Genomic DNA, 69,932 nt, shown 5'->3' with positions numbered 1-69,932 from the left:
TGATGGTTCAGAGGATTTCTGCCCAACTGGGCCCAAGGAAAGTGTGTCGTGTTTACCTGATCTTCTGACAGCTGGGAGATGTGGTTCACAGCAGCGTACGACTCAATTTTGGGATTAAAATGGTTGATGATGGCCCTTGAAGATAAAAGCATAAACACTTCAAATGAATCAGAATATCCTTCTAGATATCAGTGAATATAGAGCAACATTTCATTTGTCAAATGATTAATTGTTGTTCTAAGCCATCCTCTTTTTTGGAGAGACTTTCCAGCAGATGCTGGACGCTGGTTGCAGGAATTATTCGCATTCAGCCATAAGAGCACCGGCCATGTTGGGTTTAACGTCTCAGTTAACAACCGGTGTTCCAGTTCATTCACCCCGGAAACATGAAACAGGTTCTTGTCAGAGTTCTGTTTAATTACAGCCAAGCCATAATGAGTGGGGAAGGGAAACAAAGCTTGGAGCACATTACAAAATTCTTTTGAAAGATGTTTTATTTAGAAAAATTACCCGTTTTTCAGTTACATCCATCTATGTCAGTGGGTTTTTTTATTGATTACCAGTCTAAAGATGTCTTATTTTGAAAAGTGACATCTGTGCGGAATGATGCACAGATGAATGCATGCGTCCGTCCCGCTTGGCAGATCTTGGTCATGTGACTGGTTAACCAGCCACTACCCCTAAATTAAGCACCCTCAACTGCACCAGTGTTCTGGATTAAAGGCAGATAATCCTGAGATCGCCCAAAAAGTATCAAAAACCCTCCTTCCATTTCCAACCTCCTGTCTTTGTGAAACAAGATTTTCTGCAGTGACCGTAAACAAAACCAATCTGCGGAGACCGGATGTCCAGAACACATTTCAGGTGTCACTGTCTCCCGTTACCCCTAGATCAGCGGTCCCCAACCACTAATTCCATTATTGTAATTATTATTATTTGATTGACTTGTTCCCCCTTCTATTGGAAACGATCAGTATTTCTCCTATGTTGAATACACTGATTGTAAGTTGCTATATTTCTAAATAAACCTTATTATTGCAGTCACTTGAATTGAGTTTTTATTATAATTGTCTCTTACAATTATTTTGTTTACAGAGATGTTGATTATCAATTTATGAAAAAAAAGGTCCACCACCGGTTCAGTGTACTGGATTAAAATCAAGGCAGATTAGCCTGAGATCGCCCAAAAAGTATCGCAAACCCTGTTTCCATTTCCAAACTCCTGTCCTTGCGAAGCGGCATTTGTTTGTTTGTTCATTGTCTGTTGATGTCTGTGTTTTACATAAAAGCACTGCCGATGATTTATTATTAGACTACAGCTGCCCTGGCATCATTAACGATTATCGAGCAAATGAAGACCGGTCCGTGAAAATATTGTCTTAGATGAAACCGGTCCGTGGCGCAAAAAAGGTTGGGGACCGCTGCTCCAAACCACATGTACTGTATGTGCATGTGTGTTTAACCACAAATATTATTTGCACAAATGAAAGTTCAGGTAGAAAGGACACCAGCTGAGCTTTTCAAATATGTCTCCTATTAGGAAATACAGTAAGTACTTCCTTTGTGGTTTTGATTTTAACGGTTCGGTTACAGACGGGACGTTAGGACACCAAAACTGATTTATATTCATCCACTCCTTTGTATCTCACTGTCTCCTACATAAAGGTCGAGTCCATGAGGTAATTTAACATGATAATTCAGAGGCGATGCTTTCCTGGACTACAATATATTTTGATTAAATAAACTGTTTCATAACTCAATAATACAATAAGCGAAGCCGTGAGGCAGAAGGGCTCTGTTTATAAATCACATAAAATATATTATGTTCAGTTCTCCATAGTCATAAACCTGTTGTCATGTGGGAAGTGGGCACGTAGAGGAATGAGGTAAGGGTTAAACCAGTGCCCTCATTTGAATGATTGTCAGCCACAGTCTCTGTGGGTTCCTCAAAGCCCTCTGCCTTCATTCACTCATTCATCTATTCTTTTATGCATTACTGTTTCAATATCCTTCCTCCCACCTCCCTGTCACTCTCCATCACTTGCCCAACTGAGTGGGTGAATCCCTGAGGAGTCTCCTGCCCACTGGGGCCTCCATGCCAGGGTGACCTCAGATCATCTTCTCATAAAGATTATGGAGGGAAAAGAGATTACAGCAGAGGACAGACTAAAGGACAGTGTGTTTGTGCACTAGGGCAGCGGTCCCCAACCCCTGGGCCGCGGACCGGTACCGGTCCGTGGGTCATTTGGTACCGGGCCGCTCAGAAAGAAGAACTTATTTACATTACTTCCGTTTTATTTATTTCGGAGTCTGAGAGACGTTAAATTTGAAAAGTGACGTCTGTGTGGAATGACGCACTGACAAATTCATGCATCTGTCCTGCTTGACGGGTCTCGGTCACGTGTCAGGTTATCAACACACACACAATGAAGCGCCCATAAACGCACCAGTGTTCTGGATTAAAGTCAAGGCAGATTATCCTGAGATCGCCCAAAAAGTATCGAAAACCCCGTTTCCATTTCCAACCTCCTGTCTTTGTGAAGCGATTTTCTGCTGTGACCGAAAACCAAACCAAACCAAACTGCGGAGTAGACCGGACGTATGGTACACACTTCAGGTGTCATTGTCTCCCGTTACCCCTTGATCAGCGGTCCCCATCCACTAATTTTCATTATTGTAATTACTATTATTTGATTGACTTGTTCACCTTTCTATTGGAAATGATCAATATTATCTACTGCGTTGAATGCACTGATTGTAAGTCGCGAAATTTCAAAATAAACCTCATCAGTGCAGTCACTTGAATCTGAATTTAATGTAATTATTTCTTATAATTATTTCGTTTACAGAGACGAAATAGAGATGTTGATTTTCAATTTATGAAAAAAAGTTTGTTTATTGTCTGTTGATGTCTACATTTTACATAAAACCACTGCGGACGATTTATTATTAGACTACAGCTGTCCTGGCGTCATTAACGATTATCGAGCAAACGAAGACCGGTCCGTGAAAATATTGTCTTAGATGAAACCGGTCCGTGGCGCAAAAAAGGTTGGAGACCGCTGCACTAGAGGAGGGTTCAAGTGATGACTTATGCTTACAAATTATTAAATAAAGCAGCCTTGGAGAAAAAGGAGAAGGGGAATAAAAGAGTGGACTGGAAAGGAAGAAATAACATTACAGTCCAATGATTTCATTACATTAATTTTGTTTTGTTTCCATCCGATTCGGATTTGCTTTCCCCTTCAATCCAATACGACCATTTTCTCCTTCTCTATCTGTGCGTGACTGTGTTTGTGTGTGTGTGTGTGTGTGTGTGTGTGTGTGTGTGTGTGCGCGTGCGTGTGTGTGTGTGTGTGTTTTTACCGAACATTGACCAGGGCATGTGTGACTTTGCTGGCTGCCTCCTTCCACTGGCCCGTGTTGGTCGATACTCTCAGAACTGGAGGACAATCAATGACAAACACAGCTCAGGTTTAATGCAGGATTTGACCTCAGATGTGGATTATCTAAAAACGGGTAGAAGAGTGGGCGTACTCGCACTGAATACTGGAGTAGATGAACACAGAAAGATGGATGTGTTATTTATTCTACATTCTTTAGCACTGCAAGAACCCTGCGAACAGCCATCTAACTCCAAAAAAAATGATGATAATGATAATTAAGGTTTGAGGACAGGAATGGGTGAATATATTTTGGGAACAACCAGCCAAGCAGAACAGGAGAAGACGACTGAAGTTCTAGGTGAATGGGTTCATGGTGAACGAAGCTAAACACAGGTGTAACAAAGAATATACTGTAAATATAAATAATGACCCAGTGAAACTACACAAAATCCCACCCCAATTAATGTTTTCTTTATGGGGGAATTTGAATAAATTCTTGTCAAGGCAAGCGCTGCCAAGGCGACATACCCATGCAGTAGAGGTTGTCGAACACCTGGTGCATCCGTACGATCTCATAGTACAGCTCGTCGTAGCTGTTGGAAGTAGGCAGGAACGTGTCGCCGTACGTTATGAACATGTTAAACAGATTTACCACCTGAAGAAAAGGAGAAACGCATTACTCGATGAACACATTCGATCTCGTACAAAAAAAAGAACCCAGGAGAAATAAGATGAGAATCAAAATAAACCAACAATAGATTATCTAAAGCGAAATCAAAATTAAATTGCAGATTCTACACAAACTAACTGTAGCCTTCGGTTGTTTCTTTATTAGATGCTTCTGTGTGATTTGAGACACACGGTTGGAAATCCAAAGTAGCACCATTGGCATTTGGCAGACTCATATTTGTGTCTTGTTCACCATCATGGCCGTGTCTGCATGTTTAGTGAACGTGCAATTGTTCCTCACCAGTAAGACCAGATGAAAGATGTTATGCTTGGCTAGCAGTGTGGTCTCATTTGACAGCAGGAACTTCAGCAGGTTGATGAGAGCTGTGCAGATGAAGACATGCAAAGTTAATGAAATAGTATGGAGTCCTGTGGAAGCATGTGGCAGCACTTCGCTTTCCTTTATGAGGTTGGATAATGGGAACACGGGAGGAGGGAAAGCGTTCAGCACCAAATAAGTCCTTTGACTTGCTTTAGTAGAGGAAAAAACACAAACTGGCAAAACAACATTCAGAGAGAAGACAGTTTTACTCGTTTTTCCGCTTTAGTCCTACTTCGAAGTGTCCTATGATCAACATCAGGAAAAGCAAGTCGGTGTCATTCAGGGATGGATGGATCGTTCTTCAGACTTCAGAGTCTCAATGATGCAATACATTTCCAAAACAACAGGCCCACTTCGGAACAAAATGATATCACGATATTTTCAGGTTTAAATCGTTTAATTCTGGCTTCCTGAAACCTAATTCTAAAAATTTGGTTTTTGATTTGTTTGTATGAAGCTCACTACAACTCCCATGTTTGTTTCAGCAAAGAGCATTCAATTAAGATTCCATCCAAATGTAAATTATATACACGTGTAGCTAATCGCAACAAAAGGCCTGTTTTTGAGTGTCCTCACCTGACCACAGCTCTCTCCAGGTGTAGTGTAATCGAATTCTGCACTTCTTCTGATAGCACAGGAGTTTGTGGATGATCTGTACACAGCGCCTGCACAGGAATTGAACACCTATAACTGTGGCAACAGAGCTGGTTGGTGGATGAGACCAGAAACAAATATTTGTGTGTGATGCACATTTTCTCACAAGTATAAATCCATGGGGAAATCCTTCATCATATGAGTGACAATAAACTCCACCATCAGATCTACACAAAGGGACAAAGAAAGAAAGGTAACAGATGGATTAAATTAACCCTTAATGTCAAATATCAGTCACAATAATGCACCACAAACAGAGAGGGAACCGGAACAAAATGAATGTCAGACAATTCAAGTTAAAAGTGAGAAGCAATAAACCAAAAATGATTAGTTCTGAAGAAAAATTCAAGCCAGTAAAAAAACCTTCAACCAGATATTGGCGCAAAGTTCAAGAAGTTAGTTAGAAATATGCCTCATACCTAGAACAGCACACACCAGCGGCCTCGAAGGGATGTTCTTGTCCATCGCTTTTTTTCTGTGTCTCATGGGCTTAAAAAAATAAACTCTTTATGAGTTAAATCTGGATGACTTCTTAGATGTCACAGACAAAATAAAATATCTTTCATATATTACAAAATCCAAAATCAGCACCATTACAAACATTTCTTATATGTTGATGTGTCCATGTTTACTTTAACACATGCACAACCAGACACTTACCATTTTGTGGAGATTGACTCTGAAGTTCATGTTGTCATCATGGAGAAAGGCGTCAGCGTACTGGTCCTATCACACAGAGAGAAGACGTCAAAACAAACAGAACCAGTGGAAGGCCCAACTGCTCTGGCAGTGTGACGCAACGCACCTCTGCGATGCAGGTGAGGATGATCAAGCACAGTCTGGCACTGTTGAGACGATGCTCATCTGGAAATACACAAATGAGGAACAAATAAACAGCCGTCTTGAGATTAAACTGAAAAAATTAATGAGTTACAGACAGCTCTGTTTACCTTTAGTATCCTGCATCACAATGGAGGCGTACTTAAGGAAGGTGATGAGAAGGTTGCTTGTCTGCAGGTTAGGATCCAAAGGCAGTTCTGGGTTGTTCATCACTGCAGAACACATGAACAAACACAACGCTAATCAAACACTAAATACTGTAGTTTAAATCTAAACACGTCCCAACCACCGGACACAAAACTTAGTCTACCCTAGCCCTAGAAAAAAAAAATCAAAAAATGACTGCTCCTGATGGAATGGTTGATCAGGCAGCAGAACAAAAAATAGCATTGTCCCATAGCTGGTGTCTAGACAAGCATCTTCATCCATTTAAAAATCCCTGCTGGCTGAAACTTACAGCTTGTTTCATAGATAAATAATGAGCCGGTCATCTCTAGCTGCCTTCACACACACAAATCAGTCGTCACTTCCTTCTTCTAATCACTGCAGACTCAAAACAAAATAGCCATCTTCACAGGAGGTTTTATGTTGGACGGAAAACATACAGTCCTATATCTGTGTTTGAAATGATATCTGGTCTGAATACAGAGTCCACTAAGTGGTGAAGTTCCCATGATAATGCATAATGTAGGGTGTATGTGAAACATTTATTTGTCTTTAGAGCTGGAGCTTAATATTTTATACTGGAAAAAAAACTTTTTAACATTGTTGAAATGAGGGGGAGAGCTCGCCAAAAGGAAACAAGCTCCTCTTAGCAGACACAACAAGTTTGAATGTTAAATAGGTAGAGCCTTCAGCTGTCAGGCCCCTCGTCTATGGAACGACTTCTCGACTCAGGTCAGTGAGGCAGACCCCCTATTGGTCTTCAAGAGAACTTCCCCTGCGTAGATCTTATCAATAACATGCTCCAGACTTATTTCAGGCACTATGAACTTTGGATATTGTAGATGACTGTCACGATTGTGTGTCTATACTTGTGACACCTATTGCACATTTACCCATCCTGGGGAGAGGGATCACTCATCTATGGTTCTTCCACAGTTTTCTACCTTTTCCTTGTTAAGGCTTTGAGTTTTTCTCACTCATTTCAGAAAGAACATATTTTTAAGCATGTCCACCTCTTGATGTCAGTGTGTCAACATAATACAGACGTGAGTGACAAGAAGAGATTTGAAAAATGCATAAAAATATTTAGACAAGCTGAGGCAAAAAAGCAGACTCTTGATACAAAAAGGTTTCAATTCTCCTTCTGTTCTACTTTTCTACTTTACCTTCAGGTGTTGTAACAGGATCAATGAATCAATATTTGAGGTGGTGGTCAAAACGTAACTTAACTACTGATGACGTGACGAGCGAGATGCCATTGACTAAGAAACACGGTACAACTTACCGTCGAGGGAGGGCGGCGTTGTGCCAAGTGGTGACGTCGGTGTAGTTGGAGTAGGGGTGGTAGGTGTAGTTGGGATATTGATCTCAGGGTGGCTCTGTTGAAAGTCACAACACATTTCCAGTAAAATATCCCAGTAAAGGCTGGGCTTGAGATTCACATTAATGCTGAGGGTTGACAACATGACGTCTGTTGTTGGTGAACAAATAATTTGACCAGAAATAATGTTTTAGTAAATGTTGCTAATCCAGCTGCAAATTAAATCATATTACAGTGATGAAAAAAAGCAGTGGCTTAGAACAAAAGTCATTCTGGATGAAATGCCTAGTGGTACAGTGGTACTGTAATTGGTCTAATTGCATTTTATCCACCTTCACCAATGAGATAGAAAAAGAACAGCTTAAACAAGACATTTTAAGATCAAATTTACAGATAACTTAAATTCAAGGAAGACAGGAAGAAGTTGTGTAAGTTGTCTCTGATAAAGCAATTTTTGTTGTTTACGTTTTTACATCTGAGAAATAAAAGATAATTTTCAAAATACAAAAAAAAACAACTTTATTAAATGCAGAAATGCACCTCCATGTGTGAACATATCTCACCCAGCTCACTTCATTTATGGCGGAAGAATAACAATGCTAAACCAAAAGGCAGCTAAATGAACGCACAGATGTGACTTTCACATTTAGTGTACCTTGAAAGAAATATGTATGATTAGTAGATCACAAAATGCATCCAAGTTTGATCTCCCCATTGTTGTAAATAAAACCTTTAAGGTGCTCTTTACCTGCTTTCTTTTAGACAATAAAGGTTTGAAGGCATGTAGCAAAAAAAATCTACAAAACAGCATGAAGGAATTAACCTGGAAAAGTTGCGTAACCTACCTGTGCTAAGACAGTGATGAAGTTTCGGTTCAGATGCACAGCCTCATAAAGTGCCAGCAGAATTGCCTCATTAGTCCTTGAGAGGAGAGAGAAGCTGGTCAGAATCAGTTTGTTCATCAATCAAATATAATCCTTGTATAACATTAGACTGGGCAGGAAAAAAAGCTTTCAGCAGAACTCCAGTCAAGTTCAACACACAAGAGTATAGTCTGCATTATTAACAATCACTTCTTCCTTCAGTAGGATACAGTTTTCATTATTTGGATCATTAACTATTTGTAATAACAAGGAAGTAAAAAATACTGCAATATGTGTGTAGCTACAAATATGTTTCTTTATGTTGCATGCAAATGCAACATAAAGAAACATAAATGAGTTAAAAGATATATCGTTTATGGATATAAATAAGTGGCTGCAGTTTTTATACCTTTAACACACATATCACAAATGAGGACACGCAAAAATAACATTACAGCCTTAATGTAGCTGAAGGTGAAGGGAGAACAACGCACTTGACTGATGGGCATTAAATGAAATCACATGGCACTTACTGCACTGACAGTTTCTCATCAGCATCTGCAATAAACATGTTTCCCACCTGTGGAGAGAAGATGATTTGAGCTATCAACAGCTAAACAATGTTTAAAATCTGTTAATACCAAACAGATATCTGCTTTACAATATGAATTATGAATAATGCCATACCATACTGGTGAGGGTAGAGAAGAACCCACCCTGGTTCTCCTCTTCTTTGTCTTTGTACTGTCTGAATGAGAACAGCAGGAAATTATGAAAATGTGGCAAGAATGACAAATTGTTGACATTTTCAGTCATATACAGTACTAGGAACGCAAAATGCATTTATCCAACATCTCCTACTACTCTCTGAAATGTATTATCTAAGGAGTCTTCAGTTTATACATGACAACAATGAACTGTACGGAGCCATCATCCATCACTTTGATGTATCTGCAGGCATACAGACAAGCCCTCCTTCAGTAACAGCACTTTTTTAATTTCCAAATCGTGCCTCATCCCCCCACCGAAAAAGCAAAAAAAACCTGCAAAAGAAAACTGTCAGATATAAATAACTACTACAATAAAGGGCCTGATTTTTCATAAAAGAGAGCTTTAATGGGAGACATCAAACTCAGCCAACGCCAGCTGCCTCGGCACAACGCGCACATCGTTAGACACGTTGTTTTTGACACATAGATATTTTTGGATCTCACCTGTTATATTCTGTCAGAGCTTGGTGGACAACCATTCCCATTCCCTAAAAAACAAATAGCATATTAGTTAAATGTTCAATAATCTGCTTTATGTGGAAAACAAAGCCTACATTAAACAGTGATAGACAAAGACAGGCTTAATTCAAGATAAAGATTTACACTTACATCCAGTGTTGGCTCGTCATCCACAATAGAGAGCTTCACAATATATGGGTTTACAGACTAAAAGAGAGGATCAATGAAATTAGAAGCTGTTAGACTTTTGACACAAATATTTGAAAGTGAGTTTAATATTTCATTGGTCCTTATATTCTCTATTGCCTAATCTGAGTCAAGCTGTAGTACATCCCAGCAGATTAGATAAAGACCTCTGAGGTTACCTGATTTTTTTTTTTTTTTGGGGGGGGGGGTAGGGAAGCAAAGTCAACATGATAAAACAGCTCCTTGTCTGTGAGTTGGATTCCTCACAATACTTTCTCTGCTTCAGACATAAATGGTAAGGTACATGAAAACCTCAACCCTTATCATGTAGCTCCCTTTCCTACTCAATTCCTCTTATCCTCCCAGGGAATAACCCGGACAGAGAAGTGAACAGGAAGTCATTTCAGAATCCATGTTTGCTTCAGTGACATGAATGTGTCATCTAGACACCTAACATAGTCCAACTCAAGGGTTTTACTTTTATCTGAGAAGGAAAATGTCAAGCTGAGCTTCTACATGCTTTGACAAACATTTTGGTTGTTCCGTCTAGGGTTGTACAGTACAGGTACTATGTGTTCCACCTCAAACCACACCCACTCAAAAGGAATTTCAAATGACAAAACAAGTCTAGTTTCAGTTCTGTTTGTGCGTACCTCATATTTCCTGTAGTTAACCAGCAGGGCCAACAGGACCACGGCATCATAACCATGCTGCCCTCTACTGGACACATCGGACAGAATCTGACGAGGGGTGACAAAGAACAAAAAATTACCACCATGGGAAAAATAAGGTTTTAAAGTACCACAGACAGGAATTTGACAGAGTCCTCCACTGATCACCTACCTGTAGAATTGCTTCAAAGATGCTGTTGATCATGACATATTCCAGAATGGTATTTTGACTAATATTGTCTGTTACCTGTTAATACATTTACATATATTACTGATTCCACTCAACAGTACGACAAACATTTGAGCTGTATTTTGAAACGTCCTGCCTCACCGTCACCAGACACAAGAGCAGTTTGAGACAAAGACTCTTGAGACTCTCTGAGCCATCTCCACAAAGAAGGCTGTCCAGTCTCTCCATCAAGTCCTGATAGGAGACATAAAATCAAGACATGACAGAGAGGACCATTAACCATTTCTTTCGCTCTGTTCTTCCTCTGTTAATGTATTGTGCGCACACCTTCATCCTTAACTCTGCTTTGTCAAACCCCATGAGCATGTTGATGATGTCAAAGCCGGATGCAGACTTGTTCTTCTGGTGAACCCCTCGGAAAAGTGCGCACAGAGTCTGGAGAAAGAGGAAGAGGAGTATGGGTATTGTACAGGAGGAATTAATAAATAATATCTATGTGACTCCCCCAAGCTTCAGGCACCTGCAGAGCATTGACTACTTTTATTTGGTGTTCTTCCCCAAGGGCCTGGACACAGTGGTGGAACAAAGAGTTGATATTGTCCCGGATTCGTTGAACCTCCTCGCCATCTATATTTTCCAATTTTGACTCCAGGTATTCTAAATTCACCTGAAAAAGAAAGAAAGTGAAATCACACATTAAAGAAGGATGAAGGATGATCAGAAGACTGTTATTAGAAAAAATTCATCTGACAGCTCCACACAACCCTCTTGTCATCTTATCCAATTAGAAACATAATGAAGCAGCTGCAAAGCATGCAGGTAAGGACTGCCACATCGTGCATCTGATCTGGACAGTCTGATTTATGCTGGATGCTACTTCCTAATTTCTTCTACAGTGTGTGTATTTGTATTATCCTTTTTATAAAACACCAAACTGAATTTTCTACACATGGGTAGAACACACTTGTGAATCCAGACTAAAACAAGTCTTTGCATGTTGTGTTGGCATATTGCATCATTCTTTTTTCCACATTAGTCCCCAAGGCCTGCACGTTGCATTCATATTATTTATTAACATTTTTTGAGCATTCTGAAATACTTTAATCAGAAAAATATGATGTAAATATCTCGTCCTATCCTTATGTGCATATGGGATTTTTAGCTACTGTAGCCGACATCTGAAAAATTCAAATCTACAGTTTACGTGTTCTGACATTATGTCCTTTGTCAAGTATTTTTCTTTTTCCTTTTACCTTCATGAGAAATAGCTCATCCCAGAAGCGAGGGTTATTTTTAGCTGGATCTTCTTTCTAAATCAAAGAAACAAACAGGACGTTACATAAGTGCAATTTCTTTACTTTCCATTGATGACTTTCTCCCACAGAGATACTCACAGCAAAAATCTCATCATACATCAGCACAACCTTCTCCTTCAAGGGTTTCTTTGAGGATGACGTCCTCCTCAGCAGCCCTGCTTTCTTCTCTGTCTGAGACATGACTACGTGTGAGGACAGAGAAAGAGTGAAATGATAAGCGAGCTGCATGGGTTCCTTCAGATACTCCAGCTTTGTCCTCCAGTCTAAAAATATTCATCAAAAGTGAACTGGGGACCCAACATTGCCCTTAGGTGTGAATGTGATCAGAATGGTTGCTTGTGATTGTACAGGGTGTTCCAATGAATTTGCAAGGTTTTCACTCCTCTCACCAAATATCAGCTGGCATAGACTCTCCAGCAACCTTTCATGGGATAGTTGGTTACAGAAAATTAATGAAGGAAAATAGTTTCCTAAAGAGCATGTACTACGAGATAGTAAAAATCACTCTAACCTGAAAGATTACTGCGTTTGGCTGAAAGTATTCTTAAGCATGGGTTAGAGGTCAATAAATTCCACAGCACCAATACAGTGCACTGTATGTGAAAGTGTTAAAGATCATTGAAAGTGGACTTGTTCATCATTCATTCATTCATTAATATATTCAGACAATAAAACAATGTGGCTCATTCATTGGTTTTCAATAAGTTTTTGAGGACAATTTTCTCTATCGGAGACAAATGGGCTTTGACTACACAAACGACACTTAGTAAATTACACACATTCAAACCTTGCTTACTTTTACTGAATACTGAACACATCTACAGGCTATTAGATAAGTGTGCCGCCTCATCTTGTAAGCAACCAACACCTGACTCAAACTAGTCGGGTTACCAAGAACTGTGAACTTTCTTAAGGAATAATTATGTAGTGTTGATAAATGATCCCAAATAAAATAATGTTGCTCGGACTGTCAAAAACAAATTTCTTGGAATCAGTGGCAAATTGATTACTGGTCATAGATGAACGAACGAATCATGAAATATTTGCTTGAGAATATTGGAAGGGTTCGATACAATCATATTCATAAAAAGCATAACCTAACCAGCTTCAGTAGCACAGTATTATACTGCTGATATAATCAATTGATTTCACTTAAACGACGCTAGCAGCAAACAGCCGCTAACCTGACGTTAAGCGCAAGCTGGAGTGGGATGCTAGCTATTTAGCTAACATAAGCTAACCGGCCTATCATTAACTTGCTTTAACTAACTACTTACTCCATAACTACAATTTTAACACTGGAGCTATCAACAATGTATTACCCATTTCTCACATGAAGCACACTCAATTATATATTAGGCCACCGGAAGTAAAGCCATTAACATGTTTTCTCGTAGCTAAAGCTAAGTTCCAAGCTAATGCCTGTCAGACCTGAACTACAACGTTGATGTAATGCTAGCTATTGCTTTCCTGTCACTGTGCGAACACTGACAAGTTATCGATTTAAATTAATTATGTTTTTGAAAATCAGCAGTGAGTCTGGATTGTTCTTACCTCAATCAAAATATTACAACTTTTGTTAAATCTTCATGCAACCTATTACAAGGCTAGCCTTTGCTAGCACGCTCCGGGCGGTAGACGGCAACTCGTCTTCTGGGTCTTAGCGCCCCTCAATCACTGATGGAGTAACTAGAAACCATTTGGTTATCCACAGTTGTTTAAATCAATCCACTGGACTTTAAGAGAATTTCTTGAAGACTTTTCACCTATCACCCAAGAGGCTTCTGAAGGAGAACACCTGCCAAAATGATGGCTGGATAATATTAATAATAATAATAATAATAATAATAATAATAATAATAATAATAATAATAATAATAATAATAATAATAATAATTAACCCTAACCCTAACCCAGCTGGCATAGGCCGTGAGGCGGGGGACACTCTGGGCACGACGCCAGTGCACTGCAGAGCCACACACAAAGACAGACAAACGTGCACACACACACTCACTCATTATTATTATTATTATTATTATTATTATTATTATTATTATTATTATTATTATTATTATTATTATTATTATTATTATTGTTGTTGTTGTTGTTGTTGTTGTTGTTGTTAATAATAACAATAATTATGATAGTTATAATCATTAATAATAGTAACAACTATCATTATTGTCGTTATTATTATATTATTATAATTATTATTATTATTATTATTATTAGTAGTAGTAGTAGTAGTAGTAGTAGTAGTAGTAGTAGTAGTAGTAGTAGTAGTAGTAGTAGTAGTAGTAGTAGTAGTAGTAGTAGTAGTAGTAGTAGTAGTAGTAGTAGTAGTAGTAGTAGTAGTAGTAGTAGTATTATCCATTCATCTATCCATCCATCTTCAACAGCTATCCGCCCTCGGAGGCAGCAGTCTGAGCAGAGATGCCCATACAGTAATTCCTTCTCTCCAGATACTTCCTTCAGCCCTTCTGGGGGGGGATCCAGCACTTTACTGTATCTTACTACCTCATGCTATATAAAAAGATAAAAGTTGTAGAAAAAAATAGATGCAACTTGTTACCCTGATTAATGTGTGTATAAAATAATGGTGAAGCTAGAATGTGTGACTTGTAAGGGCCTCATAGTACAGATTGTATTTTTATAGTGATTGAAATAAGTAAGTATAAAGCAAAGTTTAAAAAAGACTAAAATTAATGATAATCATGCTAAAATGTAAAACGTAAAACTAAAATTAAAAGGTGTATATTTTTATGGGTTGTACATGTTTTTAGTTTTAACTTATTTACGTTTTCGCTCAAACTGTATCACAACTGCAGTCGCTTTTGGCCAATGAAAGGCATTACAGGAAGTTTGCAGGAAATGACGTCAACCAGTCACGTTTGTAAACGTCGATATTACCCTAGCAACCAAGACGCGGCAGCTCAGTGCCTCCTGACAGTTCAACCAAATCCTTTCAAGAAGCAGTCGGAGAACATTAAGCAGCGGTGATTTAGCACTCTGGTTGCTGCTGAGGTGAGGTCATTTTGTTTCCAAGTTATATAGGTGCCGCATTTTGAATCACTTAAGTGAAGTTACATTTAAATTTTCCAACACCGCGAAAATTAACGCTAAAACGGCTGATTTAGATATTAAAGCTATCTTGTTACCATTTACATATAGCAAGATTAGATTCTTTACACCAACCTTTAGTAGTTCAGTTGAGATAACGTATAATTACGAAAGGAATGTTAATTTTGCTTTAAAACCTCTAAATAACGAAAACTAATCCTAGCGTTAGAGGCGGAATATACGTTGGTATTAGCTGCCGTTATGCAGTACATGAATGTTTATTGTTTATTTGTCTGTATGTTACTTTACAGGATTAAACCCTGAACAAAACCAGACATTTTGAGCTCGGATATGTCCATCACTAACGTGGCGAGGTGTTCATGTAGTGGTCCTGCTTTTAGCATGTTGTCGCCTGTCAAATCTGCCAAAACATCTCTGGATTCATCAGTAACTCAGAGGAAAACCAAACGTATGAACCCAGCACATTCACACAACATTAAACTTCATTAGCTTCATAACTGTGTGTCTACATGTGTTAACCGATCCTGAGTCAATTTCCTGTTTCATAGGTAACATTAAGAAGCAAAGACCCTCTAAGATCGGCGATGACCGCTGGATTCCTACCAGAAACAACGTACAAATGGAAATGGCGGCTTTCCTGCTCACGAAGGAGAAAGAACATACAAACAATACAAATAATTCTGCACTGTTACAAGTAAGTTGTTGTTTTTTTTTGTTTTTGTTTTTTTCAATTAACATCTTCAAAAATTAGGCTTTTGCAAATCAAATTACTGTATACTTATTTCTGCCACGTGTCTTTTAAAGCAAAAGCACAAAGCCTGGTCTATGTTATTAAATGGATGTGACATTGACAAAGCAAAGGTCCTGAACATTAGAGGGAAGTCACTGGATGCTCCAGGGGGTGAGGATAGTTGTTTGGATGCAAGTTCTGTTAAGGTAGAATATTGGTTGAATGTACAAAGCCATGATTTTTAAAAAAAATAAATCTAATTGTTGTCTAAAATACAGGCTTTCAAAACAACTTAGAAGTCTGTTACAGCCAGGATTTAATAGGTGCCAAAAAGATGAGATGGATATCTTCATCTGCTGACAGAGTCTTAGACGCTCCTAGACTTCACAAGGATTTTGGTAAGTCTGAATAGATTTCTCCGAATAAAATCCATTGATGTTTTGCATTTGATGTTTTGACAACAGTAATGTTAATTTTGTTGTTTCTATTTGTTTTACTTCCCTCCTCCAGAATTTAATCTCTTTGACTGGAGCAGTCAAAATATGCTTCTCATAGCACTTCATAAAACTGTTTACCTTTGGAATGCGACAAGAGGAGCCACTCGTCTCCTGAAGTTGAAACATGGGGAGGGCTATGTCAGCTCACTGTCTAGCTCCAAAGATGGAAATTGCATAGCTGTTGGCACCAGTAACCGTGATATTCAGGTTAGTGTATGAGTGTATGTGGCATATGATGTTCGCAGACTAGTTTCTTGCTTTTGATTTCTATATTTCTTAGCTGTGGGACGTTGAACGTGAGAAGCGTCTTCGGACTATGACCGGCCATCGAGCTAGAGTTACTTGCCTCAGCTGGAACAACCATGTTCTTTCCAGGTCCGTTTACTTCTTTATCCAATACAAAAGCCAAAAAAAATAAAAAATTGTGTTGAATCCAAATATGTTTCTCTCGTAGTGGCTCAAAATCAGGAAGAATTAAACACCATGATGTTAGGGTGGCAGACCATCACATTTGCACAGTCGCTGGTCACTCTCAAGATGTTTGTGGGCTGCAGTGGTCCCCTAACGGACAATACCTCTCCAGCAGTAGCAAAGATGGTGTGGTTAAGGTGTGGTCTCGTGTGCAGGAAGGCAGCATCAGCAACGTTCAGAAGCCTGTCCACTCCTGGAGTCATCATCAAGGAGCTGTCAAGGTGATTGGCCTCATAGATGAACACGTAGAAAAGAAATTGAACACATTAATTAATGTTTTAAAGAACTGCTGGGATCGTGTAAATAATTATCTTTAAATTTCTATCTTAGCATGTGTAAGGCTTAAAACTAATTTCTGTTTTTCCTAGGCAGTAGCCTGGTGTCCATGGCAGACAAACATCCTTGCGTCTGGAGGTGGAACCAATGGTTGTTGCATTCAGTTCTGGAACATGTACAACGGTGCCTGTGTCAAATCGCTTGACACTCAGTCACAGGTTAATACAACTGTAAACTCTTATGCTCAGAAAAAAATGTGTTTACTTTTTGAAATACAAAAAATCATTTAACTTTACGGAGAATGTTTAATTGTCTTTAATAAAATTAAAATATGACTTTGATTTTCAGATCTCATCAGTGATGTTTGCACCCAACTATCGTGAGCTGGTCTCTGCCCACGGGGGCTCCCACAACAATGTCGTTATCTGGAAGTACCCCTCTCTCACCAAAGTAGCAGAGCTCAGTGGTAGGTGAATTTGACCAGATCGGTTTTGTGCTTATTGACACTCAATCGACTTGTGAGCTAGAAACTTTTGTGGTTTATGCAGATTGAAATGCTTTTCATTTCAGGTCATGAGAAACAAATTCTCAGCATGGCAATGAGCCCGGACAAATCTACCATTGCAACCCTGGCTGAAGATGAGACTATTCGCCTGTGGAAGAGTTTTGAAATGAACCGTGTTAAAAAAGTTAAAATAGTTATGCCAACAGGCAGAAGCATAAACGAAACAATACGATAGTTGTTTTCTTTTTTATAAATCTGTGCAATAAAATATCTAATTTATATGGAGGTACTATTTCTTTGATCTAAATGTGATTTGACTTTTGTTTTAGATGCATAAATGTTTGCAAATTAGTTTTATTTCAACACATCTTTTGTACACTTGCTGTTTCAGACTCAATGCTGTACCTGCAAACTAATGGCTAGATAAATCTTAATCTGAAGATTTCATGAAAGGATATATAGATTAATGTTCAAAAATGACAACTTCCAGTATTGGAAATGTACTACTGTACAGCTGGAAAGCTCCCATGAGGATTTTTCATAACAAAACAAGACTGAACAGCCTTGTTGGAGACTCTGAGAGATTGGAGGACAGCCATACACACATTTCCCGGAGCTGTATTAAACTAAGGCGTTCTGGAATATGGTAAATGGAACTGTTAATGTCATAATGCATTGGGAAACTCCATATGTTGAAAATAATTAATGTTTGCTGTAAATGATGTCTTCAGAATATTTAAGTTATGGTAATATTTTTTTAGATAAATCAATAAATTCAAAAATATTTAATACTAAGTTAATTTCTTCATTTATTTGTATATTTCTAATTTTATTCTCCCTTAACGGGGCGGCACAATGTTGCTTTACAGCAAGAAGGTTCTGGTTTTGATTGCTGTCTGTATGAAGTTTGTATGTTCTCCATGTCTGCATGGGTTCTATCTGGATTCTCCAGCTTCCTCCCGCCGCCAAAACACACAGCTTAGGTGAATTGTTCTACACCGAATTGACCTTAGATGTGTCAGTAGCATTGACTAATCTTAAACTCAATAAATCTACTTTTGCACAAAGTCTGTTTAAAATCTAAAAAAATCAATCCATATTACAATCAAACAGATAAAAGTCACAAATGCTGAAAAGGTTGTAGAGAGGATGTTGGACTTCATTATACTAAACAAGGAAAAAAATGAAACTTATTAATGATTTAATTTTTGACAAAATTGTTTATCCATAAGAGTAAACACATTTTATTTTTTTAAAAGAATATTTTTTGAATAACAATCAAAAACAAGGCAGTCAGAAACTGCAACATCTCGCGAAACCCCTGAACTCAAAATTTTTGACCTGACCTATATGTCTGTATAGGTTCTCTGTTATCCAGGTCATGGTTATCCAAAACTGTTTAAGTCAATCCACTGGACGTTAAGAAAGTTCTTGAAGACGTTTTGTCTCCCATCCAAGAGACTTCTTCAATTCTGAAGGTGGCTGGTCATGTCCCAGCAGATTAAGCCTGTGGGGTGTGGTTAGTGATCACTATACCAATTCGCTTGCTCTCTTCCGTCTTCACTGGGTTGTTCTCTTTTCTGGATCTTGTATGAGCTTTCACAAAAGTCCAGTTAGGATATCCACAAGTCTCTTGGATGAGGGACGAAACGTCTTCAAGAACTTTCTTAACGTCCAGTGGATTGACTTAAACAGCTTTGGATAACCTGACCTATACATTTTTGTGCCTCTGGCTTCCTGAAAATGTTGCTTTTTGCTTTGTAATCATATCTCCTCAGGTTTCAGAGATGTGTATCTTAAAAGGTATAAAAGTGAAAATTTGACCGTGACTTAGTTATTCAAGATCAAGGTTGTGATTTAATTTTCATCCTCTTTGCCGCCTGAGTAATGTGCTTTTTCTTTCATCTTTCTATCTTCAGCGGTTGCGAAGATATTTTGTGGATAGACAAATGGACGGACGAACACACAACCACTGACAATTACAATACATCACTGCTTCGTGGGATGTAATTACAAAACTTACAAGTTTAACCCATTGTAACCTCTTGTGCCATATAATGCTACCCAGAGCATGTCACTTTCTTTTCGAGGAATTTCACAATTTTATGAAGAGATGGAAAAACGAGGCTGTCTGTGAAACAATACGTTTTGATTACTCTTTTTTATTTGTTTGGCAGCACAGAAATGCTGCACTATAAGGAAACTGATGGCCAAAGATGAGAAAAATAGTGATGTAAAAACTGCTGAATTTTGAATGCATGATTGGAAAATTGAATTTAAAATGGATAAAAGTTTTTTCTGCACGAATGTTGGGGGATTAGATTTTTTGTCCTGTCCTGATTCTGAAATATTCCAGTTGTTCATGAAGTTTTCTGACTTCCATAGACAAAGGCTTCAATATAGAAAAATGTTTATCAACAATGTCATACTACATGGCCCACCCTGTGGAATAATAAGGTCATTACTATCAATAGAAAGGCTTAATTCTACGTTATCCATCTGTTGGATAAGAGTGGTCATTTAGTGCAATTTAAAGTATTTTTAGATTAGTTTAATTCAAAGTGGTTTTCCACTTTGCTTACATATGCCATTTTTTTTACATTATGTGACATATTTACAAGTGAGTGATCATTATACAGTATCTCAAAAAACTTTTTTGTAAATGCACCATGATGACAGTGCAAACACAAAGTCAATGATGCCCATGTCTCAATTTCTACACTCCTGTTGAGAGATTTTTGTACAGCCAACACATTTATGAACAAATGAGGTTCTGTGTATTTTTGATCATCAGCATATGCACTTATAGTGCTATAGTAGTGAAACTTTTAAAGATACTCTTAATGTTGAAGAAGTTCGCCTCTCCTCTTGTAATTGTTATATGTTCAAACTGTCAATAAATGGAAACAAATTACAGTGTCAACATATAAAGACATTATCAGTGTCAATCTTTTCATTCTGTTTGCATATTTCTGAACTGAATTACTAAATTACTTCTAAATGTAGTGTCCAGATGATTTGATGGATTGGTCCAGTATGATGTGGGGGGTGATGATGGAACAGCTTGCTGTGAAGGTCTGGATTGGATGGAGTCTGTCATGTGCAGCTCATCTCTGCAGGGAATAGTCAAAGCCATAGTTAGATTTGATTTTTGAGAGGATTGCATAAAGCAGCAATGTCTTTCAGAAGATTGTCACTGTACTCCAACGAGGTCTGCTGGGATACAGAACAGGATGCCATTTAATTGGATACTCGTGCTGGAGTAATGTAAAGATCAATCAATTTTATTCGGCAAGGAACATGAACCTGAATTTACTCGACTATGGAAATGACTACAAATACAAATTAAACTAAATGTTTTCAATCCATGATTAGACTCTTAAATACATTGGTTATCTCCATGCTGCACTTCTATTGTTGCTATTGTGGTACCATAAATTAAATAATGAACAGTTTGACATATTTACTGTACGGTTAATGTCTACATAACTAGAACAATAATACAATAATGGCCTGATGACGTCCTCACCAGATATTCAAGATCTAGTGATGAAAAAACTTTAAATTTAGAAAGTTTTAAATAGAACAAAAACATAATTCTGCAAACATGAACTAACATCAGTTAGTTGTGATAGGACACATTTCCTCTATCACTACTTTTTGAGCAATGCTTCTTATTCACCTTTAGAGGGCGCTCGATTTTTTTTCTTTTTTTTTTTTTTAAAGTGGGCGTTTTTCCAATCACCAATAAACTGCAGCCGTTCTCCTCCTCAAATTATCGAAAACCTCCAGCAAGCCATCGGGTGCGCACTCCTTCACTTGCTGCTGATAACCGGGCCAACATGTTCTGCAGACGCGCATGGCAGAGAGTCGGGCCGCTGGCATGGAGAGCTTTCACACCGACGTGCAGAAGCGGTGAGTCGGCTTGTTAAATAATCACTTTGTGCGTGACGTGTGGTAATTGAATTAATAAAATACCGTGTCGTGCTTTCCTCAGCACGTCTGGATTCAGAAGTCTGAAATAAACGTACAGAAACTCTCATAATTGTAAAAAAAAAAAAAAAAAAATCCTGCGAAATTATTGGAAAAATTTGCTGCGATATTTAATGTCCGTTTATGCACATTTTCTCCTTGACCTTAGATCCTAACATCATTTTGCTGACTTGTGAGGTTTGTTAAACATTCCTATACGTTCACATCGTCCTGTCAGGAGGCGTGTCCTGTTTGAGAACACGCAGTTCTTGCGCGTTAGTTATGAAAGAGCGCATCGACGCTCCGGCAAAAAAAAGTCTTACGTTTCTTGCGCTCTCAAAATCCACTTCGATTTCTGGACACGAATATAAATAAACCTTCGTTTAATGCATTCATGCTTCGATCTTTGTGCGTAAGTGCGCAGAAACAATTGTGCCGTGGGTACACTCTGTCCTTTGGACGTTTAGTGGAAGATGCGTTTTAACCTCAAGGGTTAAAGTGTGGAAACCATTTAAATGTTTACAGTTACAGCATCAACAAGGCAACATCCTGCGACTTACCCTGACCTACTGATAGGGTAGGTCTTTGACCATAGATCAAAGCTAGTGTATAGGTAGATCAAAGCAATAGCTTTGATCTATGGTCTTACACTGGGTTTCTCCTTCGTCTTTCTATCTTATCCGTTTCCTGAGTGTACAAAAGTTGAAATTTGACCTTGCCCTAGTTTTCTCAAGGTCATCTCCTTTTCATCCCCTTTGCTGCTTGAGTAATCTGCTTTTTGTTTCATCTTTCTAGCTGCACTGGTTACGAAGATATTTGGTGAATGAACTAATGGACGAACACTGACAATTACAATACAGTACATCACCGCTCTGAAGTGGGATGTAAAAACAATTCTGATGATATGATTTAAAACCATGTCATCTGACGGTCGTCTATTTTATAAATCGTATGTTTTTATTTGTCAGTTTTTATTTTATGTCCTCTTCTGGATCATCCTTTGGGATACTTTGGGATTTTGTGATGTGGAATTCCACCTGAGGACAAACTGCTGCTTTCATTTCCTGCTGGATAAAATATCTGAAGTTCTGACTGAACAAAACAAACAGACTTTTTCTACCCCACACTTTTATATTTTCATTCCGCATATATTGTCATGAAAAATTATGTACATAATTTGTCTGTCGGAGTGATACACACACACACACACACACACACACACACACACACGCACACACAACCCCTCCTCTCTCTGTTGACTTGACTCCTTCTGACTCAGTGAGCACATGGTAGCTGACACTTCATCCATCCTGCTTGTCTGCATACACGTATCGGACATGCACAGGGCAGCCATCTTGTGTCCTGTTGCCTGACATGTGTGTCCATTTTTTTTTTGACAGGATTGAGTCTCTCTGAAAAGATTAACTGATTACCTGTACAAATAGCCTGGACTTGGCCGTGTGCCTCCTGCTGTTGTTTGTCATGGGAGGGCTTAATGCTACCTTGACTCAGCATTCAGAGATGATAGTTCAGTGTTGTTTGGGCACTACTTGCTTGTAACTTTTTGGTGCTGCAGTAAATGCCTGAATTAAAAAAAAACTTCAGCACATCAGGTAGTTAGACGTAAAGATTGATGTCAAATTCTTTCATAAATGTCCGTTCTGTTGGTTGCAGTCTGATTTTTCTTGTCATGGTGCCGTTGCCAGTAGAGACTCCAGGAAGTCACTGCATCAGCAACTTTAATAATACCATGATACAAAGTGTGACAAATGCTTTATTGGAATTTAAATGAATGCATTATGTAAAATCAGCTGTTTGTTGCTCAAGCTAATCATTATATGGCTATGTGCTACAGAGAAATGCATTATCATTGGGATTTAAATTTTGAAAGATAAATATTTATGATTGTAAACCTTTTTTTGTAAGTGAAAATTGTTTGGGGAATATACAAGTTGTCTCTTTGTTTTAAGTCCTTTTAAATGTTGAAACTGATTTCACTGTATTTACTGTAGAAGATACAGGATGAGTTATTCTTATATACTGTACCTGGACACATAAAACGTTTCTGTAACATGTGTGTATGTCTACATGTTTGTGTGTGTTTTCAAGGGCTGAAAAGATTAGACTGAGATAGTGCTCTGGATACAGAGTGGTTTTATTTATGTCCTCCTTTGCATGCACTAGTGGCAATCCTTTAAACACACCATTTTCACTGGACATTCAGGCTGTAGCTAATCACTGGTGTGTATCCTGTCAACAGGCCTCGTTAGATCCTCAGCTCAGTCCTAATGCGGTGAGGGACTACTTCATTAGTACAGACTTGCCTGATAATTCTAATGTCTGTCGAGCAGGAAGTGGTCCCGTTTGTGTGCTGGAGAGTTCAGTGAAAGGTCCGGTCAGTCTTAAGCTTGGCTGCGGCTGCATCTTTCCATCTCATCTGTTACAAAGGGCCAGGGTGTGTTGTGTAAGTGGATTAATGGAAGAAGACGGGTTACTACTAAAGTGCACTGATGTTTCTGTTGTACTTCGATGGGAGGTTCCTCATAAACAGAGAATATCAAATGTGTGGTATACTTTTTCATTTCACTTAATATTCCTAAACAAAAGGTAAATACCCTACATGTGTTCTGGTTGAATGAAATGAAATGGAAGTCCATTCCTATTCCAAATTTCTGAAAGTAGTAATGAACATTACCCTCATCTGACGGGTGGCTTTGAATCAGTTTTGACAAACTAACCCACTTAATCTATCCTTCTGCCTCTCAGCTCCAGTGAGACACTTGGGATTCGGAGTACCTGGCAGTTCCTCCAACATGGCGTATGTCCTTCTGTGTGGAGGAGGCCTCACTGCCGCCGCCGTCTATGTGAGCATCTTAGAAAATATCTCCACTTTGTGTGTGTATGTGTATACACATATATGAAATCTGATATTCATTACACTAATACTTTACACACAACTATAGTGTATGCTGTGGTTCAGTTGCCTTTAAGGTCCTACCAATCACGAGTGTGTAAGCACTGGTTTTGTAACACTGGGACTGTTTTTATGCTGCCATTACTTGATGTATGTGCTGGAATGTGACAAGTTCGATTCTGCCTTATTTTTGTCTTTTAGGCCTACAAAACTGTCAGTGGTGATAGCGAGCGCAAAGAGGAAGGACTCACCAACGTTTCCTTGACAGTAAAGGGTCAGTCGCTGCTCATTCTTCTAGCAAGAATCGGTTACCACAGTACAAAGAGAACGTTTTCCTGTTTTCAATTTCATTCCTGTATCCATGAAAAAGTGACTTGGTATCACCAATAGGCCCAGTCACATGGTTCTCCGCATGTTCATGTTTAGCTAGAGTATCCAACTGGTTAGCCTTGATGGTTTTAGCAGAAGTCATCTCAAATAGATAGGGTCTTTTTTTTCTTCTTCTGAACCTATAGGTACCCTTGTGGCAACACTGCAGCTCTCGATTACTCAGATTAGTTTAAAGTGACACTCAAAGGATGACACATCACTTTTGACATTAAAAACGTGTATTTGCAAGGTTCTCCATTTTACCATGGCAGGTATTTGATCATAAAACCAAGTAGGGTAGGAAAAGTGAAGTGACTGGGTTGCACAAATTGAAATAAAGTGATCAAAAAGCTACAGGGCTTCATGTCTGTACAAATCCTTCTCAGTCTGTCTAGTGAGTTGATTTAAGGCTTAAATGTAGTGCACAAAAAAAAGTTAAGGGCATTTAAAGCACAGTGGATCGTAATGAATGAATGAAGTTTAAAATCTTTACTGATGTAGGATGGGCTGAACACAATGATGTGATCGTGGTAAATGGAAACCAATGTCACCAACCCATTGATAACTGTATGCTGCCATCAGTGGGTTAAGAGGCAAGAAAAAAAGACATTCAAAAACTAATATTTCAACAAACTTCTAGCAAACTTATCTCTTGTCGAGACTTAAATTCCAAATTGTTCTTTGGTTTAGAAATTACATGACATTTGCATGAGGCCTTATCCTTGCATGGCGTGTTTCCCGAATTAACTACACCAAAATAACTTTAGTGTCATCACCCAAATGGCTTTCATGGTGGAATGATCATTCTCAATAGCTTTATTTTGCCTGTCTTCCTTGATTTGTCTGAGTTTTTTTCCCCCCATTTATTCAGACCGAGCCCAGTGACATGATGGCTGTACGCCCAGAGCAGGAGCTAGTCTAACTGGTGTAATCGGCAGCTACCACCGTTTCATTGTGCATTCCACTAGGAATTGTTGTTATAGTCCCAAATGGAGCACAAAGCTCTTCCGCTGGCAACCCAGGACACGGTAGCGCTTTGACTTTAAGCTAGCTGGCGACTCTGCTATGAAATTTGTGGTCCAACATGTTGATTTTAAGTTTGTTTTAAATTCCTGTCTTTGCTGCTGAATGTACTAAAAAAATATACTTTGTTTGTGCTACATTTTTTGCAGATGAGGGCAGTTTTTAATACACTTAGTTTGTATCAAATATTCCACCCACTAACTGGAAAAGTGAATGTTGTCATCCCTTGAACCTTGTGGTATCACCATAACATAATTCATGTCATCAGTGAGGTCATATGTTCCTTTCAGGCTTGAGTCAGGATAAAACAAACTGCCTACCCAGATTTTGATTATCTTTAGTTTATTTGACCTAAAATGGGAGAATCTGAAGAACAGTCTGAGCTTTAACTTTAGCTGTTAAGTATTATTTTTCTCAGTTCTGAATGCTCTTAGTATTTACCCTTTAAGAACACATAAGCAGATATTACACTACCTCTAGTTCATGAGACCCCCCCCCACCTACTGAGGTCAGACATATTTGTCCTTTTGTTTTTCATACACATAATTAATCAATAGGGGATGCTGTTCCTTGTTTTTGTTTCATATTTTTGTTTAAATCCACAGCACCAGAAGTGATGACACCAGAAGCAGCCGCTCCTGCAACCGAAGAAGCAGCTCCTGCTGTGGAACCTGCCCCAGTGGTGGAGGCAGTGTCATCAGTCGAAGATGCGGCTCCAGCCATCGAAGTCATTTCCGAGTCTGTCCTTGCTCCTTTAGCACCAGCAGCAGTGGCACCAGTGGATGAGGTGGAAGCACTGCCTACCGAAGTCGTAGCTGAGTGTGTTCCTACTTCGTCGGAGCCCGCAGAAGTACCAGTGGAGGAGGTGACACCAGCTGTCGAGGTTGTCATTGCTCCTGAAGAACCTGCGTTGGAGACAATCGTGGAAACTGTTGCAGAAGCTGTGGCCTCTGATGCTGCAGCTGAGCCGGTCACAGAAGGAGCTGCGCCACCTGCTGCTTCAGAGGAGGCACCAGCAGTGGCCCTCACCGCGGAAAGCGCTGGTACGACAGCAGTAGATGAAGTCCCTCTTTCTCCCCCCGCTGAGGTCGAGGCTGTCCCTGCTGCAGAGATGGCGGCGTAGAACTGTTCCCCCTATAATTTCCTCAGAAAAGAGACCTGGAGGTAGTCATGCTGTGCGCCTTCTTTCACCTTGGAAGAAGACTCATGAACCTGTGTTAAGGCAGGGGCTGGAGGGGGTTTGTTGCTTTAATGACTGCAAGTTAAGGGTTCATCAGTCTAGTTTTCATGTGTCTTCCTTTCTTACCCTCACCTCAACCTTCAATCAGAACAGAACACAGGCTTTTAAGGTTCAGTTCAGAAAACTCAGGTTCTAATAGGAATTCTTGTAGCCCCTAGTGTATCATGGTTTGAAAGCTGTATTGTTGATAGAAACATGCTGGGCTGGATTATATTAGCCATACAATAATGTTCCTTTTGAAGTGCCATTAAAAAACAGGACAACCCTACGTTTTCTCAGTTTACCAAATGTCAGCATAGTGAATAAATACAGCCCATTAGGGTTATAACTTTTCTTCCTTTGGAGTCTGCAGCCACTTTCTAAATGACAGGTTACCATCAATGTGAAGGTGTTGGGTTTTTTTTTTTGTTTTATGGTGAAGTTCTGTGTTTTTATGCTTCAGATGTAACTTAAATCTTTGAGGTAACAGGAAGTTGTCATAGGGTTTATATTACATTGTTAAAAATAAAATCTTTGCATGAAGATGAGTCTTTTCTCAGTTTCAAAGCCCTATGTAGTTGGTTGTAGTATTTGCATTTCTGGAACGTAGAACATTCCTACCTTCTTCCTTTAGAGGTACTTCCCTGAAGAATCCCTGTTCCTGGTTCATGCTCCTGCACATTCAAGGTGAACATTTAAGACTGCTTTGCAGGTAGCACTGACTAAGAAGCAGATTGACATGTATTGATTTGATGCACCCAGCAAAAAAAGTCTAGGAATTTATGAATACTGTATCTTTTTGTTGTAATCAATCTGTTAAATACATTTTTTTTTTTTAGAGTTAAAGCTGTAAGATTTCAGGAATTGGTTCACCACAGACACTATTCATCCAGTCGTTCATTTTCATGAAGCCAAGTGATGCTTCAAAGGTTTTTCTTGCTGAGCAGCATGAACTTGGAAGGTATTCTTTCCTTATAGAGAATTCCCTCAACCTGCCATGACTGTAGGACAAGATTTTTAACATTCACTCAAGGTAAGTGCAATTCATAAAAACAATGCAGCACAAGACCTTTTACCCTGTCTGGGTAAAACTTGAAGAAAATGATTATCACAACAAAATTTAGGTTTCCATCATGGAAAAGTACTTGATTTAGGAGCACACTTCAGATGCATGAAGTTCTGTGGTACAGTTTCAAGTAGCTTTCTGCCACCATTTTCTGTCCCTCTATCCAGACTCCATGCCATATCTGCTCAGAGCTGTGAAGATCTTGACGGAATCTACGGTTGAAATTGCAGTAGCTTCTGATGGTGAAACAAGTCTAGCTAAAGCTGTTCAAAAAATGGAGAAAGATGGAAAGGGCCTACACTCCATAATGGAAACTGTTGAGCCACAGGTAAGTGAAGAGCTGAAGACTAACGGCTGATGCTCCACTGGTTGGAGAGGACAAATCTCTCAATGTAGCAGAGGTAAAGGAGCAAGATGATGATGGGGCATTCCTAGCTATTCCTGCGGAACAGACAACTTCAGCTTTGACAGTGGAGAAGGTGGTTGAAGGTGAGAATTGTGCTTTGGTCCTCGGAATGGTTCCAGAGGAGGCTGTCTCCCATACAAAAGCCTCATATGAGGCTGCTGTCTCCACTGAGGAAGCCCCACAAGCAGAGGAGACCACAATCACTGCTGAAGCGTCTGCTGCTGACACATCAGTGGAGGACCCAGTAACAGAATCTTCAGTAGAGGAGGCTGTTGAACCTGCAGCCCTTGTGGACACAATGAAGCTGGTGGCAGCATCGTCTGGGTCAGACCCTTTACAATTGTAAAACCTTGAGGATACATCAGAAGCCCCAGAGAATGAAGCCCTCTGCCTCTCAGATCCATCAGCAGCAGAGGTGGTGGCGCCACCTGTTGCTGTGGGAGAGATGCTGGCCAATGAGGCAACAGAAGAGTCCCTAGAGCTGGTGTCACTGATGGAGACTCAAAGTAAGACGATAATGAATGTTTATTATCCCTCCTTCAGTAAAAAAGGATTACCTTCTTTTCTTTTCTACTGAACTTCTCCCTGACCATAAACATTCTCAATATAGAGTCTGACCTCAGAAACTTTAGACACACAGAGGGTAATGCATTGGAAGTTGAGCAAAAACAAGGCACAATAAATCTTTATTACAACAGATCTACTGATTATTCAACAAAGAAAAAGTCAACAATAGAAACTTCATTCCAAAGTGTTTTCCTCTTCAGCATTACACATGTAGTTCTCTGAAGAGGCTTAAAAAGTCACTAATGATATTAATTCCACCAGCACTTTTCCTCTACAGGAAAAGTTAATATTGCTTTCTTGTTCTTGTTTCAGTAATTGATATTGGTGTGATGAAATTGTAACGGCACCACATTTTTTGAACTCCACATGAAAAAGAATATAATTTTAATTGCTCAGCTCCTTACTGATGTTCAATTTAATGGAAAAAAAAAAGACAGAAGAAAAGAGCAGAACATTTAGACCTATGCCATACTTGGTTCTGACATTCTGCCTGTATCCACAGAGATGGGTATGTCTAATTGGACCATCTGCTCAGTGATGTGATAGTACAGTTAAAAGGTAAAGGATAAAAACAGCATAGCTACAAACATAGCTCTGTAGACGTGTTCAAAAAGTCACATTTTAAATTTATGAGGGCACTATGACCGTACATTGTTTACTATGTTGTGTATATAATTTTAGTTTTACCCATATCCATTCTCCATCTTTATACTCAAGAATAAGTAGGTAGAAAAATAAGTAATTTTGGACGTTTGAAGTATAATTGAAGTAATTTCCCTTGTGGAATTAATAAAGTATACTTCTTCTTCTATAGTCATAGTTATAGTCATAGTCAACTATATTGACCAATGTACTATATATGTACGACATACAGCACAGATTAAATTTCAGTCCTCATCATTTTTTATAAATGAATTAAGATTAAAAATGTAATTGTGGAATTTTTGTGAACTGTTTCCCATGTTGTCCCTTGTCCTGTAGGTGTCACTATTGTAAAACTTTTTCGAGTTGAATTGAACATGCTGTACGTTTGTTTCTTCAGAGGTTTGGTGATAACCACTGGAGCTACAGTACTTTGATTTTATAACAATGTGATGAATTCCTCTTCCTGCCCCCCCCCCTCTAATAGTTCAACATTTCTCTGCTGAGATGCAGTTACAACCTTTATTTAGCATTATATAAACATTAATGTGTCTCAGTAGTTTATCTGTTTTATATGATTGTGTCTACTGTCATACTAATATGAACATTTAGTCACCTGAATTAAAGTGAATAATAAATGTTTCATTTTGTTTTGCTGTAAATTATTTTTCGTTAACATGTAGAAGTTGGACAGAAAAAGGGAAAACTAACAAGTTGTTTCTTCATCTAACTTTATTGTACATTAATAAAAGTTATAAGGACAAACTAAAATCCAGAAATCAAACGGTAATAGAGACAGATGTGGTTGACTATCAGTTTAAATAAGGTCATGTGAGCTGAATGACCTTGTTGCCCCAACTCCACCAATCAGGCTCCAAAAATGAGAGGATTGTTAAGGAATCTGTGACTTCTTGGTACACGTCAGGATCGTATTATCTTTGTTAGATAAAGATAAAAAATATAAATGGAAATAAAACCCCACCAAGTCTGTGCAAGTCTTCATCTAAAGCAATCCTAGTATTACAGTTTTATTAATAGCTCATGAATTGAGATTTTATCACTGTTTAAAGCTACTTGGAAAGCTGATTTTTCAAAAGAATCCTAATTTTTTAATCTACTGGTTCTCAAATGTTTAACCTGCTTTCATTCTCTATGACCTACATCACAGAACAGTTCAAAGCAAAACTGTCGACATTTTGAGCAAAATTGATTTTCCAAAAAAATAATTTATGCTCACGGATTCCATTCTTCCAGTCTCGTTTTATACATGAGTGCATAAAAAGAAAACTTCTCCAATGTTTAACAAGAAATAATCCTGTAATAACCGAATTCTTTTCATGTTGAGCCCTGACTGTCGTGACGTCACGAAGCGGAGCGTAAACAGGACAGCCGGTATTGACACATTTTTCTGTGCTGCTTGAAGCACCGAGGGACACCGGTGTCTCGATGACGTCCCGCCGGGGCTGCTCCTCATCCCGAACGGAACCAGCTGACGTCACCGTCGAGTTCGTCGATGTTACCGCTAGCGCGCGTGGGCACTCGCGAGCCTGACGGTCGGACGGCAGCGGCGACCCGCGCGGAGATGAGAGGTGACTGGCTGTCACCGCATACGCCTACCGAGCGTATTCCCATTAGCCTGCCGGGTACCGTCAAGTTCCAGCCTGTCAACAGTTGGTCACCGGAGAGGAGCGGAGGGAAGAGTTCCATGGTGAGTGACCCGAGCTGACAGCAGCCGGCGTTAGCCACATGGTTCGGTGTTTTCTTTCTTGTCAGCTTGTTTTTATCACGGTGCTAACTTACTTTGCTAGCCAGTGTTAGCAAAGTTAATGTCGACATCAGTTTCTGTTTCAATTACTGAGTGCAACGTGTTTTAAAACACGCGTTTTATTAAAGGCGACTAACACGAATAGTTCGGCGTTAAATGTACAGAACTATATGGGAATGATAGAGCTGGCTGATAATTAATTCATACGGCCAGGGGAGGTATCACTGCTGCAAGGAACACAGTGCTGTGTGTCGGTTGTCATGTTGAACTTACACCCTGTCACTGTGTCTCGGATGTGCAGGGAAGCAAGACTATCCCACCCCCCACTGCACACGAAGTTGATACTGCTTACGATTAGTTCGTAATAACCAGATCAAACGAGAATAACTGAAACAGCGCAGTTATACACGATTAGTTTTTTTTGTTAATAATGAAAGGTTCCAATTCTGGAATATTTCCACGTTTCCCTGCTGCACCCACCTTCTTCATCCCACAAGAGATTTTCTGTGGGATCAAGTGAGACAGCTGTGACGATCACTCTTAACGGGACTTTTCAGAAACCGAGCCTTGGTGGATGTCTGCTTCAGATCATTTTCCCTTTTGGATTCTCTCACAGATGATGACATTTTCTTGTATTTTCTGATCGTCCGTGAAATCAGTTTTATCCTCTACATGCCGCAGGTTTTTTAGTGGCAGTCCCAGAGCCCCAGCCATCTTTTCCTGTAGGTAGAATGTTCTTTCCAGCATCAGCTTCAGTCTTCATCATCCAGACACACCACTGATTCATAATGCTGGACTTTTGTTCCACTTCTGCGTCACATCTGGATGGTTCATCCATTTCCTGTCATCCTAACATTTCAAAGAGAAATTGTGCTCTTTGATATGTTTTTCGAAATCCGCTGATAATTATGATATCTCATCAATATAATATAAAAAGGGTGTTGAACAATTTTGCTTCCAGCCGTATTTTATAAAAATGTTATGTGACATAGTATCTGGAGGTGATAAAGTAGCTACTGGTTGTAAAAATGTTGAGAATTTGTTTTAACTTGTTTCTTGTTGGAAAAAACCCCTGATACGTGATGAAACGTCTTGTCACACATTCTGATATTAACGTAATTCTGTTTACTTTGAAAGTGTAATTTGGTGTATCTGGGAACTCTGGGCTTGCGCTAACCATTCGCCACTTCGCCAAAGGCGAAGTAAATTCCAGATTGGCTACAAGTTTTTTAGACTGTGTAGCCACAGTGGCGTTCTTATTTTTATGGAAAAAAGGCTAAAACTTACAACTTTTTCGCTCACTACTGGCGCTCACTACTTCCGCTAGCGAGCGGCGCTAGTGCCGGTACTTCCGCTAGCGAGCGGCGCTACCGAAAATAGCGCCGCTATTTCCGCATGCCGATGGAATTTAGCTGAAGTGACCCGAACGCTCCCTATCATTAAATATACAATCGGTTCATGACCTCCTTTCGTCCAATGAAAAACAAAAATATTGTTTTTTTACAAGCTGAACCTGCAAATTGGTGTAAGACAAGGCGAGGACAATCGATCAAAAGAATCCCGTGTTTTATAGTAGAGTTTGTGTTAAAGTCCTCATTAATAAACAAATGGTGAATGCTGAGAGGGGGGAGGAGTGATGACAGACCGATCAGAAGGTAAATGAAAGATATTATCAATACTTGTTTGTAGTCTTAGACTTTTGTTCCCTATGACCGGAAGGAATAACCAGCGATGCATATAAATGTTTATTCACCTCGCTTGCTATTTTTCATGCCTTTTTAAATTGAAATGAAAAATCATGTTATTGAATTTAAAAAAAAAAGGCATACCAATGGTGTTGGTGGTGGTCAAAGTTAAAATGTCTAAGTAAAACTTTCAAGTAAACATTGAGTAATATTTTGTATGAATGTATCTTCACATAGTGAATGGAAGTTTTCAGTGGTTGAATCTCACATTCATACCTGCATAAAGTAGGACAGAAATAAAGATAGTTCAGCTTGAACTGTTGACTTTAGTGTACTTTTGTAGGTAAACTAAACAGAAGATTTTGCCCTCAGAATGCAGGAAAACAACCCCATTTTCAAAAAATTGAAACGTTGGTCGTCCGCCAGTGCGCCACTGTCTTGGACACAGAATGTGGCTTTTTGTGGCTTGCTCAATTCTTTTACACTGAGCCACAGTGGCTTAGTCATACTAGCTCCTAGTGCAAGCCCAGGAACTGAACAACATGGTTTCCATAGCAGAAATTTAATAAGCACTGGATCAGATTGAATTTGGACGTGAATTATTAGTACACTAACATCTATTTTAAAACATTCATTTGACATATCTAACGTTGATTCCCTGTATTAATTCATGCCAGTTTTAATATACACAAAACCTCATAAACCTTGATACTTTGTTTTTCAATTAATCTCACTTTGTAGTACTATTCTTTGTTGTCTGAGCTTTGTGGCAGTAAATGATTGACCAACCTGCGTTTTCTCCACCTGCATTCTAAACTATGTGTTGAACTGCTTTCTTTGCTTGTTAATGCGTTGACTGGAGTCACTCTCCCTGTCTGATTATAATTCTGATGAGCCATTTGATAGCAAGGACGGCTAAGTTTTGGTTTAGAGAGGTAAATTTTTAGAAGCCGGTTACGTGCAGATCTGGTGTTTTTGCCTTAATAAAACCAAATATTGCTCTTGTGAATGCAATATCACAGGAATGTCTACAAGGAATATCCATTAGTAAATGACAAGATGCCGGTACACAGAAAGGGTGTTGCAGTCCCGGGAGCACAATGGACATTAGGTGCAAACAGTTGTAAATAAACAAGGCTGTCTTTGCAATCAAAGCTTTACTTGTTGACCATTATAAGTCAGAGCATTGAAGCACTTAAAACGAACAGGTGACGCACTGTCAAGATTTTCAGGTCAGATTTGGGATATTGAACTACAAGTTTTGGCTTTATTTCGAACCACAGTCTAATTATCTATACATGATAGATACGTAAAGGACATGTCTGACCCAAATATGCTGAATCCTAAATGACAGGATTAAATGCAGTTCTTGAACACTGCAAAGCATTCATGACTAACATGCTATCAGCAGAGGTATATTGGAACTTGCTTGTGTCTGCATGTGTCAGCATTGGTTGGGTCGGTGTCAAGTACATTCTGAGGTCATACTTGCCATGTATTTGCTCTTTGTGGCATCTCCTGTGTGTGTGTGTGGGTGGGGGAGGTGGTGGGTAGAGAGAAGGACACAAGGCAGGGTGTTGTATCTTTACCAGTACTCCCAGTTACTTGGAACAAAGCTCTGCTGTTGGAATATCATGTGACTGTGTGTCCCACCCTTGTCATGTGATCTGAGCTTAGGGCAGGGTCTGAGAAATGCTGAGTCGCTTTGAGAGATTACTTCCACACAGGGAACAGGCAGACAGTGAGCATACAGGCAGAGAGAAGAGATGGAAGGCCAACCAGACGGAAGGATGGATGGATGGATGTCGGATCGAGAAGAAGGGCAGAGAGAGCCTCAGATTTTCATTCCACCTTTTGTCTCTTTACGGATTCTAATAAAAATGCAGCCCTGCATTTTTAATCAAGGCAGTTTGTCTGTGGCAAGGCAAGTTTCAAGTTATTTCCTTTTTAGCTCACGTGTCCAGTGGAATCTTGTGGTGTGAAAGTGTGCTAGCCGAGATGACTCTGCTATATACTGTCGTTTCAAGACTGCGACTGACTCATAGCCCAAAGAAAAAAAACATTTGTAAAATAATCTGTCTGCTCATCTAATCGCTCCCTGGTGATCACAAGTGAAGACTGACCTGAATTTACAGTCAGACATGAAGCTCTTGCTCTTCTTCAGAATGATATCCGTCACAATAGATTCTTAACAAGACATTATCCTGTACATAGATGCACAAAAGTCCTATAACAGCAACATGAATTGGAAGGAGTGAAAGTGTCACAACTGTTTTCAATCCTCATATAACTGGTTCAGTAGCTTTTAACTTTGGCTACTAGGGAGCCACATGTTTTCAGTCCACCAGCAGGTCTTGTAATACTTGTTTCAGTGGCTTGACGCCTTGCAGAGTCTGTGTTTGCATTATGAGTGCACCCGCATGTTATTAACCCATTTTCGGCCTCTGCTTGCAGAATGCATGGTTCTTACTTCAGGTCTGCATGTGTTTTCTTTGACGGATGTTTTCAATGTCTTAGTAAGTGAGATAAAAGTTGTGGAAGCATTGAAACAAAAGGAAACAAAGAAATAGCATGAAGAGAGAAAAAGCATTCACAGCAGTGCCGTGACTGGTCATTGCCCCAGGCTTGACCGTTCAGACCTGATGCCATGTTGACAGGTACCACATTGCAGAACGTACTTTGAGCTTCACTGTCACACAGTTTCTCTCTGATGTCAAGAGCAAAAATGTATTCTGGTGAGAGCAAAGTACAAATGACCTGACAAACTAGAGATATTCATGTCCAAATGGAAGGATGGGGGATTGAAAAGGCTTTCCCCATTTTGTCACGATTTTCCAGGACTAAGGAGAAGCTCTTTTTAGATGTCCTGTACAAGACTTGTGGATGAATGTTACCCCTTCATGCATACTGCAGATCAGTACTGTATTAAACTAACTCCTACAAAACAGCATATGGTTTGACACATAAGCGACATCTTAATGATTTTGAACTATCAAACACAGCACTTCCATAGAAGCTGATACCACGTCTGTCTCAGTGGTGGAGTTTGCACCAGCACAGCATGGTTCATCCATTACAGCAGCATGTCCTGATCAGTAAGATTGTATGATGGCTAATGAGAGTGGGTTGTTCTGTTTGGGACTTTTTTTATGTGGAAGATAAAGGGTTAAAGTGTTACTCAAGTAATTTTCAAGCTATCATGAGTCTTCACATTTATAGCTGAGGCAAAAAGCTTGCATTTGTTTCCCCCCCCCACATGAGCAATGGTGGAACTAGTTTTTTTAAGTACTGAGAGAGAGAGCTTGAAGTGATCACTTCAGATTTTGTCTGATATGTCACCAGACCAATCACGGCATGAAGTACGGTAAGCCCTGCTCCCAGGACCTGTTTCATTTTCCTTTTATGCATTGGATATAATGAATTTGTTCAAAGAAGTTTAACATTGAAATTCTATAATTATGAGATCAAGCAGTGATTCATTTTTAAACAAGAGAGACAAAGCAGCTCCACAGATTCACAGTGAGATGCTGACTTGATTTGGAACAATAGTGAACCTGCCCACAAGTGCCTGGCTTTCCAAAATGTTTGGTGAGGCTCATATAGGTAGTCACAGGAGATCTAAGGAAATACGGGCCTCTCTCACCTCAGTAAAGGCCTGTGTTCATAGCCTCAATGTTCCAAAAAAACTTTGCAAAATCCATCGATATGATAATGGTAAAGCAAAAGCCCCCGCTTAATCAGGACATTACAGTAATCTGAAACATTTTGCCTGCTGTCTGAAAATCTTGAAGGAGAATTTCAAGTTATCAGTCTGTGAGTAGGAACTCAAGTGAGATTATGTCATTCTTCAAAGACAATGAGCAAAATCCTCCCCTGAATGGATCCAAAGGATTAAAATTAAGTTTTGGAGTGGCCTGGTTGAAGGCTTTCTGATATCTGGTTATTGGAAGCCTTTGGTTGCAGTTGTTTTCTGCCATAAGTGGAAAAACTAGCTACTGTGTTTTTGGAGTTTTCTACAATGGTGATCTCAGTTTGGACAACCGTTTTCCTTTACTAAATGAAATTTGCATCTCAAACAAAAATATGTGTTTACTTAGGTTGCCATTAGGTGATCAAATTTTATTTTCAATTCTGCAACTTAAATATGAAGTCCCCACAAATAATTGTAGAAACCATGACAGTCCGCAACGTTTTCACTTCAGCTTCAAAAATTTGTGCAGACATATCGACCATGGGGTGTTGCTTGTGCCGATGTGACTTTTAATTTTTCAATAGGAATTTTATGGTGTTGGACTGTGTCCTGAGGATGTCTTTTAAATATGACAAACTATATTTTTATCTTTTTAATGCAGGATACTTTTTTGATCTTTACTTCTAAAAGAGTTTGTTTACATGCATTACATTGAAATTGGGGTGACACGATAACACAATGGGTAGCGCTGTCGCCTCACAGCAAGAAGGTTCTGGGTTCGATACCTTTCTGTGTGAAGTTTGTATATTCTATCTTTTGCTCTAAATTGCCAGTAGGTGTGAGTGTTTGTATGACTGTTCGTCTTTCATGCACCGTGCGACGCGTCCGGTGCATTACCCGCCTCTCACTTATAGTGAGCTAGGTTAGACTTCTGCACACCTGTGACCCCCAAAGCAGAATAGTGGCTGAAGATGAGATGGTTAAGGTCATCTCATCTTCAAGAAAATAGATGGAGGAATTTTATTTTGTGTGTGTGTGTGTGTGGGGGGGGGTACACAGTTTTTGTAAATCTGTCTGCCTTTATGGGTCTGGGTTCCCTTTGTCGTATATCCTACTATTGTTTTAAAGGATCTGAGGGCGCTCTGGTTCTTAACATCTTAGGCCTTGGTTCAAGTCAGCCCCGGCATGATTTTAACTGGACCCTTTGGTCATGTGTTAGGTCATGTGGCCTCGCATTTCCTCCTTTAATAGTAGAGAGACAATTCCCGCAGAACAAATACAGACGCAAATGGACGTAAGAGAATATAACAGATCACTGCCTTTAATGGTGTTTTGATTCAGAGAGGTGGAGGAGCACAGTTACATTTCAGTCATTCCAGTGATTGACCATGAGAAGTTACATTCTTCATAACAAAGCAACAGAATTTCTTGATACTTTGGAGAAGCAGACATTCTGGAATACCAAGGAAGCAAATCAAACAGTAACCAAGTTAGCCAGAGGGTGGGGTTGACCAGGAGGTTGAAGGAGAGGAGGCAGAAGGCTCTCCAGCAATCATAGTGGAAGAAGTACCTGGATCCAAACTAGCAGGTCCGCAAGGTTACACAGCTGAGGTGTTAGTGTACCAAGATGAAACCTACGTGGTGCAGGAAGTGGGAGATACACTGGAGGTGGAGACAAATGGGGACAGAGGTGAGATATAAGTACTTGTTTTGGCACTGTAGATCAGTGCACAAGTATAATTTTTTATGGACAGTTGTAAGACAGCACATAAGACTTTCTTATCCAAAACAGCCAGAGCAAACCTTGATCACTAAGCTGCCCTTTTTTTATTATTTACTCAAGGTACTGAGAAAGTTGACTCAAGTTTCTTGTCTTGATTACGTTATTGCTGAGATTATATATCATCAGAAAAAGATAGAAGAAGAAACACACTTTTATTCTCCCTCTTATTGGGGAAATTATCTTTTCATTCTTTTCACTAATGAACATGCATTTTTACAGTATTTGTTTGTACAGGCCCCTGAAACAAACGCACAAAAAGCACCAGGGGCCTGCAAGCATGCAGTTAATACACATAGTGGGAGGCAGAGTGATGGGCAGTGACTGCTTGGTGCGCCCAGAAATTAGCAGCTTGTAGGGGGGACGGCGCTTTGCTCAAGAACGCCTCGGCAGTGCTCAGGAGGTGAGCTGTCTCCTCCCACTGTCAGCTCACACTCAAAAGACTATAGACAATATTTAAAGTATTACATTTGCTGAAATTGTTCCTGCTTTGTCTGCTGTATGGCCTGCTGCTCACACACTGCCACCTTGTGGATGTTTTCTGGACACTAACTATTTTATAAATACGGACATAAACCACTATCTATCACTCCAAGCGTCCATTAACTACCAGTAATTGTTGTGACTAGTGTACAGACATCTGTTGTGTTTGTTAGTATGAAACACATTGAATGACTGTTGTTTTCATGCATGACATCTTTTATTTATTCATACCGTCCCAGGTTACATTTCTAAAATCAATTTACACCTAATAAAGATTACAAGTATCTGACGGTAGGATTTTTTTTTAACTCATCAGGAGATGAATTAATGATTAGTCCTCATAGAAGTCATACATTAAATAACTACTGACCGGTTATTAAGTGGTGCAGGTGTTTATTGTTTTTATTACTATTAAATACTTAGACTTTGTATCCGGCGAGTTCATGCTATCACAGCACACACGATCACTGCAGTGAGGGAGGGTGAAAAAGGATTTCCTGTGTCGGCGGGCGGAGGGTTACGTTTTTGTCGCGTAATTCGTCTCGTTGAACGCGAGGACGTTTCCCATTACTAGCGGAGTGATACGAGCTAGTGGCTTCCTATACAATTCACTGAGAAGTCAATGTGAATCTGCAGCAAGGGGAAACATGGCGACTTCACAGCATGAGGGGCACGCTAACCAACTCGATTTACTCATCAGAGCCGGTAACAGAATTTTATGCACTTAAAACCTTTACCCAGAAGCTGGGTTTATAGCGTGGTGTACGTTTTTAACCTCGACCGCTGTGCCCCAGTCCGCTGAATAGTGTGGTGAAGTAATGGAGGGCAATCAGGAAGTGATCACCTTGGTAGCAACCTGTATGGCGTTGCTACACGGTATATCAAGCCTAATTTAAGAGATAAATGTTGTAGTGAGGTCTTCCATTCTGCGCAAATATTTAGCAGTTTGCATTAAATTTATTTTGCATTTTGAACCGGGTGTTTGTTAACGCGGTGGGATTTAGAATAACGGTTTGCAGATCGGCTCTGCACAACCAGGAAGTGTAAAGATGTTGTCTTTTCTACGTCTTTGCCACGCTGTCTGAGTCGGAAGGACATGTGAGTTTGTTTTTACCAGGATAAATGTAACACATACTGCTGGAAATATTTTTATTATGCATGTATGTGATTGTATAAAACTGTGGCTGACTTTAGTTTGTTGCGTTAACTGAAAGCATGGAAAGTAAGTCTTCGCACATTAGCTCCGAGTAACTCCTCGTCAGACCTAAATAGTGCTAATAATGTATTTCAAGTAATTTTCAAGTGTGGCTAGAGAAGTTTGACACATTTTCGGTGTGTGAGAATTTCTGTGCATATGTTTCATGGTTTCCGTTGTCGTGTTGTCTGGCTCTGAAGCGTGGGATGGCCTGGATCACTCGCGTTCTGTAACGCTAGTTGTTTCAAGTGCGTTCGACCGAACTAAGCTCACAAATTCACATTGTGTTTCTCTAGATTAATAGGAAATGATCAGTGATTGTCGATTCAATTTTAAACCACCACTTCGTTTCAATTAATGCTTATTCACAAAATTTCGAAGTGCAATTGTCCTACATCGATGGCGGAAGCATTGTATATCTCAGAGGGCGGGGTTTGTGTTTGACGGAATTGCCCTTGGTCCAGTAGTGTGCGCGCAGTTCTGGATCGGCCGCACAGATCCCAGCAGGGGCGGAATGTTGAGCAACGAATGAGCCAATGGGAGGCCAGGGGGGTGTTGAGTGACGAAGGATTTGTGAGCTTCTTCGAAGAGAACTGGAGGGAAAGGATGGGGACTGTAAACACGGAAGTGATTAAAAGCCGCACTACTTTTTGTCGAACTCGCTACAACTTGGCGCCGTTACTTGAAAAAAAAAAACCACAATAGTCATTTTGCTCGCGTAAAAATTATACTATATTATGCCAAACCCATTATTATATATTTTTAACAAAAATATTGTTTGCTTTTTTTTCGTGATTGAACAGTTTAACACAAACCAAACTTCCAACATTCTGGACACAGCAGAAATGCCAAAAGTGGCTTTATCCAGTTTAAAAGTTAAGCCGTGGATTCACTGACCCTACACCTTTTGCTGCTGTTGTTGCAGCATGGCTGTCTGATTTGAAGGGCAATACAGTTGGCCATAGGGTCTGCTCTGAGTTACTATCATATCCTTCTTGTTTTTGAGAGGGACTTAGAGTGTAGTTCATCTAAAGATAGCCCATTTCTCTGTCGTATGCAGTGCCTGTTGCCCCAGTCAGATAGCCAAACATGGACAGCGCAGGCTGTAACGGTGTCTCGTGTTTCCCACTATTGATTGACACGAGCAGCAGGTGCCCAGGGTTTCTTCTCACAGGTCCAGATGGTACCACGCACCATTTCCTTGACATCAGGCTCAATCCAATCTTTGATATCAGTAGCACTGTGTATTTTTGGTCTATATAAGTTGAAATGATCAGTAAATTTTGAGATTCTTCTGGCTGCCTGCCACTGGCTTACATGTTGTAATTGTGGGCAACCTTAGATTTAGTAGAACCACTTTACCTGACCTAGGTGACCGCCCCCCCCATATCCTGAAACAAACCACTAATAGCTTAACCCACAAGCCAATTGTCTAAACAAGACATGATGACTAGTTTAAGAGGCTGATGCTGAAGACATTTCTTACTTTGAAAGTTTGTGTCACAATTTCATACTGTTTGATAAATTTCCCAAAGCAGTGGTCTGAAAGTCATTTGAATTTCCACTAGGGGGCGCCATATTTACAAGCTGCACCGTGATGCTGGTGTGTTAGATCAGCGGTCTCCAACCTTTTTTGCACCACGAACTAGTTTCATCCAAGACAATATTTTCACGGACTGGTCTTCATTTGCTCGATAATCGTTAATGACGCCAGGACGGCTGTGGTCTAATAATAAATCATCCAGTGGTTTTATGTAAAATGCAGACGTCAGTAGACTATAAACAACCTTTTTTTCCTAAGCTGATAATCAACATCACTGTAAATGAAATAATTGTAAGAAATAATTATATTAAAATCTCAAATGAAGTGACTGCACTGATGAGGTTTATTTTGAAATGTAGCGACTTACTTTCAATGTAGGAGAAATACTGATCATTTCCAATAAAAAAAAAAGTAAAATAATAATAATTACAATAATGAGATTTAGTGGTTGGGGACTGCTGATCTAGGGCTAACGAGAAACAATGACACCTTAAGTGTGTTCCGCACGTCCGGTCTACTCTGCAATTTGGTTTTCTTTACAGTCATTGCAGAAAATCCCGCTTCACAAAGACAGGAGTTTGGAAATGGAAGCAGGGTTTTCGATACTTTTTGGGCGATCTCAGGATTATCTGCCTTGACTTTAATCCAGAACACTGGCGCAGTTGTGGGTGCTTAATTTAGGGGTAACGATGATCAAGACCTGCTAAATGGGACAGACGCATGCATTCGTCTGTGCGTCATTCTTCACAGACGTCACGTCTCAAAATAAAACATCAGACTCTGAAATAAATAAAACTGAAGTAATGCAAATTATTTTTTCTTTCTGTGCGGCCCAGCACCAAATGACCCATGGACTGGTACCGGTTCGCGGCTTGGGGGTTGCGGACCACTGTGTTAGATGTCAGAAGCTGTTGGTAGGCATATTTTGTGAAGAAAATTATTAGGCTGACCAAATACAGTAATCCCTCGCGCATTTGTGCATCAACACGCACAACTTCACCTCATCGCAGATTTTTGTAGGTAGTCACTAGATACCGTATGCATATTCTATTTGCTGACGGCATCCGGAAGTGCCCTACGTTCTGTGAGTCTCAGAACACAGCGCACTTCCGCGAGACACCAAGGTGCTTTAAACAGTCAATAAGAGTGTGGGAAAAGGTAATACAGATAGAAGGCGGCTTAATATCTGTATGGGGAGGGTTCATAAACGTTTCGTCTCTCATCCAAGAGACTTTTTCAGTTCTGACCTGAACTGAACAGAACTGAAGAAGTCTCTTGGATGAGAGACAAAACGTTTTCAAGAACTTTCTTAACGTCCAGTGGATTGACTTAAAAGATTTATATGACAACCTCCAAACAACTGAACCAGTGGCTTCATTCTTCCTGAACTAGTTACCAATTGATCGTTTGTGTGTGTTTTAGTGGAGGCCTCAGTCCATGGCACCAGTATCCACTGCTCTGACAAGACCTTTGAAGCTGCAGAAGCTTTGCTACGCATGGACTCGCCGTCCAGTCTCAGAGAAGAACGTAGCCCAGGTAAAACTCTAACTTTATACATCAGAGGACAGTTAGTTATACAAAGTAGAACTGGAAATTTGTTTTTGTAATATTCCATAATTGAAACAACATAATTATATTACTTTGAATGGGTTACTGAGTTTAAATAACAAAAATAGCACTTTTTGGTATTTACTCCCTAAAATATAGATTGTCTTCCAGAAAAGTTTAAGAATTGTATCGCACAATTTCCTCGCCTTATGTATGAAATTTTTACCGTAGAAAAAAGTTAAGAATATTTGTAGAACTGTAAAGGTGGTATCAAAGATCAAGAAGTTTTGTTGTTGAAGGTCCGACAATGTTGTACCCTTTCACATCCACTAAACTGTAACTACTACTTAAATTAATTTTGGAAACAATTGTAATCATCCTCTCTCCAATTCCTCCACCCAGAAGATTTTGTTCCACCTCATTCAGCAACACCAGACTTCCTTCATGCTGCCATGCGCCCCGATATGATATCAGAGACCGAGGTGGAGATAGCAACAGAGGAGGAATATGAGGAGATGGGCAACCTGATGGAGGAAACAGAACCTGAGCCTGGTCTGGAGCCAGTCAGGAAAAGAAGGGGTAGGCAGAACAATCTGATTTGTGATAAGTTACGGTTAACGGGTTCTGTGGAAGCCTATCTCAGCTGGCTGCAGGTGAGAGGTGTGGTCGACACTAGGTCATCACAAGGCGACAGGAAAGACAGACACCCACTTTTGGTCACACTCACGGACAATTTGGAGTGACTAGTTCACCTAACTCGTGTGTTTTCAGTGGTGGGAGGAAGCCGGACAGATCCAACACAGACACAAGCAAAGTCCTGGGGTGGAATTGAAAACATTACCTTCTTGCTGCACCGTTAATCACCATGATATCCCAGTTTGAAATGATAAATTGATCGACCGGAGTGCATCCCTGGAATGCGCTTCAGCAAAAATTTGTGCATCTCAACGTGACGTTTATCAATCCCAAGAGTAATAATAGAATTTTCGGTAGAAACCGTATACGCAAGGATTGAGTTTTGCCAATAGTAGAATATAAAAACTAAACTGTTAATTTTCTGATTTTATTAATAACAACTAGTTCTGTCAGGTGATTTTTAAAAATTGTAATAATAAAAAAAATGCACTTGCGTCCCAGGCACGCACGTCGTCTGATGATCGTGCGTCCCTGTCAAAAAAGTGCGTAAATGACCCATGCAAACGAGGACACTGATCAGTTCATTAAAGGGTTTTAATTCCGTTTAGAAAATTTTGTAGGGGTGGGTACCTTATCTTTATTGTCATCAAAAATTATGTCATCTCAATTTTGCAGGGTATTTTCCGGGAAAATGTAATAGTTGAATAAGTTCGTTTGTGAACAGATTGGCAATTGGATGAATATGAAATTAATTAGACCAATGACAATGCTCGTAGCATTTCATTGCTCAGGTTAATCGCAAGCACACCAGAAGGAATTAAAGAGGAAGGCAGTGCAGAAGTTGGCAGAACTTGCTACACAGAGTAAGTTGTCAAACTGGAAGTACTGTACCAATCATGAGCTGTAAATTTGAATCTGAATATAAACTAGATATAAAATACAGCTTGAATTGAAGCGAGACAGTCTTTTACAAGCCTTGATGTACAAGTGCATAGAATTGAAGGCAAACAGCACTGTAAATATATTTTCAAAATAAATTACCGTAAGTTGTCATTAAATCTGCTGGCTTATTTTAAGCCTATTTTGTTTTTCTTATCGATAATTACACTCAAAATCAGTTAGAAATTCCTGAGAACCTCCCAGCTTTGGTTCAGGTCCCGTCATTAGTTTACCATTAATAGTTGAGCTGAAATATAAATTCCTGTTGCCATTCCCTATTGGATCCAGGGGCCCAGTCTAGTGGTAAATTCTCAGCTTTGGGTCTTCAATCAGTGATGCAGATTATTATTATTACTATTTATTTATTTTTACAGCAGGCCGGAAGCCAAAGACTCAGCACTCATCTTTTTCTAACGGCTCGCCAGACCTCAGCATCAAGAAGAAGCCAAGAGAAGGGAAAGGTACTTAACATTATTAATATTACTCGTTCCGATAAACATACTCATACACTAGCTAACCTTAACTTAATCCCTGGTAGAATTGAAGTCCAGCAAACCTAAATTTCCCTCGTTATAAGGCTATCAATTAATCATGGGTTAAGTCCGACATAACAAACGCACCGGCACTACGTTGATGTGGTTTCATTTCATTGAGTGTAGCATCAATAAAGACGACAAAGTAGAAGTGCATTAAATTAGGTTGATTTCCAGCAGGAAGCACCATCTACTTATGGGAGTTCCTGTTGGACCTCCTCCAGGACAAGAACACCTGTCCTCGGTACATCAAGTGGACCCAGAGGGAGAAGGGCATCTTCAAACTGGTTGACTCAAAGGCTGTGTCCAAGCTGTGGGGCAAACACAAGAACAAACCAGACATGAATTACGAGACCATGGGTCGGGCACTGAGGTGAGAAATCTTCATCAGAAGACGTTTGAGTTGAGTTTTCGGAGGGCAACATCATAAGTCACAGTAATTCCTTTCCCATTTTAGATACTACTACCAGCGTGGCATCCTCGCCAAGGTAGAGGGCCAGCGGCTGGTTTACCAGTTCAAGGAGATGCCCAAAAACATAGTCATCATCGATGATGACAAGGCAGACCTGTCCGTTCCCGATGATTTGATTGGTGCAGAGGATGCTGCCTCTTTCGAGCGTGTGTTGCCTTCGCCGGACATGTTGCTGCAGACGACGGAGCTGTCATCCTCCAAGAAGCCCAACATCCTGCGCAGTGGGAACAGGGCCGCCACGGCGCATGTTAACATCGCCACAGGCAGCAAGACAGTTGCTGGAGGTAGCGCAGCGGTGGCGGCAGGAGTGCCAAGGATAGTGAGTGTATCCGCTTCGCCTGATGGGATTCAGCCCCAGCAGTCTCACACAACCATCATCTCTAACACCACAGGGCCCAGGTAGGTCTCGCTTTGAGGGGGGAGAGCCATCAGGCGTTCCAAACATAAGCATCGACTGTTGACTCTGTGGCGTCTAACCTTTTCTTTATAGGACAGTGCGGGTAGCTATGCAGGTGCCTGTTGTCATGACTACACCGCTTGGTCAGAAGGTCTCAAATGTTGCTGTGACACAGCCGACAGGATCCACGGGGGCTGCTGGCCACACCACCCTCCTCACAAACACTTCAGCCATCAGTGCCGCCGCTGGTAACAGCAACTCACAGCAGAAGGTGTGGGAACTCTGACTGGCAGGTTTACAGCACAACTTTTGAATGTGTCATTAAAACAAGTTAGTCTGAAATGTAATGATATGATCACATGATCCCAGCAAGAGCTTATTAGACAAGTATTTGCCAACTGGTTATCTTTGAAAACTTTGTGAGCTCTTCTTTGATTGTGTTAATTTTTTGTGGGGGTGCAGGTCGTGATCCAGACTATCCCCACCATGGTTCCAGCCACAGCAGAGAATGGAGACAAGATCACGGTCCAGCTGGCAAAGATTATCACAATCCCGGCTCACCAGTTAGCCCAATGTCAGCTGCAGAACCCCACAGGTGTCAGCAAGTCCAGCGTTGGCACCTCGCCGGCAGGTATCAGCCTCCTCGGGAGCCCTCTGACGGTCCGGGCTCTGACGCCCGTCAACGTCGCCCCGGGTACGCAGGTGATGAGGCTCACCGTGCCGACGCAGACACAGCAGACTCTTGTAGTGTCTCAGCCAGGCAGTGGGGCCGGGGTCGCGACTTTATCAACGGCTGGTCGGCCTGTGACGGCACAGTCCCGGGTCATCAGTGGCGTCCTCAATGGTTCAGAGCTGGTCATCGGGGCACCGGCAGGCGGCACAGTGGAGAAGCTGAAAACTGCAGGAATCCAAGTCCAAACTGTACAGGTGCCCGTGGCAGTCCAGCAAAAACAGGTGATCCCCAAAAACGTCCAGAACATCAAATCAGAATCGCCGAACACTGAGATGGTTATCCAACAGGAAACGACTGATGCAACGGTAAAGACAGAAGAGCCCGAGTGCTGAAATGCACGCCTCTACTGGCATCCATCCTTCCTTTTCGCTGCCAGTGAGGGTTAGTTTGTAAATGTCTGGTGTCATTTTTACTCTTATACTAGCCAGCAGCAGTCTGTGAGACTTTAAAGACTCCTGAAGGCCAGTTTTTTTTTTTAACCCTAAACTTGTCCTCACATTTTCACTGTTGCTGCCTAGAACTGAACTGAAAGAAGTCTGTCTCCCTCAGAACCACACTGAAACCTCAGAGTGTTGCGTACGAGTTCCAAACTGTACTCCACAACAAAGGAATCCACACAGGCTTTTCAACGAACTTGTTGTGAAGGATAACGGGACCAACTTGGATCACTACAAATCATGCCGTTTAAACTGACTCAAATTGGCAAATGGAAAAAAAAATCTGAAACACTACATAACAATGCAAATAAATCACCAAAATAAACTTTTGAAAATAAAAATAGGTGCAGTGGGAGTGCAACAAAAGTTTTGATACAACTTTGCCTCAAAGGATGATAAAACCAGCAACTTCTTTTGTCCATTTGCGTAAATCACTGTGCAGATTAAATGTCGGCGGTGCTATGTGAGTCCTATGAGACGGAGCGATAAAGAAAGGAGAGCTCTGAGAAGCTCTGACAAATACTGATATAAACAGGGAACGGTCATGTATGTACATATATAAATATTATCTACTACAGTTTACGGAGCTAAAGTTAACAGAGCAGCCTTAGATTATAAGTTTGACTTTCTTTTTCATCTATTTTGTCTGAACAGTAAGCTGAAGTTTTTGTCTTTTATACTTTGTACCAAGCACAGTATTATTGAAACTAGGGGAACAAATGTTAGTATTATGATTATTAGTTCCTCTATTTTATTCAGGCTGTTCAACACTCATTGAATCTTACTGAAGCAACATGTTTTGGGTCAGTGGTCTGATTGTTTGCAGTTTATCCTAATGTCTCGGAAATCGCTAGACTTGATTTTAAGACTGATTTTTCAAAAGGAAGTTGGCAATTATGAAATCTGTTTTTAGCATTCGTACAATCTGGTTGCACCACAAAGACTCTGAGCTGACGCATGTGCTCTGAGCAGTGCCATATCTTAAAAAGAAGCCAGTTAGGAAAGGGAATGAATGTAAAAAATATTTTAAAAAGCGAAAAAAGGAAATAAAATTTGTTTAATCAGGTTTATGCAATATGGCTGTGAGAAATAAACCACTGTGGATCCTAGGTCACTTTACTTCTGGAATAATTCAGAGCCAAAAACCTTCTGTTTTAAACTACACCTTTAACTCTGTTCCTTTTTTTTTTTTTATCTAAAAAGAGGGAAAATTGTGTTCAGACTGAACTTTTTGTATATTCAACATTTGAAGTATATTCTATTTTGCTGTACTCTTGTTTCAAAGTGTATTAGATTTTTCTGAAATATAAAGACATTTGAAACCTCAAGTTGTCTTTTTTTCATGGCCCTTGAAAACGTTTTTTTTTTTAAGTTTGTGACAATTTTTTTCCAAATTAAGTAAATTAAACATTCAAAGAATCATTGTTGAGAAAAAAAGTCTTGTAAAACTAAATATGCGGACTGGTTTGAAGTTAAGAGTGCTTGTCGAAAATACAGATCTGTACAGAAGTGAAAATCAAAACCAGCACGGACACCTGAATGAGAGGAGATGGAGTGAATGGATGGATGAACCTCATCCCAAGAATGCAGAGCGTCAAATGCCCAATTAGATGTTGATTCCTCACCATTGACTCCATAATTTTTAAATAATTCATAAATGCTGTGAGCAAACATTCGCCTCAGACAAAAAAACCCCACTACATGCCACTCATTTGGATGAATAACCCTTCAATTCCCAAATCAAGAGTATTCATAGGGAAAATCCACACCAACACATTCATAAGTACATATCAAAAACTTTATTGGTCAGTCATTATTACATTAGCAGCATAATCTCTGGTGTCTGAGTTGTTTCTTCATCCGTCATTCTTCATTTTACTGTCCCTTTATCTGTACAAGCTCATTTTCTCATCACTCCTTAAAACTGAAGTCACAAACCAGTGAAAGATGGTCAGAGGGATAGCTAAAAGATGGAAGCCTGTTTGGTCCAATCTGCTCTTCGTTGGGCAAGTCTAAAAGTGCATCCACACTCAATTTTTCCTGACTGTACCAGATGTAATCCAGAGTAGTGCAGCATTCCCCCGTTGGCCGAATCTTCCATGTGGTGTAGTACGGCTCGGTCAATCCGTCCTGACTGAGTTTCTTATAAGCCGAGTCCAGACTGAGGGGTGACGCTGCGAAGCACTGGTACACCTCCTCAGATGGGATAGCATTGAAATCACCACATATGAACACGGGAATGCTGGGGGATGGGACGCCTGTAGACACGCTGGTGTGTTTGTGGATAAGATTCTGGATGTGTCGCAGGAGGTCGGAGCCCTGGGCGCTGCGGAGCCACTCCCAGCCAGAACGAGCCTTAAGATGCGTTGCCGCCACGCAGAGGCGTCTCCCTGTGCTCAGACAACGTAGCATTGTTACCACGGCAACCTGCAGAAAAGGAGCCACATGTTAAGAGGTGCTACTGAGGAGGTTAGGGTTAAGGTGAGTGTGGCTTCGCAAGGATCCTACTCACCTGATTGGTCGGAATCCTCACGGCTGAAAGTCTTATGTTCACGCTGTCCAAGAGCTCAAATCGAGTCTGATTGAAGAACAGCGCACAGCCGTCAGGGCCGTTGTTACCCTCCACGCCCAGGCACGGGGACCAGGGTTTAGGGCAAAAGTTGCTGCTGTAACCCAGGCCTGCCAGGACTGGCTGAAGGGTATCATAGTAGTGGTCAACTTCCTGCAAGCACAGGATATGAGGTTGGTAGGTCAGGATCTCTTCTAAGATGAGGTACTTCCTACGGGACCAGCTGAGGGCCTCCAGGGGACACTGGACAAAATTGTCAAGCCCCTCGCCGAGGGCTGAAGAACAGGAGACAGAGGGAGATCTGATGTCAGTATAGTTGGCCTCCAGTAGCCAAACCACACCCTTAGTATTTTTTTACTCTGCATCCATTCCACATTTCACTACGTGAGGCTGACATTTGTTAGCTTAAAACTAGAATCATTTTATGGTGATGCGTTTCACTTGTGTGTCAAACGTGTCACAATCAGGGAATCACCATCCAGTGTCGTTATGAGATGAGACTGCCATCTACCTTGGGCCAGAATGTTCCACTGCATCACCCTGATGGCGCTGCTGGATGCGATAACTCCGCTATTGAGGCGCGTGAACTTCCTATGGAAGCGAGGCGGTCTGTCTCCGAGGGCCTGCTCACACTGTCGAAGCAGATCCGCTGGATCGCAACCCCATTGCTCCTGCGTGAAAACGACAGTTAGTGGTGGACTGAACTTCCCCCCAGGAGGCTGCTTACTAAACATGTCGGCTCTGACCGTGGAGTGAATGACTAACCTGGAGGAACACTGGATCCAGGATTGCATCCATACCAGGATTGGGGTCCAAATGGGATGGAGGGAGATGGAGAAGAGAGTGGCTGCTGAGGTTCTGCGTCAGGGTGCCGAACAGTTTGGTAGCACCTCCACCCATCTGATACACTGTTTGAAAAAGAGACACAAAAGAGACATACCTCAGGCCAGGTATGTGTGGATGTGGAGCACTACACTAAATGATCTCTCTCCTACGTGTCAATGCTGAAAGGAGACGGGTGACAGAGGGTGGCGGGAGAAGTAGGAAACGGAATTTATTTGAGATGAAGACAGACTTTTAAAGAAGTCAGAATAAGTACTCAGAGAGAACAACTCCATGCCAACGCAACCCAGCTTCCTCATTGTGTCCTTTCATCATATATTGTTCCACAAAAGTCTGACCCTCATGTGACTCCTGACCATTTAAATCAGTCCCTAGAATTTGGAATCACTTACTTTGATAGCTATTCAAGCTGATGGAGCTTTTCATCAGCATATATAGCAGTAACACCAAACTGAAACTACATTTTCTGAGGATGTTATGTAAACATGTTCATGTGCTGTTGGGATTAGCTCTCAATTTAAAAGCAAAACGCTTCTGAATCCATAAGTGGAGAAAGCAGACACAAAAATCTTCTTCAAATCTGAGATACACAACATTCTATATATTCAAACAGAATCTAATCTGCAATAAAATGAAGAGCAGCTGTGTCTTACCCATTGTCTCCATGGCTGTCGATGGATGTGTCTGCTGTGCGCTTTAGTAAAACGCTTTTACCACCCAATGCTGCTGTAACAGACGCAGCGCAAAACTAAGAATTTAAGCTTCCTTCCTGTTCACTTGTTTCAACACAAAAGGAAACGTGTCAGATGAGTTCCCAAATGTGTGTGTGTTTGTGTGTGTGTGGAAATGTGACTGCTCACTGCCACTTATAAAGCCTCTGGAGGGAGGGGGGTAGCGACGAGCGATTTGTCAGCACAGACGTCATCAAGGCACATGGAGTATCACTCACACACGCACGCACACACACACACACACACACACACACACACACACACACACACACACACACACACACACACACACACACACACACTAAAGCCTTACACCAAGAGTCACGCCCTAACAAAAATGTCTGAATGACAATGGAGAATAAACGTAATGAATCCCTGTAAATTCAGGTGCTGCTTAACAACAATCACTGTGTGAACACTTTCAGTATGAGAGACAGAGTGTGTGTGTGTGTTCGTGTGTATGTGTGCGTGCGTTTGTTATATGTATGTAATAATAGTAGCAAGTCACTGTGACCGGACTCTGTCGTCACTCTTGTTACATCAGAGACACTCCGTGTGTTTTTCCACGCAGTTCTTTGTCCTGTTTCAAGCTGAACTCAAATGAGTCATTCCATTCCTTCAGACTTTAATCACAATGTCAAAGATTATTGTGTTTTGAAGGCAAAGGGTGGTCACATGGCAACTTATGGAGTTTCATTTTCTGTCTGGTGACTGAATTTTTTAAATCTATACAAATAAATACATTTTGGAAGCATACAGTACAGTATTTCTTCACACCTACATGTACATATCTCAAACATAAGACCTCATTGTTCACGTCAGCGTGTGTGTGTGTGTCTCACATCCTGCAGACGACAAGTGAGTGACTGGATGCATGACATGGGAGCAAGGGATTGGTTCTCACTCTATGGGCAAGTGAGTACGTCAATGCTTATATTTAATGACCTGAAGCTCCAATATTATGGCAAGAAGACAATAAACAATATCATAGCAACACAATAATGTAAAAAACAAAACAAAAGTGTTACCCTCAAAAATGTATTAGCAGCAGAAAACTGTCCTTCCAAAATCCATTCTCATCCCAACATGTTTTGAAATCAATCCTTCATAGAGCGTAATCTGTCTTCCTATCATAAAAATTACTTTGATGACATTGTTGTTATTTTGTCAGATTAAACCATGTGACGGTCACGAGTCTTTTGAGCGAGTCACTTGAAATCAAAAGCGAGTCCTGCCCTGGCAACAATCAGATGTGAAATTGAAGTCAACACCAGTTCTGTTGATGTCTGCATGTTTGAGAACTGGTGCACCTGGTGGACAGGCGTGAGGACCCGCTTCAGAGACATATCCATTTCCTAACACTGTTCACAACAAAAGTTATCGAGAAAACTGCTTTATGATTCAAAAATGGTCCTTATCCCTTACGAAAGTTCAAAATGTTGACATTTCAAATTCTAAAAATAACCACTTCATAACATATACCAGTTGATTGTGCAAAATGCAACATGACCCTTCAGCTTTACTTAGTGTCAAAACCAGCGATGAACAGGTGGTTGGTCATCTACAGACACCACTGATACAATGGAGCGATCTTGGATGGATGGGCACAGTCTGTAAAGCACAAAACCACGACTGTACCACAGGACCACGGATCCTGTAGCTGCTGGACCACATGTCAAAGTTTAAAACTCACACTGATCAGCTGACTCACCGTCTTCACTGGAATTCAATGCTGGTTTCTTCTGTTGCCACCGTATTTCTGAGCTATCTTTCTCTGCGTGGTACTAACGGCGTGTAACAGGACAAAGGGATGTGTCCAAGTGTTTTTCTTCGGTGGGAATCGCTTGGCCGATTGACCCTCCAAATCTGGGGCAAGGTCACAGGGGTGGAAACAGCTGGTGTCCTCTGCCATCTGCTGGTGGGAGCCACACATTGACATGCATAATGTCAGGCTGAGGAGACAGAAAAGGGTGGTGGCGGTTATTCCCTGAGTTAATACACGCTTGCACTCACGCACGCACGCACGCACACGCGCGCGCGCACACACACACACACACACACACAAACTTGATGTCTTTTCTTTCCTTTTTTTTAGTTTTGTAATAATTGCAACTTCCTAATGTCATGCAATTCTTTTCTGAATATGCAAACATTTTTTGAAATGAAAAGTTCGTAATTTCTGTGGATTCTCTGAAAAACAAAAGCTGAAAACAAACAGGTTGGTAAATAGACACAGGGAACACAAGGAATAATTTTCTGTTTATCAGTGAATAAGTGAGGTTCATGATTGCGACAGGGAAAGAAAACATGTAAAAAAACCCAAACACAACCAGTGGTGGTGATGTAACTGGCATTTCATTTCTAGACATGCAAGGTCAAGATTTGTTACAATTTGAGAACTCTTCACAATAAAACTGATCACTGGTGTCTAGTTTGGTTGTATTCTGTTAATTCTAATTCAGTATAAGAAAGCTATAATGACTGACAGTGAAGAAATCATGCATCAGGACATGAAACAAAAAAAGGGCTACGATTCATAACTTCATATGTTCACGTCTGATATTGATGATTTTCCTGCATTGAAAGACGATCAACTGTAGCAGATACAACAAAACGGCTTAAATTGTGCCATGTTTAGGATGTAAAGAAACTTGCAATATTCATTCAGCATAAATATTCTATTTTAATTTTATTTTGACAAATGCAGCGTCAACTAATTGTATTAATCGCCCACGTCAGTAACATATAGTATAAATTGCAAATGACATTGTATTTTCATCCATCTTTAAATGAACCTAAAGCTCACACACAGAAACTACATAAACTACAAATTAAAGCACGTCACTGCTTTACTGTACATTTGTAATCTTTCTTATGGCAACTTGAACCCTTTAATGAAGTCCACAGAGTTCTGTTGAAGATTGCTGAAGTTTTCATTTCGATTTTAAATATTCCACAGATACAGAAAATTCGGTTTTGTCATTTGTTTTGATATCCTAGTTGTTTGCTAAAGTCTAACATCAGTTGACGTAGCAGCGTGCTGATGTTTTCTAAATGTTGCGTCCTGCTGTTTAAACAGTTCATATCAGCGCTCATCAGATCCAGAAGACGACTGGCCCTGCTCTGATTTTCACGAGTGAGCAGGTTATCCTGTCTCCAGCCTTTGTGTAAACAGTCAAGCAAAGCCTGGACGTCCCGTCTGACCTGGAGACCCTCATGCCGGTATCGGTCTTTGTCCTCCCTGGCTCTGCCAGCGTCATCTGTCATCTGTCGGACACGGAGCTCCATCCTGCTGTTCTCCACGCCCACCTGCTCCAGTTTCACCCTGCTGTTATAGATGCTTATCTCTGCAGCTCTTAACTCTGAGGCCTGTTTGTCCAGCACCTCCATGTAATGTTCTCGCAGCTCCTCCAGCTCAGACTTCATTCCCTCTTTGGGTGCGAACAGAGCGCTGGTTCTCTCCTTTAGGTCCTGAATTGACAGCTCCAGGTTGCTCTTCTTCCTCTTCAGTTCCGAGGTCTGCATTTCCAGCCTTTGGTGCCTGGATTGCTCTTCCCTCCATGTTGCTTGCAGCTCCTTCAGCCTCTCCTCTTTTTCCTCCACCTTCCTCTGCTTCTCCTCGATCGTGCCAGTGATGCTTACTGTCTCTGAGGTACACTGTTCTATTTCTTGATGCACTTTGTTCTCTTTTTCTCTGTATTCAATCTCACACTGACTCATGTAGCTCATCAGCAAATTGGCATCAGTGCTCGCGGGATGCTGCTGCTGGAGTAGAGCCTCTTCTTGTTGAAGCTCCTGGTATCTCCTTTTGGCTATATTAATATCAGAAGTCATTTTCAACATGTGCTCCTCTTGGCTTTTTCTTGCCTCATCCAAGAGTATCTTCAGCCGCCTCTTTTCCTCCTCAAAATGGATGATGTTCCCTTTCTCTGTGTTCACACTCATGTTCATCTCCTCCCGATTTATCACAAACACACGCTTGTTGATCGTCTCAGCCTCCTGGAGCGCTGCAATCTGTTTGTTCATCTTTTTAATCTCTGTTCTGTGTTTGACTATGGAGGCGATGTGCTCTTCCAGCTGCAGCTTTGACTGTTTCAGCTTCTGCGACACACAGAAATGCTCTGCCCTGACTTCATCCTCTTCATCGCGCTGGTGTTTGAACATTTCATGACTCTGAGCCAGGGAATCTTGACAAAGGCACCTCAGTGCTTGTTGCTCCTCTATCTTACATTCAAATGTGGAAATTTCTTCTTGAAGACGCCGGCTTTTAACACTGAATTCCTCTCTCAGTGCACGGAGCTCCGACTTCAGTGTCCCTCTCTGTTGCTTCATCTCTTGATGCTTTACAGTCTCCACCTCCAACTGTTCCAGACACTGGCACCAAGATGTGGTCTGTGTTTGTAAATTGCTCTCCAGCTTGGCTACACGAATCTTGAGCTCACCCAGATGATCATTGATTTCTTGTTTCTTGCTACGAACCCGGTGCAATTCTCCCTTGATCCTACCTATTACTTGCTCCAGCTGTTTAACCTCTCCATCAATCCGGTCCTTTTCTTTGGACAGGCTGTCTCGTTTCATTGCAAACAACTCTCTCTCCAGCACCATGTTTTGTTGTGATGTTATTATGCTTTGTCTGACTGCAGCAGTACGAGACCTGAGTTCCTTTATCTGTCCCCGTTTCTGATCTAACTGCATCTGTAAGCCGTACTTGACGGTGATTTGATCATTCAGAGCAGCAACAATTTCTCCGTGCTCAACCTTCACCTGCTCTCGCTCTGGGTACAGCGCTTGGTTTTGACTCCGGAGGGTTTCCTGCCTCAAGGTGGCAGCTTCTCGTAGCTGAGACACTGATATTAGTTCTTTCTGAAGACTCTCCATCTCCTCAGCGTTAGATGCACGGGCAGCTGCGGCGTCACACATTATTTCCTTGCTCATTTTCTCTGTTATACTGTTAATGTGATGTCTTAACTTACTATTTTCTATGGTTTCCACTTCTAAATGTTGGTGAGCAGCACGTCTGTCTGCCTCCAGCTCAGTGACAGCTGCTGTGATCTCTGTCAGATGTAGACTGGCTTCATGAAAGAATGGGATTCTGTCTTCTTCCAGCTGCAGGTTCAGTTCCTTCAGGTGCTCCAGAGCAATCATGACAGCCGGGAAGTCTGGCTCCGGACGACAGGCCATTCTCTTTGTTGGGAGTTCAAATGTTTCGTGGTATAAACAGCTGTACGTTCAGGTTTCTACTTCCTAAAACTTGTGTGGGGTAGCCATGGCAACAAGTGTCCCAGCACGAAGAAGACTGCTCACTACGGCAAGTCGAAGAAGCCAAAAAAGTTGTTAGCGGTAGCGAACCATAAGCTAACTATACGTTCGTGTGAAACAAGTATTTACCTTTACCGGAACATCGTAAAAATGTCCACAGACACACAAGTCAGGTTTGCGTTTGAAGCAAGAAACCTGTGTTAGGTCTCCATTTCTCGTTTAGATACAATGTTTACGATGCAAAATGAAGGAGCGTCGTGAACAAGGGGTAAGTTCTTACCTGTCAGGCCCTCAAATCATCTATATCTTCATTCATATCCGCCAAAAACGTGTGTGCGAGCTGAAAACGCAGGTTAGATAACGCTAGTGTGTCGGACGAGGGTGAGTCTGACACCGGAGGAGAAACCCGGGGGTCGGACGAGCCTCTGTGTTGCCAGTTCTTTTTTTGATCCACTCATATCAGCATAGAAGGGTTTGAGATACGATCTGTTTCTTCCTCCGCGGAAAAACTGGCACCCCTCCTTAAAGACGACCACACCGCCACACCGGGCCTTGTTCACCCCCTATGTTTTTATCTAAGGAAGTTCGATTTATTGATTATTATAGTATAGACACATTCATTACATTTTGCACGCACAAAAATACAAGTAGCGAAAACTTAGAACTCATTAATACTAAAACAACAAACCAAAGACGAAGAGGAATGAGAGAAAAGAATATGATAAAATCACTGAATTTGACCCTCATTTCCTAATTACAGCGACTGAATGTATTACAAGAAGTTATATCAGTCTGAGGTAAAATAATGCCAAAAGAAATAAATCTCGATTCGCTGAACGCCAAATTTCACTCTTAACCCTTTGATGCACATGTGTGGTCAGGCATGACCCCATTGGTTGTTTTTCTTCAGCAGCTTCAAAATAAAAGCTTGTAATGTAGTCATATTCCAGTATTCCTCATAAAATATGTCTGTGACATGAGGCCATTTTCATTTTTAAAACATAATGAATTCTCAAAAAATTTCAGTTTCTGTATCACTAACCCACTCTGCCATGAATGGGGTCACATATGACCACAAATATGGATTTTCGTATGAACCTTTACTTTTCAGCCACTTTTGGTGTCCCACTCAGACACCTGTTGTCAGTTATTCACTTCTGCTGGAACTTTCCAATCAACACAACCGGTGTCAGCAAGCTCTTCACCCGGGAGCTGACTTCAGCAGCCCCGTGAACCGCCTCCAGACACACAACCCAAGCCTCCAGCAGGTTGGCGGGCATTCGCAACCCTGTTCCCAGCCCCCAGTGGCCTTGCAGGTGTTTGCAACATCCGGCAAGGCCTCCACACACACAACCGGGGCCGTCAGCAAGCCAAACGACCTCTGCTGCACCGCATATATCCTCCAAATCTGTGGCCGGCTCATATAACTTGTAAGTCATTTCTGTATGAACTTAATTTTTTAGTAATATATCTAAAGTGTGATCACTTTGCCGGTTAAATCAATGGTCTTCTTTTCCTTTCGGCTTTTCCCTTTAGGGGTCTCCACAGAGAATCAGTTGCCTCCATCTAACCCTGTCTTCTGCATCTTCTTCTCTCACACCAACTACCTTCATGTCCTCTTTCACTACATCAGTGGTTCTTAACCTTGTTGGAGGTACCGAATCCTGCCGGTTTCATATGCTCACTCACCGAACCCTTCTTTAATAATTTTTTTTTTTCAATTTAAGACATAAGTATACTATGTTTTACTGGTGTATTTAATGAATTGTGCATTAATGTCACCTTTTTCAAAGAACAAAACCAAGACAGTGCATGAACTCACATGAAATGACCTACCTGCAAATCAGTGTGACTTCTGCTGTTGTTATTGAGAGACCAGTTCAGATATGTGTGGCTTCACCTTGGCTAGTGCTACTCTTATGTCATTTTCACAGCGAAGTCTGTGTCATTTGAATTCCATGCAGGTTAAGGAAGTGTTCCTTTATTTTTGCCAGTATGAGACTAGAGTTGCTCAACTTGACATTGCAAATCATCCAGAATGCTGACTCCCATCACGTTCCGTTATACAGTATATATACAGTATAATACATGTAATTTCGTGTTGTACATATTTGTCAGACCACTTTCTTTTTTGCTCAACATAGTTACTATGAATTAAAATATTAAGAAAGCAATCAGAGGACGTATCATCAAGACAGGCATAAATCAACTACTGAATCAGCAAAATCCCATGTAGCACAGGTAGGCTAATCGATGTAGTGTGATCACCTGCAGCCAGTGATGGCTAAGAGGGGTGTGTCATCATGAATCGACACAATGTGTAAAAAGTACACGGTGATTCGTGTATGTTCGGCAAAAAACACCCGACACGATGTCGGGTGTTTTGTCTTGACCTCCGTCTCTGCTAAACCCCTGAGACCGACTCACCGAACCCCTAAGGTTCTATCGAACCCAGGTTAAGAACTACTGCACTACATCCATAAACCTCCTCTTTGGTCTTCCTCTAGGCCTCCTGCCTGGCAGTTCAAAACTCAGCATCCTTCTACCAATATATTCACTATCCCTCCTCTGGACATGTCCAAACCATCTCAGTTTGGCCTCTCTGACTTTATATTTTATTCATAGTAAGATGGCTAATAGGAGGCCAGCTCTGTTCTCTGTGGACCGTGTTCTGCAAATGATCCAGGATGAATGGAATGACAAACCAGACACAGTCATTAACTCGAATTCTGACATCTCAGATATGGAAGACCCAACCTATTGTCCCCCACTGAACAAGGGCTGTCAGACACACACGTGTTCCCTGATGAGTCGTCTGAAGAGGCCGTGGATGTTGTGCTGGACCGACGGAGCCAAAAGGCCTCATACTGGGCAGAGTTACCGCCAGACAGGCTGCAACACCAAGTCACAGTTTTAAACGTATTCGGCCAGGACCTCTACTTGGGATTAGGACTGTCTCCCCAATAGATGCATGGAAGGAGTTCATGTTTGATGATATAGTAGAAGAGGTGTTGACATGCACAAACAAGGAGGAAGAAAGAGCAGCCTCAGGCACGGGGAGAGAGTGGAGAAATATAACCAAAGATGAATTGGTGGCCTTCATTGGATTGACCATTCTTGCAGGAAGCAAGAAGAAGTATGTGCCTGTACATACGCTTTTCAGGAGTCCTCTGCACAACCCACTGTACAAGGCCACTTTGTCAGTTAGAAGATTTGAAGACATTCGCTGGTTCTTATGCTTTGATGACAAATGGACCAGGGCCGACCGACTGCAAACAGATCGCCTGGCACCCTTTTGCCACATATGGGACCTGTTCCGGATCAACTGCCGGTATAAATTCATCCTCAGTGATTGTGTGACGGTGGATGAACAACCAGCTTCTGCAGTACATGCAGAACAAGCCCGCCAAGTATGGCATAAGGATCTTCTGGGTTTGTGATGCATGTAGCCCATATGGAATTGATGGGATTGTGTACCTAGGGAGACAACCAGTGGAAAATGTCCAGAATAATCTGGGGGAAAACATTGTCCATCAATTGTGCAGTGGATTCAGACACACAGGTCACAGCATCATCACTGACAATTTCTTCACCAGCGTCCCTCTTGCAGAGCATCTCCTGGAGGAGGGTCTGATTTTTGTGGGAACTTGCGACAGAACAAGCCGGACATTCCTCTGGTCATAAAGGCTTCCAGGTCCAGAGAGGTCCACAACACCAAATTTGGGTTCAATGGCAACATGACCATGATCAGTTATGTAAGAAAGAAGGGGAAGGCTGTTCTGCTGCTTAACACAATGCACCACAGCAAGACAGTGGATGAAACCAGAAAAAACTATAAGCGGTCCTCTTCTACAATCTGATGAAAGGAGGAGTGGATATAATGGACCAGATGGTTGGCAACTACACCTACAAACGCCAGACGCAGAGATGTACCATGGTGCTCTGGTATAACATGATTGATGTCGCTATTCTGGATGCCTATTCACTTTTCAGGGCTCAGCACCCTGAAGTTTACACAGGCATCACCTGTGGAGGACGACAATTCCTCATGGAGCTCTCAACGAAGCTTGTGACACCTCACATGATAAGTCGAATGGAAGATACCCTGAACCTACCAGCCTATATCACAGCCGCAATGGAAAGGGTCGGAGTGACAAAGACTGCTGCGACCCGTCCAGAGGGAACAGACACACATCGCCAGCGGAAGAGGTGCAGGTTGTGTCCCAGAAAGAAAGATCGGAAAACCGCTGATTGCTGCATCAAATGCAGTGCCCCTGTGTGCAGCGGTCATAGCCAGAAGCAAGTAGTTTGTGACAAACAAGTAGTTTGTGACAGATGCAGAGAGTGAGTGGAGATCTTTTTTTTATGCTGCAAATTCTTCCAGTAAATGAAAAAACAAATAAATAATTCAAACGGTTTCGTCTCACAAACATGTTTTATTGTGAATATCTGGAATATGAATATATTAGAACTTTTCATTTCGAAGCTGTTGAAGAAAAACAGTCCATGGGGTCATGTTTCACCTCTCCTGTGGAAGAGCAGATGTATCGATAACTTGTGCATCCATGGGTTAAAAAGCTTTTGAATGGAAGCTTAGATAAAACTGCATTGGTAATTTTCCGTTCCATTGAACCACAACTACAGTACAATAGTCTGAACAGTAGCGGGTTGTACGTTTTACACCTAGGCCTTCAGTGATGTCCTACTTAGTCAAACTCACATAAATACATCTCATAACACTGTGAGTGGCTCCCACCGCTGCCACCAATTTAGCGTTCAGGACTATTTATAACTTCTCTCAAATGGGACAAAAACCATCACTTCTGAAGAGGCGTCAGCTCCACTCCTTTTACTGTTACTGGTACAAAAGATGGTGCTGTTGAACTACAGGGTGCTGGTGGAAATTGGACTACTGTTGGTCGAAGAAGGAGAGGAGGAAAGTGTGTCCGGAAGGAAGAGAGAGAAGAGGAATGCCAAGAGTATAGGACTGAGAATAGGGATAATGAACGTTGGAACTATGACAGGAAAAGGTAGAGAGTTGGTTGACATGATGCAGAGAAGGAAGGTAGACATACTGTGTGTCCAGGAGACCAGGTGGAAAGGTAGCAAGGCTAGAAGTTTAGGAGCAGGGTTTAAGTTGTTCTATCATGGTGTAGATAGGAAGAGAAATAGAGTAGGAGTTATCCACATTTTCCTTTGCCCGGACGTGGGTCACCGGGGCCCCCCTCTGGAACCATGCCTGGAGGTGGGGCTTGAAGGCGAGCGCCTGGTGGCTGGGCCTGCACCCATGGGGCCTGGTCAGGCACAGCCCGAAAGGACAACGTGGGTCCCCCTTTCCATGGGCTCACCACCTGTGGGAGGGGCCATAGGGATCGGGTGCATTGTGAGCTGGGCGGTGGCTTAAGGCGGTGGCCGAGGGCGGTGGCCGAAGGCGGTGACCTTGGTGGTCCGATCCCCGGCTACAGAAGCTGACTCTTGGGACGTGGAATGTCACCTCTCTAGTAGGGAAGGAACCCGAGCTGGTGTGTGAGGTCGAGAAGTTCCGACTAGATATAGTTCACCTCCACACACAGTTTGGGCTCTGGTACCAGTTCTCTCGAGAGGGGTTGGACTCTCTTCCACTCTGGAGTTGCCCATAGTGAGAGATGCCGAGCAGGTGTGGGTAAACTTATGGCCCCCCGGCTTGGCGCCTGTACATTGGGGTTCACCCCAGTGGACGAGGGTAGCCCCCCCGCCTCGGGTGGGGGGACGGGTCCTGACTGTTGTTTGTGCTTATGCACCAAACAGCAGTTCAGAGTACCCACCCTTTTTGGAGTCCTTGGAGGGGGTGCTGGACAGCGCTCCCACTGGGGACTCCATCATTCTGCTGGGGGACTTCAATGCCCACGTGGGCAATGAGAGTGAGACCTGGAAGGGCGTGATTGGGACGAACGGCCCCCCCGATCAGAACCCGAGTGGTGTTCTGTTACTGGACTTCTGTGCTCGTCACGGACTGTCCATAACAAACACCATGTTCAGACAAAAGGGTGTCCATACGTGCACTTGGCACCAGGACACCCCAAGCCGCAGTTCGATGATCGACTTTGTGGTTGTGTAATCGGACTTGCGACTGCATGTTTTGGACACTCTGGTGAAGAGAGGGGCGGAGCTGTCAACTGATCACTACCTGGTGGTGTGTTGGCTCCGCTGGTGGGGGAAGATGCCGGTCTGACCTGGCAGACCCAAACGTATTGTGAGGGTCTGCTGGGAACGCCTGGCAGAATCCCCTGTCAGAAGGAATTTCAACTCCCACCTCCGGCAGAACTTCATCCACGTCCAGGGGGAGGCAGGGGCCATTGAGTCTAAGTGGACCATGTTCTGTGCCTCCACTTTCAAGACAGCCGACCGCAGTTGTGGCCGTAAGGTGGTCGGTGCCTGTCGTGGCGGCAACCCCAGAATCCATTGGTGGACATCGGCGGTAAGGGATGCCGTCTAGCTTAAGAAGGAGTCCTATCAGGCCTTTTTGGCCTGTGGGACTCCTGAGGCAGCTGATGGGTACTGGCTGGCCAAGCGGAATGCAGCTTTGGTGGTTGGTGAGGCAAAAACTCGGGCGCGGGAGGATTTCGGTGAGGCTTTGGAGGACGACTTCCAGACGGCTTCGACGAAATTCTGGTCCACCATCAGACGTCTCAGGAGGGGGAAGCAGTGCAGCATCAACACTGTGTATAGTGGGGATGGGGTGCTGCTGACCTCAACGCGGGACATTGTTCCTAAAGGCTCTGGATGTTGTGGGGCTGTCCTGGTTGACACGCCTCTGCAACATCGTGTGGACATCGGGGACAGTGCCTCTGGATTGGCAGACTGGGGTGGTGGTCCACCTTCTTAAGAAGAGGGACTGGAGGGTGTGTTCTAACTACAGGGATATCACACTCCTCAGCCTCCCTGGCAAGGTCTATTCAGGGGTTCTGGAGAGGAGGGTCCGTCGGGAAGTCGAATCTCGGATTTAGGAGGAGCAGTGTGGTTTTCGTCCTGGCCGTGGAAGAGTGGACCAGCTCTACACCCTCCGCAGGGTCCTTGAGGGGGCATGGGAGTTCACCTAACCAGTCTACATGTGTTTTGTGGACTTGGAGAAGGTGTTCGACCGTGTGCCTCGGGGGGTTCTGTGGGGGGTGCTTCGGGAGTATGGGGTACCAAACCCCTTGATAAGGGCTGTTTGGTCCCTGTATGACCGATGTCAGAGTTTGGTCCGCATTGTTGGCAGTAAATCGGATTTGTTTCCAGTGAGGGTTGGACTACGCCAAGGCTGCCCTTTGTCATCGATTTTGTTCATAACTTTTATGGACAGAATTTCTAGACGCAGCCAAGGCATTGAGGGTGTCCGGTTTGGTGGCCTCAGTATTGCTTCTCTGCTTTTTGCAGATGACGTGGTGCTGTTGGCTTCATCAAGCCGTGATCTCCAACTCTCACTGGAGTGGTTCGCAGTTGAGTGTGAAGCGGTTGGGATGAGAATCAGCACCTCCAAATCTGAGACTATGGTCCTCAGTTGGAAAAGGGTGGAGTGCCCTCTCCGGGTTGGGGATGAGATCCCTCCCCAAGTGGAGGAGTTCAAGTATCTCGGGGTCTCGTTCACGAGTGAGGGTACGATGGAACGGGAGATCGACAGGCGGATTGGTGCAGCGTCTGCAGTGATGCGGACTCTGTATCGGTCCGTCGTGGTGAAGAAGGAGCTGAGCTGAAGGGCAAAGCTCTTAATTTACTGGTTGATCTACGTTCCTGCCCTCACCTATGGTCACGAGCTGTGGTTTTCCTCCGCAGGGTGTCCGGGCTCTCCCTTAGAGATAGGGTGAGAAGTTCAGTCATCCGGGAGGGAGTCAGAGTCGAGCCGCTGCTCCTCCTCATCGAGAGGAGCCAGATGAGGTGGCTCGGGCATCTGGTTAGGATGCCTCATGGACGCCTCCCTGGTGAGGTGTTCCGGGCACGTCCTACTAGGAGGAGGCCCCGGGGGCGACCCAGAATACGCTGGAGACACTATGTCTCCCGGCTGGCCTAGGAACGCCTTGGGATTCTCCCGGAGGAGCTGGACGAAGTGGCTAGAGAGAGGGAAGTCTGGGCTTCCCTGCTTAAGCTTCTGCCCCCGCGACCCAACCCCGGATAGGCGGAGGAAGATGGATGGATGGTTGAAAGGAATGGTGTACAAAACTGTCGTGAAACCAGCGATGATGTTTGGTCTAGAGGCATTGTCACTGAGGAAAAGACAGGAGACAGAGCTGGAGGTAGCAGATATGAAGATGCTGAGGTTCTCTTTGGGAGTGACCAGGAAGGATAGGATCAGGATGAGTACATCAGAGGGACAGCACATATTAGAGGCTTTGGAGATAAAGTCAGAGAGGCGAGACTGAGATGGTTTGGACATGTCCAGAGGAGAGATAGTGAATGTATTGGAAGACGGATGCTCAGTTTTGAACTGCCAGGGAGGAGGCCTAGAGGAAGACCAAAGAGGAGGTTTATGGATGTAGTGAAAGAGGACATGAAGGTAGTTGGTGTGGGAGAAGAGGATGCAGAAGACAGGGTTAGATGGAGGCAACTGATTCGCTGTGGCGACCCCTGAAGGGAAAAGCCAAAAGGAAAAGAAGAAGAAGAAGAAGATGAAACCCATGCCCATCTTTGTAATTATCAAAGTTTCAAAGTTGAAGGCTGCGTTCCAGCGTCTGGACTGCTGATTTTACTTTGGTGGGCACATTTAATTAACCCTTGAAAATGTCAGTTTAAACCCTGACTGAGCCCGACAGAATTTCCTTTAGGGATTGATGTTGTTTTCATACAGGTTATGTCTACACAATATTTGCATTTCCAGTTTCAGTAAACTAAAAATGTATTCAGGATTATGAATATCTAATGCAGTGTTTCCCCTAGAAGTCTTAAGACCTTGCAGCAAGAACTGCTGGTGACCACATACACTAATTCTTTGGTCCTTTCTCTGTAAATGCCGTGAGACAAAGTGATCAGTAAGTGTTCAGTTTAACCACAATGCTTAGTTGACATGCTGTTCGAATGTGTTAATGTACATTGACTCTTACCTTCAGCAAACCTTAGTTACTGTGAGGATAAAATAACACAACATTTGTGTTCTGGTCATTTATAAGGAGCAGACCACTACTTTTAATTGGCTGAAGAAAGAAGCTGTCAGGATTGTGAAGGAGGACAGGAGAAGAAACCAAAGCAAGATAGAAAGCAAGAGAAGCTCATCACCTGGTTCTCCGGAGTTTGAAAGCGACATCAAGTGGAGGAGTAAACGCCCCAAAGAATCCCACCCAGTTATGTTCAGAGAACCTGAAGATGAACACAGTGAAACTGGGGAAGATGATGATTGTGAGTTGGCAGATCCTGGCTCCCAAGCCAGCTTTCTGGTATGGAGTTCCTCCTTGGGGACCTGTTCTCCTCCGCCCCTAGGAGAAGGCAGACGTCCATCGAAGAGTCTGTAGAGGCAGACCAGACAAGGGGACCTCTTTTGGGGTGGAGCCCCTGCAGTGGTGGAGATAAAAAGCAGGGCAGTTTCCACTGTTAGCCACGGTGGCAAGGGCATACCTGGCTGCCCCAGCAGTGGCGGGCAACCTCGCACAGGACTTTTCACAGGAAGGACCAGGAGCCACATACAGGAAGAGACCTAACATCCCACCAGAACGTTTGGACACAGTCTTGTTTCTGCATTATAACCACATGTCCATCTCTGTACATGTTGTAACACCAAGTTTGAACGATGATAGTAGAAGAAAGATTGAAAAGGTTTTGTAAACAGTCAATTAACTATCATTTCTTTTTTTCTTAAACTGAGTTTAACACTTATCATTTTCAGACCATGAAAATTAAATAGTGAACAGCAGTACAATGTACTATCACAAACACAAAGAAGTGTTATTGGCTGATGTACACACACACGCACGCATGCACGCACGCACTCACGCATACACACACACACACACACACACACACACACACACACACACACACACACACACACACACACACACACACACACACACACACACACACACACACACACACACACACACTCACATACTTGTTGATAAATGTTTTTTCTTTTCCTATTTTTAGGTTTGCAATAATTGCAACATCCTAATGTCATATAATTAAACAATTTTGAAATAAAAATTTTATACATTTCTGTGGATTCTCTGAAAAACAAAAGCTGAAAACAAACGAGTTGGTAAATACACACAGGGTGTAGGACCCTAAATGCATTTCTTTGATTTTTGGTTAAAAAAGGTTAATAAATAATTTAAAATTAGTTAAAATTCATAGCAATATAAGTTAATTGATTTGGAAGGAAGTGAAAGGCCTATTTACAGGTATTTTCGGTTAATTTGAATGATACTGTAATTAATCGTTTAAAATGTATTTGGAGAGTTTAAAATGGATAAAAATGTCATTTATATAATATTTGTAACGGATGGGAGCATATATGGAAGTTTGGTGTTTTTAATTTGCCGTGCACCTTCAATAACTTTGGTTGAAGCTCCTGTGATGTCATTCAGTCAATTGGGCAGGTGACAGTGGAGCCACACGGTTTTTCGACCTCTCTCTTTCTCTCTCTTTTTACCTCGCTAACTCTCTACCTTGCCACCCCGTGGTTAAAGTTTTGGTTATGATGGATGCTTAATGCACAATTTCAGTATTTTTTTGTATCACCTTTTTTTGGTTTTGTTTAAGTAAACAGTTTAAACTTTACGAGCAGTCCTGTGTTTTTCTTGTCGATGTGGATAATGAGGGGATCATTGAGAGTGTCGAGCCAAGCTCCATAGTGTGGAACCTACACAGGGAATGCAAGGAATAATTTTCTGTTTATCAGTGAATTAGTGAGGTTGCGACAGGGAAGGAAAACATGTACTTTAAAAAGAAACAATCACACAGCTAGTGGTGGTGGTGATGTAACTGGCACGTCATTTCAAGACAGGAAAGATCATGATTTGTTACAAATTGAGAACTGTTCACAATAAAACTAATCACTGTTCTTTAGTTAAGCTGTATTCTGTTAATTTTAATTCAGTATGTGTACATTTCATACAGTACATTTCATAACTTCATATGTTCACATGTGATATTGATGATTTTCCTGCATTGAAAGAGGATCAACTGTAGCAGATACAACAAAACTACTGTATTTATACCGTGTTTAGGATGTAAATAAACTTGCAATATTCATTCAGCATAAATATTCTATCTGAATTTTATTTTGACAAATGCAGCCTCAACTAACTGTACTTATCGCCTGAGTCAGTAACATATAGTATAAATTGTAAATGACATTGTATTTTTATGAACCTTTAAATGAACCTAAAGCTCACACACAGAAACTACAAATTAAAGCACGTTGCTGCTTTACTATACATTTGTAATCTTTCTTATGGCAACTTGAACCCTATAATGAAGTCTACAGAGTTCTATTGGAGACAGCTGAAGTTTTTATTTCGACTTTAAATATTCCACAGATCAGATCCAGCAGATGACGGGCCCTGCTCTGATTTTCACGAGTTAGCAGGTTATCCTGTTTCCAGCCTTTGTGTAAACTGTTGTTTCTGCATCATAACCACATGCCCATCTCTGTAAATGTTCAAACACCAAGTAGGAATGACAACAGTAGAAGTGGGATTGAAAAGGTTTTCTAAACAGTCAAATAAATATCATTCCTTTTTTTTTTTCTTCTTAAACTGAGTTTAACTCGGCTGCATAAGTTACATTCAACACTTGTCATTTTCAGTCCAAGAAAATTAAAACAGGGAGCAGCAGCAAAATGTACCATCACAAACACAAAAAGTGTCATTGGCTGAAGTACAGATCATATAAAAGTGTCAAGTGAATGTTAGGAAGGTGGATATTTGAGAAAAACGACTTGTGCGTAGTTTGAACTATTAATCTGAGTGTTACATACCTTTGTTGTGCCCAGTGCCTTTTCTCTTTCATTTTTTTCATTCTGTAGAATGGTGGCAGATACCGTATTTTCCGCACTATAAGGCCACCTAAAAGCCTAAAATTTTCTCATAAACCCGTAGTGCTCCTTATAATCCGGTGCGTCTTATATATGGATTAATATTCATATTAATATTGGTTAAAAACATGATCGCTGAAAAAAAGCCGGCAGTCTGGCCACCAGTCATGCCGCACTCCGCCACCAGAGAAGCCCCCTCACAAGGCACTTGGGCCTACGCAGGAAACCCTTACCAAAATGTAGCTGGATGTCTAGACCAGGCTGCACTGTGACCTGCAAGCACAACTGGACAGGGAAGACCTGAATAAAGTTCTGGAGACAGGACTGCAGCAGAAGGCTTCCAATAAGGCTCAGCTGGAGGAGCAGAAAAAGAGGCATACACTGTGAATGCTGCATTGAAAGAGGCTCAGCTTGACTTTCAGACCAGTAGGGTGAACTGGCATGACGAGAAGCAGTATCTCTTCAAGGATCAACTGGAGCCCAAACACACCCTGATGAAGAAGGAGCAAGAGTTAGCAAGCATCCGGAGCCAGTGTAAGAAAGTAAGGTCATCTGTCCTCCAACAGATGGATTTTCTGATGACTACTCCATGCAGACAGAGTAGGAGTGGAAAAAAAAGGAGATGGCCTTGATGACCCAGTTCAAGGAACTTGATGCCCAACTCCAGAAAAAAGAAAAGTGCTACAGGTGGCTGTTGTAGTCCCAGATCTGTGGTCAATATCAGAGACCTGCTCTGGAACTGAAGGATAAACAAACCTCTAAGCACAAAAATGTCCCAAATGTCTGATTAATGCTTGAACTCGGAATAATAATATTTTTTTTAAAAGTCATGTTTGTTGTTGTTCTGCCCTAAATGCATGACAGATATCTGTGATATGAGATATACTGTATATATTTATAATTTCCCCATTGTGTGGACAATTAAAGGTGGATTATTATTATTATTATTATTATTATTATATATATATTTGAGATGAATAATATATAATCTATCTATCTATCTATCTATCTATCTATCTATCTATCTATCTATCTATCTATCTATCTATCTATCTATCTATCTATCTATCTATCTATCTATCTATATAATTTATCTCAAA

At 41.4% G+C, this 69,932-nt stretch overlaps 6 protein-coding genes across 14 annotated transcripts in view; 3 read left to right on the top strand and 3 right to left on the bottom strand.

Moving 5' to 3' along the window:
* The window catches only part of armh3 (armadillo like helical domain containing 3), a 20,092-nt gene extending 6,549 nt beyond the window's left edge, over positions 1-13,543 (bottom strand). Inside the window, exons 1-24 of the mRNA XM_068322397.1 lie at positions 13,427-13,543; positions 11,951-12,054; positions 11,810-11,866; positions 11,077-11,223; positions 10,884-10,991; positions 10,698-10,790; positions 10,539-10,613; positions 10,349-10,435; positions 9,660-9,716; positions 9,495-9,538; positions 8,968-9,028; positions 8,814-8,860; positions 8,263-8,338; positions 7,382-7,475; positions 6,042-6,143; positions 5,897-5,955; positions 5,752-5,817; positions 5,511-5,580; positions 5,198-5,258; positions 5,014-5,102; positions 4,357-4,439; positions 3,915-4,041; positions 3,367-3,442; positions 57-135 (exon numbers count right to left, since the gene is read on the bottom strand). Coding sequence (XP_068178498.1) covers positions 57-135; positions 3,367-3,442; positions 3,915-4,041; positions 4,357-4,439; positions 5,014-5,102; positions 5,198-5,258; positions 5,511-5,580; positions 5,752-5,817; positions 5,897-5,955; positions 6,042-6,143; positions 7,382-7,475; positions 8,263-8,338; positions 8,814-8,860; positions 8,968-9,028; positions 9,495-9,538; positions 9,660-9,716; positions 10,349-10,435; positions 10,539-10,613; positions 10,698-10,790; positions 10,884-10,991; positions 11,077-11,223; positions 11,810-11,866; positions 11,951-12,052 — 1,860 coding nt within the window. The 5' untranslated portion in view covers positions 12,053-12,054; positions 13,427-13,543. The remainder of the gene's footprint in view (positions 1-56; positions 136-3,366; positions 3,443-3,914; positions 4,042-4,356; positions 4,440-5,013; positions 5,103-5,197; positions 5,259-5,510; positions 5,581-5,751; positions 5,818-5,896; positions 5,956-6,041; positions 6,144-7,381; positions 7,476-8,262; positions 8,339-8,813; positions 8,861-8,967; positions 9,029-9,494; positions 9,539-9,659; positions 9,717-10,348; positions 10,436-10,538; positions 10,614-10,697; positions 10,791-10,883; positions 10,992-11,076; positions 11,224-11,809; positions 11,867-11,950; positions 12,055-13,426) is intronic.
* A 1,233-nt stretch (positions 13,544-14,776) lies between these two features.
* LOC137600530 (cell division cycle protein 20 homolog) lies at positions 14,777-17,711 on the top strand. The gene is made up of 11 exons (XM_068322203.1): positions 14,777-14,896; positions 15,244-15,401; positions 15,502-15,647; positions 15,758-15,854; positions 15,962-16,081; positions 16,194-16,387; positions 16,461-16,555; positions 16,635-16,872; positions 17,020-17,145; positions 17,276-17,393; positions 17,498-17,711. The coding sequence occupies exons 2-11, from the start codon at positions 15,284-15,286 to the stop codon at positions 17,665-17,667; spliced, it is 1,422 nt and encodes a 473-aa protein (XP_068178304.1). The 5' UTR covers positions 14,777-14,896; positions 15,244-15,283; the 3' UTR covers positions 17,668-17,711.
* A 3,401-nt stretch (positions 17,712-21,112) lies between these two features.
* LOC137600335 (uncharacterized) lies at positions 21,113-27,456 on the top strand. The gene is made up of 4 exons (XM_068321897.1): positions 21,113-21,347; positions 24,171-24,268; positions 24,520-24,592; positions 26,316-27,456. Exons 1-4 carry the CDS (start codon positions 21,275-21,277, stop codon positions 26,831-26,833), a joined length of 762 nt encoding a protein of 253 aa, XP_068177998.1. The 5' UTR covers positions 21,113-21,274; the 3' UTR covers positions 26,834-27,456.
* A 3,575-nt stretch (positions 27,457-31,031) lies between these two features.
* elf2b (E74-like factor 2b (ets domain transcription factor)) lies at positions 31,032-48,769 on the top strand. Of its 7 annotated transcripts, none has more exons than XM_068321518.1 (8): positions 31,032-31,318; positions 43,175-43,288; positions 43,706-43,879; positions 45,250-45,336; positions 45,586-45,781; positions 45,866-46,279; positions 46,371-46,548; positions 46,740-48,769. In XM_068321518.1, exons 2-8 carry the CDS (start codon positions 43,249-43,251, stop codon positions 47,340-47,342), a joined length of 1,692 nt encoding a protein of 563 aa, XP_068177619.1. In that variant the 5' UTR covers positions 31,032-31,318; positions 43,175-43,248; the 3' UTR covers positions 47,343-48,769. The 7 variants fall into 7 exon arrangements, with proteins under 7 accessions (XP_068177619.1, XP_068177617.1, XP_068177620.1 ...); XM_068321516.1 differs by having other exon boundaries at positions 43,703-43,879; XM_068321519.1 differs by lacking the exon at positions 31,032-31,318 and adding an exon at positions 34,798-34,984.
* A 458-nt stretch (positions 48,770-49,227) lies between these two features.
* On the bottom strand, positions 49,228-53,500 carry noctb (nocturnin b). Of its 3 annotated transcripts, none has more exons than XM_068321522.1 (5): positions 53,302-53,500; positions 50,782-50,924; positions 50,528-50,687; positions 49,960-50,291; positions 49,228-49,874 (listed from the first exon to the last, which is right to left on the bottom strand). In XM_068321522.1, exons 2-5 carry the CDS (start codon positions 50,914-50,916, stop codon positions 49,359-49,361), a joined length of 1,143 nt encoding a protein of 380 aa, XP_068177623.1. In that variant the 5' UTR covers positions 50,917-50,924; positions 53,302-53,500; the 3' UTR covers positions 49,228-49,358. The 3 variants fall into 3 exon arrangements, with proteins under 3 accessions (XP_068177623.1, XP_068177622.1, XP_068177621.1); XM_068321521.1 differs by lacking the exon at positions 53,302-53,500 and adding an exon at positions 51,513-51,715 and having other exon boundaries at positions 50,782-51,020; XM_068321520.1 differs by lacking the exon at positions 53,302-53,500 and adding an exon at positions 51,513-51,714.
* Positions 53,501-54,569: 1,069 nt separating this feature from the next.
* On the bottom strand, positions 54,570-56,771 carry ccdc175 (coiled-coil domain containing 175). The gene has a single exon (XM_068322340.1). It carries the CDS (start codon positions 56,769-56,771, stop codon positions 54,570-54,572), a length of 2,202 nt encoding a protein of 733 aa, XP_068178441.1.
* Between the last annotated feature and the right edge of the window lie 13,161 nt (positions 56,772-69,932).

This window comes from Antennarius striatus, chromosome 8 (genome assembly GCF_040054535.1).
Source record: "Antennarius striatus isolate MH-2024 chromosome 8, ASM4005453v1, whole genome shotgun sequence".
NCBI classification, from domain to species: Eukaryota; Metazoa; Chordata; class Actinopteri; order Lophiiformes; family Antennariidae; genus Antennarius; species Antennarius striatus.
This window is presented reverse-complemented; position numbering and strand designations above follow the sequence as displayed.

Bases quoted from the DNA above. Each gene is read 5' to 3' on its own strand.
- ccdc175 (XM_068322340.1), bottom strand. From the start codon at position 56,771: ATGGCCTGTCGTCCGGAGCCAGACTTCCCGGCTGTCATGATTGCTCTG.
- elf2b (XM_068321513.1), top strand. From the start codon at position 39,662: ATGGCGACTTCACAGCATGAGGGGCACGCTAACCAACTCGATTTACTC. The intron at 46,280-46,370 runs GTAGGTCTCGCT...TTTTCTTTATAG, and splicing joins TCTAACACCACAGGGCCCAG to GACAGTGCGGGTAGCTATGC. The intron at 46,549-46,739 runs GTGTGGGAACTC...GTGGGGGTGCAG, and splicing joins ACAGCAACTCACAGCAGAAG to GTCGTGATCCAGACTATCCC.
- noctb (XM_068321520.1), bottom strand. The intron at 50,688-50,781 runs GTTAGTCATTCA...GTTTTCACGCAG, and splicing joins TGGATCCAGTGTTCCTCCAG to GAGCAATGGGGTTGCGATCC. The intron at 50,292-50,527 runs GTAGATGGCAGT...CCTGTTCTTCAG, and splicing joins GTGGAACATTCTGGCCCAAG to CCCTCGGCGAGGGGCTTGAC.
- LOC137600530 (XM_068322203.1), top strand. From the start codon at position 15,284: ATGTCCATCACTAACGTGGCGAGGTGTTCATGTAGTGGTCCTGCTTTT. The intron at 15,855-15,961 runs GTGAGGATAGTT...TCTAAAATACAG, and splicing joins GTCACTGGATGCTCCAGGGG to GCTTTCAAAACAACTTAGAA. The intron at 16,082-16,193 runs GTAAGTCTGAAT...TCCCTCCTCCAG, and splicing joins TAGACTTCACAAGGATTTTG to AATTTAATCTCTTTGACTGG.
- LOC137600335 (XM_068321897.1), top strand. From the start codon at position 21,275: ATGTTCTGCAGACGCGCATGGCAGAGAGTCGGGCCGCTGGCATGGAGA. The intron at 24,269-24,519 runs GTGAGCATCTTA...TTTGTCTTTTAG, and splicing joins TCACTGCCGCCGCCGTCTAT to GCCTACAAAACTGTCAGTGG. The intron at 24,593-26,315 runs GTCAGTCGCTGC...TTAAATCCACAG, and splicing joins CGTTTCCTTGACAGTAAAGG to CACCAGAAGTGATGACACCA.